This window comes from Sorex araneus, chromosome 4 (assembly GCF_027595985.1).
Source record: "Sorex araneus isolate mSorAra2 chromosome 4, mSorAra2.pri, whole genome shotgun sequence".
Classification (NCBI taxonomy): Eukaryota; Metazoa; Chordata; class Mammalia; order Eulipotyphla; family Soricidae; genus Sorex; species Sorex araneus.
The window spans coordinates 3,405,815-3,474,528 of record NC_073305.1 but is presented as its reverse complement, the minus strand read 5'-3'; the positions used below and the strand labels follow the sequence as shown (position 1 = coordinate 3,474,528).

At 62.9% G+C, this 68,714-nt stretch overlaps 2 protein-coding genes across 2 annotated transcripts; both read right to left on the bottom strand.

Annotated features, from left to right (window-relative positions):
• Window positions 1-11,716: 11,716 nt before the first annotated feature.
• On the bottom strand, window positions 11,717-26,245 carry EDEM1 (ER degradation enhancing alpha-mannosidase like protein 1). Its single transcript, XM_055134965.1, has 13 exons — window positions 26,170-26,245; window positions 25,884-26,109; window positions 22,592-22,664; window positions 20,831-20,934; window positions 19,950-20,121; window positions 19,001-19,184; window positions 18,639-18,813; window positions 17,928-18,048; window positions 16,757-16,927; window positions 15,462-15,535; window positions 14,703-14,799; window positions 13,936-14,121; window positions 11,717-13,808 (listed from the first exon to the last, which is right to left on the bottom strand). Exons 1-13 carry the CDS (start codon window positions 26,243-26,245, stop codon window positions 13,719-13,721), a joined length of 1,749 nt encoding a protein of 582 aa, XP_054990940.1. The 3' UTR covers window positions 11,717-13,718.
• An 8,278-nt stretch (window positions 26,246-34,523) lies between these two features.
• ARL8B (ADP ribosylation factor like GTPase 8B) lies at window positions 34,524-60,221 on the bottom strand. The gene is made up of 7 exons (XM_055135538.1): window positions 60,002-60,221; window positions 40,840-40,920; window positions 39,649-39,722; window positions 39,090-39,183; window positions 37,884-37,951; window positions 37,485-37,555; window positions 34,524-36,243 (listed from the first exon to the last, which is right to left on the bottom strand). The coding sequence occupies exons 1-7, from the start codon at window positions 60,218-60,220 to the stop codon at window positions 36,194-36,196; spliced, it is 657 nt and encodes a 218-aa protein (XP_054991513.1). The 5' UTR covers window position 60,221; the 3' UTR covers window positions 34,524-36,193.
• Between the last annotated feature and the right edge of the window lie 8,493 nt (window positions 60,222-68,714).

Sequence of the window (68,714 nt, the reverse complement as noted above, 5' to 3'; positions counted from 1 at the left end):
GCCACTGGAGGCCAGGGGGCGTGGACAGTCCCCCCACTCGCGCCAACTGCCACCCACTGACCAAAGCAGGTCACGTGGCCAAGCCCGGCCTCCTGGGGACTGTGCACCCCCTTTCACAGGCCAGGGTGGGGGACCTGGAGACCCCGAAGGACTGCCCAGTCCCCCCGTCAGTCTCTGAGGCACTGGGCCTGGGGACTGTTAGTGGCCAGCAGCAGGGCCCTCTGACCCTCACACAAAGGCCTCCTGGAACCCCATGGACGGACTCACGGAGGGAAAAACTACAGCTGAGGGGCTGGAGAGATGGTACAGCCAGGAGCAGTGCCTTGGTCTTGCACGTGGCCGACCCAGGTCCCATCCCGGCTCAGAGCCAGGAGTAACATGCACACATGGCACGCAGGCTAGGAGCCAGAGGACTGTAAGATGCAGGGAAACTGCAGGGATGTGGGCACAGAAACTAGAGACTCTCTGGACAGACGGCGGGATAAAGCAGCCAGGGCTGCTCCCGGTCTGCTCCGTCTACACTCGGTCCTTCCCTAGACCGCCTCAGACTGTGGCTCTCTGTGCTGTTCTGCCATTAAAAAAGATAAAACCGACCGGCCCCTCCCACCGCTGCCGAGATGTGACCCCGGGGGCCGCACGCACGTGTGGCTCCCCCGCAGCTGCACGAGCGTGAATCCAGACCCAGCTGAACCAACTACAACACGGACTGCTCCTAGCAGATTGTTTCCAGCCAGAGAACTAAGCCGCGACCCCATGCCCGCCCGGGAGGGGAAAGGTATTTCTCTCTCTCGCCTGTCCCTTCCGGGGGTGAAGGGCGTGGTGACCGCCATATTATGACGACCACAGATGGGGTTTACAAGCTTGCACTGATCGAATATCCGGAAGAAATCTCCCTGGACTTAGTTGTTAAAGTACAGAAATACAAAACCTCATTTCTCTTCACAACAGGTCTGACTCTAGTGGGGTGCTCCTAATAATAATGGTGAGGTTTGTGTTGAAATATTGAATGTAACCAAAGTTAATAGAAAGTAAGTGAAATTTATCAGTTACAAGGTGGGGGGTGCGGGGTGGGCGGGGTGGGGAGGTGTACTGTGGGTTTTTTTTTTTTTCTTCGGTGGTGGGATATGGGCACTGGTGAAGGGATGGTTTTTTTCAGCATTGTATGACTAAGACTTAAGCCTGAAAGCATTGTAATTTTCCACATGGTGATTCAATAAAATAAATTTAAAAAAAAAAGACTAGAAAAAAAAAAGATAAAACCGTGGCCAGGGATGCAGTTCAGTGGCAGCTCACTCCGCGTGTGTGGGAAGGCGGGGTTCAATCCCCAGCACCACGAAAAAAGAAAAGAAAAAGAAAAAAGAAAATGATGGGGGCTGGACCGATAGCACAGCGGGGAGGGCATTTGCCTTGCACTCGGCCGACCCGGGTTTGATTCCCAGCATCCCATATGGTCCCCTGAGCACTGCCAGGAGTAATTCCTGAGTGCAGAGCCAGGAGTAACCCCTGTGCATCACTGGGTGTGACCAAAAAGCAAAAAAAAAAAAAATTATGCCCTTTGGGAAGCAATGGAACTTGAGGTGTTTGGATTAGTAAATAAGTCAGGAAGTGAGAGGATATTGTGGGGTGCTTTCACTCACGTGTGAAATAGGAATTACTAAAGCTGATAAGCTGGCAGGAAACAAGAAAACTCAATATTGGATTCCATGCAAATCCTGGTGGTGACCAGAGGGAGAGGGGTGGGTGGGTGGGCACAGAGACCGTGCAGTGGGGAGACTTTCATGCTGGCATGAAGCTGACCCTGAAATTCTGTAATATTGTAAACAGTAACACTGTCACTGTATCACTATCATCCTGTTGTTCACTGATTTGCTCAAGTGGGCACCAGTAACGTCTCCATTCGTCCTAGCCCTGAGATTTTAGAAGCCTCTTTACTCGTCTTCCCAACAGTGCCGCATTGGAGGCTCTTCAGGGTCAAGGGAATGAGACCCATCATTGTTACTGTTTTTGGCATATGAATATGCCACAGGGAGCTTGCCAGGCTCTGCCATGTGGGCAGGATACTCTGGTAGCTTGTCAGATTCTCTGAGAGGGAGAACTAGGCTATAAGAGGTCATGCACTTCCAGGAGCTTTGTTTTATAGTCTCTGGATGTTGGCCGTTGATGAGATTACATGTGTGGGGGGGGTGGGTGGCGAGGGCAGTTTGTGGGTGTGACTGCCAAGCTACTAGAAGATGGGGGATCTGGGTGGAGGAGGCCCAGTCCCGATCCGAGCAGGCTTGGAGATCTCAGCCCCGGGTCCTGCACACCTGGGTTCTTCTGCCAGTTCCTTCATGCATGAGGTTCATCCGAGTGTGTGGAGAGGGGCCTTGAGCATGGCTGAGGCTGGGTTCTGGAGGTCTTCGGCTGCCGGGGCTCTGCTGGGGGCAGGGATGGAAATTCAACCCACCCCTTCGAGGGGCCCTGGCGAAGACAGCCAGGGAGACTCTTATTGTAAGCCAGTAAGTCAACAAAAATAAAAATTTGAAAAGAAGAAACCAGGGTAATCTCCTCAGAACCCTGTACTCCAAGAAGTGGGACTCAAATCTCTTACTATGGCACCACTGGATTCTTCTTTTTTTTTTAATTTTTTAATGAATCACCCTGAGGTACAGTCACAGACTTACAAACTTTCGTGCTTACGTTTCAGTCATATGACAATCGAGTACCCATCCCTCCACCAGTGCCCATTCTCCACCACCAATGGTCGCAACATCCCTCCCACCACCCCCACCCCATCCCCACCCCTCCACCCCTGCCTCTGTGGCAGGGCATTCCCTTTTACTCTCTTCTCTCTCTCCTTTAGGGTGTTGTGATCTGCAATGCAAGTATTAAGTACCCATCATGTTCAGTCTATAATCTACTTCAGCACACATCTCCATCCCGAGCGGGTCCTCCAAGCACCCTTTACTTGGTGTCCCCTTTCCCTCTCTGAGCTGCCTTTCCCCCAGCACGTGAGGCCGGCTTCCAAGCCATGGAGCGATCCTCCTGGTCCTTATCTCTACTACTCTTGGGTGTTAGTCTCCCATCCTGTTACTTTATATTCCACAGTGAGCGCGGTCCACCACTGGATTCTAAGTCCAGTTCCCAGCAGCACCCACCTGGCCGGTTAGCTCGCTCTCCCCCCAGTGCTAGGATTCTCGCCCCGCGGAAGGAGAGAGACTCTCTCCTGGAATAAATTCTGTCTGCACGCCGTGCGCTACTGTTAAACTGCTGCAGGAATCTAAGGTTGTGTGCACCTACAAGCATCTCACTTTGGCTGTTTCTGTGTGGTCTCCTGTCATTGTCTTCTAGAGTGCTGAAAGAATCTGGAGCACACACACACGCACACACACGCACACACACACACACACACACACACACACACCGCGCGCACACGCACACACACGCGCGCACACGCACGCACACACCGCACGTACACTCACTGACATCGTCAGAGAACTTCTCAGGAGGGACTGACACTCCCAGTCCTCTGCCTGACCCTACAGCCTTCAAGGCTAACCCAACCCTAAGACAGTGCTGATAGGTGCATTGATGACCCAACTAATCAATAAATCCCCCAGGACCAGGAAATCACTCAAAGGTCTGGAGGCCCCGTGGAGCGTAAGCCCAGGCTGCATCGGGTCAGACAGCCCCGCTCTTCCCGGCCCCCTTGTAAGAGCAACGGGGTGACCGCCCACAGGTCATCCACGCGTCCACCCGTGCTCCAGGGCAGTGCTGCCCCTCGCGTCCCGGGCACGCGTCTGTCTTCCGCAGGAGCAGCGTCACACCCAGTTCCTACAGCTGCCGTGTGTGTGTGTGTGTGTGTGTGTGTGTGTGTGTGTACGAGTGCGTCACGCCCAGTTCCCACAGCTGCCCTGGGTGTGTGGTGTGTGTGTGTGTGTGTGTGTGTGTACGAGTGCGTCACACCCAGTTCCTACAGCTGCCCTGGGTGTGTGTGTGTGTGTGTGTGTGTGTGTGTGTGTGTGTGTGTGCGCGCCCAGTCCCACAGCGCGCCTGGGGCATTTGCCTTGCAGGCGGCTGACCTGCGTCCCATATAGTCCCAGCCGCGCCAAGAGTGATCCCTGAGCACTGAGCTAGGAGTGCTGACCACAATAGGTGTAGCCCCGCCCCCCAAAAAAGAATCCATCCGTGAAACCATCTGGATAGTCATATTTTTACCTCTGAGATATTCATATTTTTATCTCTCTTGAATCAGTTTTAGAAATTCATATTTTGGGGGGCCGGAGCGATAGCACAGCGGGTAGAGCATTTGCCTTCCATGCGGCCAACCTGGGTTCGATTCCCAGCATCCCATATGGTCCCCCGAGCACCGCCAGGAGTAATTCCTGAGCGCATGAGCCAGAGTAACCCCTGTACATCGCCAGGTGTGACCCAAAAAGAAAAAAATATCAGATTTTTTTTTAAGCTAAAAATGCCTTTTGTTGGGGGCTGGAGCGATAGCACAGTGGGGAGGGCGTTTGCCTTGCACGCTGCCGACCCAGGTTTGATTCCCAGCATCCCATATGGTCCCCTGAGCACCGCCAGGAGTAACTCCTGAGTACAGAGCCAGGAGTAACCCCTGAGCATCGCTGGGTGTGACCCAAAAAGCAAAAAAAAAAAAACAAAAAACAAAAAAAAAAATAAAAATCCCTTTTGTCTATGCTTTTAGGTTTATTCTCACGGTCTAGATCCTTCAGTCATCTCCTAACTGCCCTCCTGGTCATTCTGCTTTCCCACTGCTGACCCCTCTTCTCTCCTGGGCTTATGCACTTGTGCCTTGTGCCTCCTCTCATTTTCCCTGTGAATGTATTAACTGTTTCCTCAGAGGTTTCTTTTCTTTTTTTTTTTTTTTTTTTTTTGCTTATTGGGTCACTCCTGGCTCTGCACTCAGGAATTACCCCTGGCAGTGCTCAGGGGACCATATGGGATGCTGGGAATCGAACCCCGGTCGGCCGCATGCAAGGCAAGCGCCCTCCCCGCTGTGCTATCGCTCCAGCCCCCTCCTCAGAGGTTTCTAAGAAATCCATTTTAATGTAATCAAGGTAGAGAGAAAATGAAGTGAAATTCATCAGTCATACAGTTGGGGTGGTGGTGGCGGGGGGTATACTGGGGATTTTGGTGGTGGAATATGGGCACTGGTGAAGGGATGGTGTTTGAATATTGTATAACTGAGACATAAACCTGAAAACTTTGTAACTTTCCACATGGTGATTTAATAAAAATTTTAAAAAAAATCCATTTTATGGTCAGGATACAGCTCAGTGGTCAAGCACTCGTCTTATACGTGTGAGGCCCTGAATTCAATCCTCCGCTTTACAGAGGGTAATAAAATAAAATTATTTGTAAAGTAAATTAATCAGGGGCTGGAGTGATAGCACAGCGGGGAGGGCATTTGCCTTGCATGCGGCTGACCCAGGTTCGATTCCCAGCATCCCATATGGTCCCCTGAGCACCGCCAGGGGTAATTCCTGAGTGCAGAGCCAGGAGTAGCCCCTGTGCATTGCCGGGTATGACCCAAAAAGCAAAAAAATATATAAATAAATAAATTACTCAAATTATCAATTTATATACATTAATTTTACCTTATTCTTCTAAGTTGTATTACAATTCATAATGACCAATATGTATAATATCCATATTTCCACCTTTGTTAGATTTTGTTAAAGTCTAGCAATAAAAACTTTATTCATGTATATTTTTCATTAACAGAAGTATTTGAGACTACGAGTTTTCCACTCAATGCAACTTTGGCTACACCCCAATATTTTCCATGTGACTTGTTCAGTATTTATATTTTAATAATCCAACAAAAAATTTATTTTTCCACTAGACATAGTGTTTCATCATTTCTAGGTCAGTCTGCCAGAAATTACGGGTTCGTCTCTTTCTTCCTTGCACCTTCACTGAGCACGGCTGTGTGGATAGAGGGTCTATTAGCACCCACCTTAGGGACTTCATCAGGAGGCAGATGGCCCCTGCGCTGTCCTGGGAGCAGACAGGACAGGCAGAGAAACCCTTTTACTGAAAGCTAAACGCAGCCCCGAGTTGTGCAAAGAGCGTCCTGCCCTTTTAGAAAAGCCTAAATTTCCCCATTTAGGTTGCTTGAAACGCTTGGCCCAAGTGCAGAGAGTCCTCGGGCCTTGGGGAAGAAACAAGATCCGGGAGGGAAGGAACTTGGGGCTTCCCGGGGCGCGGGAAGCAGGGCCTGACCAAGCGCCCGGGCCAGGCACCCCCACCCCACTCTTCCCGGGAGGCCAGCCTGAGGCTGTCCGGGGAAGGAGAGAAACCTTCTGTTTCTGGGGGACAGTAAGAGGCTCTCGGGGTCACAGCCTCTGAGGGGACGCACCGCGCCAAACCTGCCCCCAGCCCGCCCGGCCGGCCCTGCCTCGGTTTCCCCTTGCCAGCTGCTGTGAGCACTCCCGTCTGGGGCGGCCCCATCCTACGTGGTTGGTTTTCGGCCAATCCCTGGGCTCTTTCCTGCAAGCAAGGAGTCAACAACTGCCCGGCCTAACGTTCTGGCCCAGAGCGGAGGCCGCTGCAGGCTGAGCTAATGGGCCCGACAGGGACAGTCGGAGTCCCGGGCCCCCCCGCAAGGCCAGAGCCGAGTCCGCCCCACCTTCCGGCCAACTGAGTCTGACTCTTGTTACTCGATACTTTCATTCCCAGAAATGCTGAGGAACCAGGGCCTCGCCCCTGAGTCGCGGCTCCTGCGTCCACCCCCTGAGGCTCCGGACCCCAACAGACGCTGCATCCCAGGTCTCAGGGCACCGCCCCGCAGACCGCCCACCTGCCCGCAATGCCCAGCCCGGCCTTGTCCAGGGCAGCGGGTGCGAGGAAGAGAAAGCAGAGGACTGAGTTTGCCCAAGTCCACAGAATGTCAATTTGCACCTGCATGGTACTTGCATCTGCGTCAAACAAGGGCAGCTCTCGCTCTCTCGCTCGCTCTCTCCCTCTCCCTCTCTCTCTCCTCTCCCTCTCTCTCTCCTCTCTCTCCTCTCTCTCTCTCCCCCTCTCTCTCCCTCTCTCTCTCTCCCTCCCTCTCTCCTCTCTCTCTCTCCCTCTCTCTCCCTCTCTCTCCTCTCCCTCTCTCTCTCCTCTCCCTCTCTCTCTCTCTCCCTCCCTCTCTCCTCTCTCTCTCTCCCTCTCTCTCCCTCTCTCTCCTCTCCCTCTCTCTCTCTCTCCCTCTCTCTCCCTCTCTCTCTCTCCCTCTCTCTCTCCTCTCTCCTCTCTCCCCTCTCTCCTCTCTCTCCCTCCTCTCTCTCCCTCCCTCCCTCTCTCTCGCCCTCTTTCTCTCCCCCTCTCTCCCCCTTCTCTCTCTGTCTCTCTCCTCCTCTCCCTCTCCTCTCTCCTTTATCTCTCCCTCTCTCCTCTCCTCTCTTCCTCTCCCTCTCTCCCTCCCTCTCTTCTCTCTCCCTCCTCTCTCTCTCCCTCCCTCCCTCTCTCACCCTGTCTCTTTCTCCTCTCTCCCTCTCTCTCTCCCCCTCTCTCTACTCTCTCTCCCCCTCTCTCTCTTCTCTCTCTCCCTCACTCTCTCGCCCTATCTCTTTCTCCTCTCTCTCCCCATTCTCTGTCTCTCTCTCCTCCCTCCCTCTCTCCTCTTCTCCCTCTCTCTCTCTCTCTCCCTCTCTCTCTCTCTCTCTGTCTCTCTCTCTCTCTCTCTCTCTCTCAGGTCCACACTTGCCAGTGCTCAGGGCTTCCTGGCTCTAAGCTCAGGGACCTCTCCCGGCGGGGCAGGGGGCACCATGTGGGGTGCCAGGGACTGACCCGGCCAGCCACACACAGGCCAGCGCCCTCGCCGTCCCGCTGTCCTCTCTCTCCTGCCCACCGTCAGTTACTTCCTAGGGCGTGTTGGTCACTCACCGTGGCACGTGTGCAGGACTGGCAGGACCCGGCAAGTGTCTTGGCAGCAAAGGATTGCCCGCCCCCACGCAGCCCTCGGACCAGGGCTGGCCGCTGGTTCCCGGGTGCTGTGGTTTAAGGCGTCCGGATCACTCCCACCTGCCTTTGGGCATCGCGGGTGCTGCCTTAGAGCAGAGAGTGGGAAGATTCACCCGGGGCCACTAAGCCCTTCTGCAAGAGGCCACCAACGTGTTGTTAGAGGTCGAGCCTCGTGTGTTTTATACGCAGTTACTTCCAGGATGAATGGAGATGTTACTGGCGCCCGCTCCAGCAACTCAGTGAACAATGGGATGAGAGTGATACAGTGATATGCTGTCGTCCTATTGTTCATCAATTTGCTCGAACGGTCGCCAGTAACGTCTACATTGTGAGACTTGTTACTGTTTTTGGCCTATCAAATACACCATGGGTAGTTTGCCAGGCTCTGCCATGCAGGCGGGATACTCTCGGTAGCTTGCCGGGCTCTCGAGAGGGACGGAGGAATCGAACCCGGGTCAGCTGCGTGCAAGGCAAACACCCTACCCATATCGCTCCAGCCCATATATATGTATCTGCAAAAATAAGTGTATATAAAACACACAAGGCTCAACCTCTAACAACACGTTGGTGATCTCTGACAGAAGGGTCAAATGGCCCCCGGGTGAAACACAACAATCCCCACACTCTTTGCTCTAAGGACACTTTTTGTAGCTTTCTCAGCAGATTTTCATAACAAACAATACAAAATAGATCACTTCAGTTCTGCTTTGGGGCTCGGGAGGAAACACCCGCAATATAGTGGTGGGAAGGTGTCGTGGTGGTGGGATGGGTGTTGGAATATTAAATGTAATCAAATATTGTGAACTACTTTATAAAACACAGAAAGTAAAAACACAACAACCTCCAAATAAAATCATTTCTACTTCACTGGTCAAAATAAAAAGGGGGGGGGCTGGAGCAATAGCACAGCGGGTAGGGCGTTTGCCTTGCACGCGGCCGACCCGAGTTCAATCCCCGGCATCCCATATGGTCCCCCGAGCACTGCCAGGAGTAATTCCTGAGTGCAAAGCTAGGAGTAACCCCTGAGCATCGCTGGGTGTGACCCAAAAAGAAAAAAAAAGAACAGAGGGGCCTCTGAGGCCGAGTGACCGGTGTGAGGGACAGGGACCCGTTGGTCTCTCTCTTATTCGGGGCTTCAGGTACCAGCGGGGGGGGGGAGGGCAGCCAAGGGCCTAAGGCAGCAGAAGGGGGGACTCAGCCCCTCACACTGGCTGGGGGCCTTGGCGGGACGAGGGGGTGACGGCTGAGGCATTGGGATCACGTGATCAAAAAACCATCGTCCGTGGGATTGGAAACCAAAGGATCTCAATTTTTTTTGGGGGGGGGTCACACCCGGCGATGCACAGGGCTTACTCCTGGCTCTGCACTCAGGAATTACTCCTAGCGGTGCTCGGGGGACCATATGGGATGCTGGGAATCAAACCCTAGTCGGCTGCGTACAAGGCAAATGCCCTACCCGCTGTGCTATCGCTCCGGCCCCAGAATCTTTTTTTTTTCTTTTTGGGTCACACCCAGCGATGCTCAGGGGTTAGTACTCCTAGCTCTGCACTCAGGAATCACTCCTGGCAGTGCTCAGGGGATCCTATGGGATGCCGCGGATTGAACCCGGGTCAGCTGCGTGCAAGGCAAACGCCCTCCCCGCTGTGCTACCGCTCCGGCCCCCCAGAATCTCATTTTTTTTTCTTTTTGGGTCACACCCAGCGATGCTCAGGGGTTACTCCTGGCTCTGCACTCAGGAATCACTCCTGGCAGTGCTCAGGGGATCCTATGGGATGCCGGGGATTGAACCCGGGTCGGCCGTGTGCAAGGCAAACGTCCTCCCCGCTGTGCTACCGCTCTGGGCCCAGAATCTCAATTTTAAAAATAAAAAGAATTCATCAGAAAGGGAGCAGGGGGCACCCGCTGGCCTCTCTGGCCTCCTGCTCTTGGAGCTTGGACACAGTGCTCGTCCCAGGGAGCGAGGGAGAGACAGAGGCTCAGAGAAGGTCCTGGCAGGTTCTGCCTCACGCCCAGGCTGCGGCCCGGAGTGAGCCCCGCGGAGCTGCCACCTCCCGCCTGTTCCCACCGACGCCGGCTGCGGGCACAAACGTTTCCAAGAGTGACGCCAGGGACTCGGTCCCGGCCAGGCCAGCCGTGCAATGGCCCTGCGGTGCAGCCTGGCGGAGGGGACGGGCGAGGTCTGTTTGCTTTCCTCGCCCTGCGGTACTGTTTGAAATTGCTTCCTCGGTTCAAGAACTGCAACACCGAGTGTGTCGCTTCCCGACAGAACAAGAGCCAGCGTCCCCGAGGGCCGGAGGCCAGGGCGGCGCTCGGGAACACCCGGCCCAGTGACGCGCGTCCGCCTCACATCCCCAGGTCCTGCTGCTGTGGGTCCGGGTGTCTCCGGGTCGCGGGGACAGGGCCAGAGGGGCTGGGCTCACAGACGCTGCGCAGGTGCTCGAAGCCGAGCCTGAGACGCGGCCCCCGGACTAACTCGGGGGCTTCCCCTGCGTCTCCCTTCAGCTGGTCACTGGCAGCCTCAAGGGGCAGTGAGGTAAGGAGCCGGGCCCACGGCCACCAGCCCTGAGGACGCCTCCTCGTAGCTTCCTGTTGCTCATGGACTTGCTCGAGCGGGCACCAGTCACGTCTCCACGGTGAGACTTGTTGTGACTGTGTTTGGCATCTGGAATACACCACAGGGAGCTTGCCAGGCTCTGCCGTACGGGCGGGATACTCTCGGTAGCTTGACAGGCTCTCCGAGAGGGCCGGAGGAATCGAACCCGGGTCGGCCGCGTGCAAGGCAAACGCCCTACTGCCATGCTGTGGCTCCGGCCCCGTAGCTGAAGGAGCGACTCCTCACCACGTCCAAACCACGTGTGTCCTGTGTTCCAGGGCGCGGTGGGGGGCTGGGGAGACCGTGCAGCGGGGACGGCGCCGGCCTTGTGTGCAGCCAGCCGGGCCTGGCCCCCACCGGCCCACCGGTGCCCCGAGGAGAGAGCCGCCTGGCTCAGGCGTCCGGGGACGGTGCAGCCCGTGACACAGACTCGGTGGTTTCCCCGGCTCAGACCCCGCAGGGGACCCGAGAGGCGGGTCTGGCCGTTCTTGTCTCTCAGCCCCACGAGAGTGTCCGGGCTCCCTGCTCTGTGGGCTGACGTGGTTGGGTTTGGGGCTCGTACCCGGGGACGTCTGTCCCTGGCATCCTGCAGGGCCCCCCCACCCCGAGCACCGCCAGGAGCAACCCCTGAGCACTGCTGGGTGTGACTCAAAAAGCAAAATAATGACAACAAAAACAAAACCAGCCGGAGCCCTTCTGCCTGCGCCGGAAGCCCTTGGGGAGGTGGGTGGCGGCGACCCTGGCCGGGGAGAGCGTCGGCCTGGGTGACACCCCCGAGACCCCCACACACCACGGACACCCGCGCACGCGTCCTCCCCGGGTCCCACGCGCCTACCCTGTGGCTCGGCTGAGCCCGGGCGGGGCTGGGGAACCCCCAGGGCCCGGCCCACGTCGTGGGGTCCTACCCTGGGCCCGTGACAGCAGCAGTGGATGGGGCCGGCCCCATTCGAGTCTCCCCCCTCCCCCCCCCCCCCCCCCCCGACTCCGGCCCGCTCAGGCCAGACAAGAGCCGGGCCCCGCCCCTGGGCGGAGGGCAGAGATCAGAGGGCCGAGCTGGGACAAGGTCAGGGTCCCCCACCCCCGCCCAGCCACCCCTGACCCATGTCCCCGCAGGGCCCTCGTACACACACAGCGTGTGTGCGTGTGAAGGAGAGACAGAAGCACAACTCAGAAATAAGAATCTTTTTAATAAAAATTATTCATAAAAATCCGAATAAATTTCAAAGAGCAAGATATTTCTTAATACATTTATAAAAGAACATTGGGTCCTTTTACAAAAAAAGCTTCCTCTTAATTTAAATACACTTATTTACAGGATAAACACGGAACATCATCAATGAGGCATATTGCACTTCACGAACAAGCCTTTGTCTCCACAGATTTCCCCTCAGCTTCCAACCCTACTTTATTTTTTTTTTTTTGCAAAAATCAAAAAATTTACCTTTTTTTAGTGCACAATAAATTAAAAATGCAGCTTGTGTTTTGCTATTTAAAACTAGAACAAAATACCTTTAAAAATACTATTTCTCTGCCCCTCAGTGAGAGGCCGGGGGGGGTGAGGAAGGGGCCCAGGAACTAAACACGCTCCCTGAACCCCGACCGGGACCCCCACTCCAGGGCCGCACCCACCGGGCCCCTGGCTGCAGTGGACACACGGCAGCCGGACCAAGGCCAGCGGGGGAGGGGGAGGGGCATGTGCAAGGTGGGGGGGGCGGGGAGGGGCCCAGCTGCACCCACACACCCCTGCACACACTCAATCGAACCAGAAGCGACGGGACGGGAGGGAAGAGGGGCCCGGACCCCCGGCCACACTCACAGGCCCAGCCCGCTGAGCTCCGTCCCTGGGGGGCTCACCAGCCCCCCGGCCCGCATAAGGCAGCGTCGACAGGCCTTGGCGAGAGCGCGGGGACGCGTGTGCACGGCGGGCATGAGGCACGGGGGTGGGGGTCTGCCATGCCCCCTCCCGGGAGACACAGCCAGACCCCAGCTCCAAAGGCGACAGGGTGAGGCGGGCCCAGAGGACCAGTGACCAGCAGCGCCAGGCCGGGGGCTGGACGGTGGCACTCGCCCTCGCACCCAGGGCCCGGCACTGGGCAGCGAGGGTCAGGGACGGGGCGAGACACGGGCCGCCGGGGGGTGCGAGAGGCCCCCCTTCCTCATGGCCCTCCCAAACGCTCGGAGGAAAGGGATGCACGCGTGCGTGGACACGAATGTGCTGCATGGACACGCGTGTGCACAGGTGTACACGCGCGTCAGGGTGGAGCATTTGAGGCCGACTCAGTGCAAAGACTGCAGGTACGTAGATTTCTCGGTATTTTGTTGTTGTTCGTTTGTTTCTGGGTCACACCCAGCGGTGCTCAGGGGCCACTCCTGGCAGTGCGGGGGGGGGGGGGGGGACCCTACGGGGTGTCGGGGCCGGACCCTGGTTGGCTGAGCGCTGGGCAGCGCCCTCCCTGCTGTGCTACGCTCTGGCCCCGACACGACCCTCAAGCATCTCGACCCTAGCGAGGAGGCCACGCGGCAAAGAAAGTGCTTCTGGAACAAGGTCAGGAAGAAATTAGGGGAAAAAAAGAATTAAAAAGGCAACATATAAAGTGGCATTTTTTTTTCTTTCTTTTTCATATAATAAATAAACGTTTGAAAGACAGAGGCCACGCCCCACGGCCGAGACCCTCCGCGGACGCCTCCAGGAGCTGAACCCGTACAGCTTGGGAGAAACAAGAGCTTTGACCGTCCCGGACGGGCCCGGCTGCGAGGCTGAGAGGGCGCCAGCAGCCCCCGCGCCCGGAGGGTGGAGGAAAGCGTCAGCCGGGCGGGGGCGACAGGCCAGGGCCCCCCAGAGCCAGGCCCCGCAGCCCCCCACCCGGCGGGGGCGTCTCTCCCGGAAGGCACCTGGTTGCGCGGGGAAGTCCAAGGCCGGCGCGAGCCTCGTCCCCGGGGCCCACCCGCCACGCTCGGGCGTGAGACTCTCCAGCCACCGGCAGCAGCGCGGGCGAGGGCGCGGGCACAGGCCAGGGCAGGACCGCCAGCCCCTGAGTCCGTCCTGGGCGGCCCCCGGGTGTCCTGGGCCCCCTGGGCCCGGGGCCCGCCCCCTCTCACCTCGGGATGCCGGAGAACAAGAGCACACTTTATTGAGCAGAGGAGACGCGCGGCGCGGGCGGGTCAGAGGTCAGAGCAGGCCGACCATCTGGTCGATCTGCCGCATGTAGACGCTCTTCAGGGGCAGCGAGTAGCGCCGCTCGTCGGGGACGCGGTTGCACTGCGGGGAGGGGGCCGGTGAGCGGGCTCAGGGCTGGGGCCCTCCCCTCCCCACTCCGCCCCCCTCCGATAGCCCAGGCGGGACGGCGGCAGGGGCTCGGGAAGCGGGCGCGGGGGGCAGCGCTTACGTTGGAGCTGGAGTTGAGGATGCGCAGCTCGGACCCCTTGGCCCCCGCGCCGGGCCGGCCGCCCTCGGCGAACAGGTCCTTCCAGGGCGACTCGCGCAGGTGCTTGTCCACGGACACAACGTGGCCCTCCGTGGTGAACATGTACCTGGTCCCGGACTTGTGCACCGGGTTCTCCTCGTCAAACAGCTGGGGGGGGGCACACAAAGGGCGCTCAGGGCCCCCCCCCGGGGCAGGAGGCACCCGGCACCCCCGGCACGGCCAAGGCCAGAGGCCACTGTCCCTGGGGACCCCGGGTCAGGTCAGCCCGCCCCGCCGGGAAGGCCGGAGGGAGGAGGCACGGCGGCGCGAGGGCCAGCGAGGAAAGGGTCGGGCCAGTGGGCTGGGCTGTGCTGGGACAGGGCCCGCGCCCCGGGGGGCTGAGGAAACTGCCCGGGGACGGCCGCGCGGCTCAGCAGGCGGCTGCGTCCTGGACTCTGCTGGACGCCGGTGAGGGACGAGCACAGTGGTCAGCACAGGCCTGTCCGGCCTCCCTCAGGCCCCCGTTGTGTGCACACCAGGTGCTGGGAAACACAGGGGGAGCCAGAGGACACAGGGACGCAGTGACACGGGACATGGGCCCCCCGGGAGTGGGACAGGACGCGGACACGGGCCCCCCGGGAGACGAGGCAGGACGCAGACACAAGCCCACCCGGGAGTGGGAGAGGACACGGACACAGGCCCCCCGGGGGGGACAGGACAGGCCTCGGACACGGCCCCGGCGCCCGTACCAGGTAGAGGTACTTGCAGGTCTCGCTGAGGAAGAAGCTCTCCATGCGGTCCTCCTTGGACTTGTCGATGACGTGGTGCAGCGTGGCGTACCCGCACCTGCAACATGGCGCGCTGAGCTCCCCACCCGCGCCCAGGGGCCGGGGGCTGCCGAGGCCACAGGCTCCTCCACCGAGTGGCTTCGCGGCTACGGCACCAGAGCTCGGGCCAAGAGCGCGGCCGCTCCAAGGACACGGCGGCCCCGACTGGGAGACGCTGGGAGCCCGGGGCCACGCAGGCGGGACAGACTGACCAGCGGTCAGAGAAGGGCCCAGAGTGGCCGAGGGCGCGAGGGCGCCTCTGACAGGGCTCGGCCCCTGAGCACAGCGGCCACGGCCCCAAGGAACCAGAGCCCCTCACGGCTGGACACGGTCTCGCCAGCAGACGCCGCGGTGCCCGGCTCGGTGAGAAGAACCCGCACGGCTGAGCCCGCCCAGAACAGGACCCCCAGGCCCGGGGAACCGGGCGCCCGTGACCCGGACCCCCGCAAACGCACAGGGAAGGGTCTGGGTGGGCCCGACACCCTGCTCCCGAGGCGAGACCCCGCAGGGCCACAGGCGGCCGCTCCCCGGGGACAGGGGACAGCAGGCCCAGGGCAGGCAGAGGGAGACGGCGCAAGGGGCGGGACACGGGACACCTCACGGCCCCCGGGCACCTCCCAGCCGCCCCGGCACCCCCGGGCGAGTCACGTAAGCGACAGGAGGCGGAACTTAGGAACTGACTTGACTCTCGTGTGCTTCTCCAGGCTCTGCAGGATGTCCACGCCCACGTGGAGGTAGAAGGGGTTCTTGGTGGCCTGCCAAGGGCGGGAGGACGCGTGAGCCACAGAGCCCACGCCCACAGCACACGGCACACGGACCACGGCACATAGCACACGGCACACGGCACATGGCACACAGCACACGGCACATGGCAAACAGTACACGGCACACTGCACACAGTACACAGCACACAGTATACAACACACAGCACACAGCACACGGCAGCACATGGCACACAGCACACAGCACACAGTACACAGCACACAGCACACGGCACACAGTACACAGCACACAGTATACTACATACGGCCCACGGCCCACGGCCCACAGCACACGGCTCACAGCACACGGCACACGGCCCACAGCACATGCCCATGGCACATGGCACACAGCACACAATCCACAGCCCACGACTCACGGCTCACGGCCCGGAGCCCGGCACGCCACTGCCCAGCCTGGAGGCTGCCCCCACGCGAACGGCTCCCACCGGGCCCAGAAACGAACACTGGCGCCGTGGCAGCGGCAGGACTGGCCTGAGAACCATCCCGGGGCTCCCGCCCGCCGGGCGACACTCGGGGCTGAGGCCCGGGGCTCCCGCACTCGGCCCTCAGGGCTCTCCGCCACCTGCCCTCGGTGCTCTCCGTCCGGAGGCTCCGGTGTAAGAGCCCGTGTCTGCCAGCACGCAGCGGACGGCACGGCCACACGGCAGAGCACGCGGCTGCACGAAACAGAACCCGCACCAGCACGCAGCGGAACCCCGCGGCTGCATGAAGCAGAACCCCGCAGCTGCACACGGTAGAACCCCGCGGCTGTACACGGTAGAATCCCGCACCAGCACACGGCGGAACCCCGCGGCTGCATGAAGCAGCTGCGAGGCAAAGCGACAAGCCTGAGGCCTGTGTGGCCGAGCAGAGCCCGGCGGGGAGGGCACGGCAGCAGCGAGCCGGCGGCCCTGGGCACCTCTGCCCTCTGAGGCCCTCCCAGCCCTGGGACAGCGGCATCCCGGAGCTCGTGAGAGCGGTCGCCACAGCCACGTGGAGTGGACGGGCGAGGGTGGGGCCCCTCGGCCAGGGCAGCTCCCCGGGCCAGAGGGTCTCTCGGAAGCACCTGCCGGAAGGGGCCGCAGGTGGGCGCCAGCAGTGCGGTGCCAGCCAGGGGCAAGGAGCTGGGCACCCAGCCCCGACCCGGCCCCGGCCCCGGGCGGCAGGGACAGCCACCGACGCGGTCCCTGGGCCCCGGGGGTCCCCGCGCGTCACCTGGTAGAGCAGGTAGGTGGACTCCACCAGCTCGGGCCGCAGCGGGTAGAAGAGCACGTCGGGGGCCTGCAGCTGCCAGTTGTAGCGCTCGGGCAGGGCCCCGTAGCGCTTCCAGATGGCGTAGTAGAAGGCGTGCAGGCAGATGGCGTCCTCCACGTCCCCGATCAGGACCTGCGGGCACCGGCCAGCGCTCACACGCAACCCCCAGCAAGCACGCGGACCCTGCTCAGACGCGCCCTCCCTCACCCCTGCTGGGGCTCACCCTCCCTCACCCCTGCTGGGACCGTCACTCCCTCAGCCCTGCTGGGGCTCACCCTCCCTCACCCCTGCTGGGACTGTCACTCCCTCACCCCTGCTGGGACCGTCACTCCCTCAGCCATGCCAGGGCTCACCCTCCCTCAGCCCTGCTGGGACAGTCACTCTCTCAGCCCTGCTGGGGCTCACCCTCCCTCACCCCTGCTGGGACCATCACTCCCTCACCCCTGCCGGGGCTTACTCTCCCTCACCCCTGCCAGGGCTCAACCCCTCTCACCCCTGCCAGGGCTCACCCACCCTCAGCCCTGCTGGGACTGTCACTCCCTCAGCCCTGCTGGGACTGTCACTCCCTCAGCCCTGCTGGGGCTCACCCTCCCTCACTCCTGCTGGGACCGCTCACCCTCCCTCACCCCTGCTGGGACCATCACTCCCTCAGCCCTGCTGGGGCTCACCCTCCCTCACCCCTGCTGGGACCGTCACTCCCTCACCCCTGCTGGGACCGTCACTCTCTCAGCCCTGCTGGGACCGTCACTCTCTCAGCCTTGCTGGGGCTCACCCTCCCTCACCCCTGCTGCAGCATGCTCCTGTTTTGTTGCTGGTTTTCACCCCTGCAGTGCTCAGTGCTCCTCTAAGCTCAGTGCTCAGGGAACGCTCCTGGAGGTGCTCAGGGGACCACACAGTCCCCAGGGTCCCCCTGCACGGCAGCCCACCTGGCCATCTCCAGCCCCTGACCCCAGTTCTTATCTGACCCACGAGCACGCGCAGAGACGAAACCAGCCCCAACAGCACCCAGACCAGCGCCGTGGGGTGGGGGTCGGGGCAGCATCCGGGCCAGCCTGGCCAGAGCCCGTGGGCCGAGGCAGGGCAAGGCGGGGCAGGGCAGGGCAAGGCGGGGGGAGGCGAGGGGAGGCAGCACCTGCAGTCCCGGGAAGAAGGCCTGCAGGGAGTCGATCCACGTGTTCATCAGCTGCCCACTGAACATGTTCACGTTCACGTACAGCGGCGGGTCCCCTTCGCCCTCGTTGCAGGCCTCCCGGCTGGAGGCACAGGCAGGGCGGGGCGGGAGGAGGAGACCCGTGAGACCGTGAAGGGGGGAAGCCGCCCCCCACCCGTCCCGGGGCTCAGGGCACGCCCCCAGGCCACATCCCTGTACCCCTGTGCGACCCAGGGCGGGCCAGCCGCACCTCCACACCCCTGCACGACCCAGGGAGGGCTGGGCCGCATCCCCGCACCCCTGCATGACCCAGGGCTGGCCGGGCTGCATCCCCGCACCCCTGCGCGACCCAGGGAGGACTGGCCCACATCCCCACACCCCTGCACAACCCAGGGAGAACTGGCCCACATCCCCGCCCCCCTGTGCGACCCAGGGAGAACTGGCCCACATCCCCGCCCCCCTGTGCGACCCAGGGAGGACTGGCCCACATCCCTGCACCCCTGCATGACCCAGGGAGGACTGGCCCACATCCCCGCCCCCCTGTGCGACCCAGGGAGGACTGACCCGCATCCCCACACCCCTGCGCGGCCCAGGGAGGACTGGCCCGCATCCCCGCACCCCTGCGCAGCCCAGGGAGGACTGGCCCGCATCCCCGCCCCCTGCACGGCCCAGGCGGGCGGCCGCCCCACACACCCTCTGCGCAGGTAGCTCTGGATGCTGCGGTAGGCGGCGTTGAACATGCGCAGGTCATCGTCCTCGCCGAAGAGGATGTAGGCCTTCAGCAGGTACTCGTAGAAGGAGTCCAGGCCGGCGCCCAGCCCGCTCTGCTTGCCCACCCAGTGGCCCGTCTGGATGTTGACCACGTTGCCTGCAGACAGAGCCCGGCCTGGGTTAGCGTGACCCGGGGCGGAGCGAGCAGGGCCTGACCGCGGCCCCCCAGCCCCGCTGTCCCCGCGGCCCCTCTGGGAGCCGTTCCCGCCTCGGAGGGCAGCCGCGCCCGGCGCCGTCCCGCAGAGGGGCGGAGGGGACCCGGAGGGGAGCCGGTGCCGCCGTACCCAGCAAGCCCGTGTCGTTGCTGCGCAGGCTCCAGAGCGCCTTCACGGCCCGCCGCGCCACCCACTCGAACGTGGAGTCGCCCAGCAGGCGGCTCAGGATCCCGAACTCCACCAGGAGCGAGCCCGCGCCCGCCGTGCACGTCTCGTTGTTGCTGTCGGGGGGCACGCCCGTCTTGAGGTTCACCTGCGGACACGGGACAGAGACGGACGCTGCAGGGCTGGACAGCAGGGAGGGCGTCTGCCTGGCCTGTGGCCAACCTGTGTTTGATCCCCGGGACCCTCTGTGGTCCTCAGCACTCCGGGAGGGTGCCCCGAGCACAGGGCTGGGAGTCAGCCCCGAGCACAGGGCCAGGAGTCAGCCCCGAGCACAGGGCCAGGAGTCAGCCCCAAGCACAGGGCCAGGAGTCAGCCCTGAGCACAGAGCCGGGAGGGAGCCCAGAGCACTGGGCTGGGAGTCAGCCCCGAACACAGGGCTGGGAGTCAGCCCCGAGCACAGAGCCGGGAGGGAGCCCCAAGCACAGGGCTGGGAGTCAGTCCCAAGCACAGAGCCAGGAGTCAGCCCCGAGCACAGAGCCAGGAGTCAGCTCCGAGCACAGGGCTTGGAGTCAGCCCCGAGCACAAAGCAGGGAGTCAGCCCCGAGCACAGAGCCGGGAGGGAGCCCCGAGGCACAGCTAGGGTGCCCCCAAACAAAACTAAACCCCAAAGAGCCAGGCCGCAGGGCCTGCTCACACCCACCCCCACTCACACCCGGGGCCCTCCTGAAGGTTGGCACAGAACCAAGCCCGTCCAGCACGGCGCGCCCAGGAGAGGGGCCGCGCATCTCCCGCCCGTAGCCCAGCCCTCTCGGGGGTCCTCGGGGATGAGGCCCTGTGAGAGGCCTGCGACGGGCCACAGAGAGAGCCCAGCGACGCCCCCCGGGGCCCCGCTCCCCCTGGGCAGGGCACCCACCCGCGGGTAGGGGATCCCGGTCTTGGTGTTCTCGAAGGCCGGGAGCAGCCGCACGGCCAGGTCGTGGGCCATGTGCAGCAGCTCGTTGTCGTAGCCCTTGACGGCCATGTCCCCGAAGGGCTGCTTGGCGTCCGTGATGATCCTGTGTGCCGAGAGCAGGCTGCCCAGGACCCTGCGACAGAGGGACAGAGTGAGGCCGCGCCCGGCCAGCAGGGGGCGCGCACACCCGCCACGGGAACGCGGGGCCCTCCCGGTGTGATTCACAGTCGGGACTGGCCGAAGCCAAGCAAAGGCGACCTTGTCCCTGGCTGCCAGGTCCCGGTTGGGGCGAGCCCAGGCGAGGAGGGAGCAAAGCGGGCGCCACCGCTCAGCCCAAGGCCTCTCCAGTGCTCCGGGACAGAGTTGTTCACGGCACTGTCGGTATCAGGGGGGCTCGGGCCACTCCCTGGGTGCAGGGGGGCGACTCTTGCCTCTGCCTGGGGTTCCAGAAGCTGCCGGGGGTGTGGAGGTGCACGCCGAGCCCCCCGCCCAGCCGAGCCCCCCGCCCAGCTGCACTCTCATCTCCGCAAGGCGCCCCCCAGACGCTCACACGGACTGGAGGGACAATGGTTATGTGACGTGACTCCTGGGGTGGGACGGGGCCCGATGCAAGAGGGGCCTGAGAGCAGGACAGCGGGGAGGACACCCACAGGGTGCCCCGGGCAGGGCCAGGAGTGGAGAGGACTCAGCCCTGAGCACCGCAGGGTGCAGCAGCTGCCGGCGAGAGGCCGGTGAGCGTCCAGGAGGGGTCTGAGGGGCCTGCGAGGGCGCCATGGGGGCGGCCCCGAGACCGGAGTGCGCCTGGCCACGGCGCCCCCGGCGCGTCCCGCCGGCGAGGTTACCTGATCGTGGCCTCGAACACCTGCACGGTGGAGTCCCGGTCGAAGGAGACGGTGTCGATCACCAGCCTGACGGCTTTCTGGAACTCGGAGGAGTTTCCCATGATCTGGGGGAGAGATGGCGGGACGTGAGCGCAGGCGGCAGACGGGGCCGCACAGGCGGGCCCGGGGCAGAACCGCACCAGCACCGGCTCGTCTGCCCGCCCCGAGCTCCGCCCCGGGACGCGCAAGGCCGCCACGATCCCCGCGGCGAGCGGGAACGAGCCCCACCGTGAAGACGCGAGGCCGCGGCTCTCGCAGGTCCTCGGGCTGGGCTGGGTGCCGGGTTCCCGGGAAGGGGCTCGCTCACTGGGAAACGGATTTGCCCGAGCAGGCCGGGAAACGTCAGCGCGACTTCAGGGCAACACGGGGAAGCAGCGGGATCCAACCCAGGCGTGCAAGTAGCCAGAGAGCGGCGCGTCCCCTGGGATCCGTGGGCCGGGTATGGGGCCACACGCCCAGCGATGCCTGACGGGTGCCCCAGGGACGGAACCTGGGCCTGTGCTCGACGCCGAGTGCTCCCTGGGCCCCGCGTGAACTTGGCCAGACGTGGCCCAGAGTCAAACGTGGCGCCTGGCTCGGGCGTCGGGGACAGTGCAACCAGTGACGCAGACTTGGCGGCTTCCGAGTCCCAGAGCAAGGCGCGCCAACACGCTTCCGTCTCCCCAAACTCTGACACGACTCGGGTCTTACGGCACCGCAAAGACGCAGGGGTGGTGGTGGAGGGGGGTGGCTGTGGGCCCCTCCCGCCCCAAGCCAGCCCGGGGGGCCCGGGACGGCAGGCACAGCCCCAGAGAAACGTCCCTAGTCGGCAGGGGAGCACAGCTGGGACCCTCTGCTGAGAAGCCGCAGGGTGGGGCCGTTTCCTGGGGGGGGGGAGGCACCTGCACCCTGCGGGCAGACGGGGGCTGGGCGGGAGTCCCGGGGCGTCACACGTCTGTCCCGGGCGGCTTCTCAGCCTCCCCGGGCGGCTGTGCACAGGCCCCAGCAGCGAGACCCTCACGCGGACTCCTCCAGCTCGGGGAAGAGGGTCTTGCTGGGGGTCCACACCGGGAGGGGGCAGCTGCCCTTGGGTGCACGGCGGGGGCGTGCGGATGGGCCCACGGGGAGGGCGCCCGGGGCGAGCAGGGCCTGGACGGGCGTGTCGGGGCACATTCTCGGCGTGCCGGGGCGGGTGAGGGCGGCCACGCACCTCCCCAGGGGACGCTGGACCCGGCCACGGCTGGGATGAGACCTGAGCCACATTCCGGTAATTCTCCCTTCCCGGAGGCCAGGGCAGACGCGGCCGGCACTGCCCACGAGCCGGCAGGACCGTGGACCACAGCAGAGAGGAAGGCATGACGGTCCCCTCACCCCTGCCAGGAAGCCACGGGGACGGCGCGTCCACCCACGGCCCCCAGGTGGACCCAGCGGGCTCCGGGTCTCAGCTGGGAGCCCAGCGTGGACGCCGGAAACGGTGAGCTTCCGTGAGACCCGCTGGACTCTGAGGGACTCTGAGGGACCCCGAGGGAACCCGAGGGACGGAACTGCTCCCGTCCGCGGTGGGCCTGCTGCCTGCCCTCTCGGGGACGAGGCCCCGCCCTCCCGGCACCATCATTAGAGGAACCGAGAGCAGCCGGGCTGGGGCTGCGGCCCCACGAGGCCTCCCCGGCAAGCTGCCGCCCCCCCCCCCCCAGGGAAGGCCAGCAGGGCCAGCGGGAACGGGGAGGCGGACCCGACACTCACCGCCAGGGTGTCCAGCGCGTCCACCAGCGTCAGGGAGTAGTTCCCGAGGACATCATTGATATTCAGGTTTGAACTGGGAAAAAAGAGAGAAAATGAAACAGAGGAAGATTGCTTTTCAGAAAAAAATAAACAAAAATACAGTCAAAACTCAGCAGCCGGGGGCTGGAGCGATAGCACATCGGGGAGGGCGTTGGCCTTGCACGAGGCCGACCCGGGTTCGAATCCCAGCATTCCATATGGTCCCCTGAGCACGGCCAGGAGTAATTCCTGAGTGCAGAGCCAGGAGTAACCCCTGTGCATTGCCGGGTGTGACCCAAAAAGAAAAAAAAAAAAAAAACTCAGCAGCCGTCGAAAACCCACCCCGGACCTCAGGGAGCAGGACCCGGGGCGTCTCTCTGGGGAGCCGGGAAGCGTGCCCGCGTCCTCCGCCCCCCCTGGCGGAGGTCCTGGCAAACGCAATCGTCTCTCCATCTGGCCCAGAGAGATCTCTGATGCCCAAGCTGCCAGGACAAGCAAGGCAGAGCAAGTCCCCTGGGCGGTCACGGGGAACGGGCCACCAGGAGGCCTCCCGCCGGACGCAGGGCCCGCTTCTTCCTGGGGGAGCCACGCCACAGGGGCCCCGGGACACGTGCACGCACACACGCCCGCCACGGGCACCTGCTTCCCCAGCCGCACCTGCGCTGCTCGCACCCGTGGCTCTGGGCACTGCGGGGGGGAGGGGGAGAAGAAACTGTCTGGGGGGCCGGAGCGACAGCACAGCGGGGAGGGCGCTTGCCTTGCAGGAGGCCGACCCGGGTTCGATTCCCAGCATCCCATAGGGTCCCCTGAGCACTGCCAGGAGTGATTCCTGAGTGCAGAGCCGGGAGTGACCCCTGAGCACTGCTGGGTGGGACCCAAGAAGCAAAATGAAAGAAAGAAAATTTTACAAGTCAAGAAGCCTGCTTGGGACCCAGCAGGGAAGCAAAGAAGGCGCATCCGGGGGACCCTGGGGTGGTCCCGAGACCCGGAGAGGATCTCCGGACGCTGGGATGAGAAACAAGCCGTCCCTGGACGGGCCAGAGGCCCCGCCCCCCTGCAGCCAGCCCCCCTCGGGCCCAGGAGGCGTCTGCAGCTCCGGGTGATGGGGCCCAAGTCCTTCCACTCAATCTGAACAAACTGCGAGGCCATCTCCACGCACCCTGGGTGCGTCCCGCAGTGCTGGGGGCTGAGTGCTGGGTGCTGGGTGCTGGGTACTCAGCCTGGGTCCAGGGTCGGAGATCCCGTGCTGGGACCCAGCACCCGGTGCCAGGGACTTTCTCAGACAAACTAGCGGGACGGGCCCACCGCCATCTCCTCTCGGCCACCCTGGCTTCTACCTGCCCATTCTGGGGGGCTGAGCGAGCACCCCCGGGGCAGCGCCGCCCAGCCCGGGGGGCCGCACACCTGCGGAGGAGCGGGCCGAGAGCGAGGTGTTCAGCTCTGCGGGCGGCAGGCGGATGTCTCCGGAAGGGCGCTGCGGCAGGAAGGCGGCCCCCCAGCCCCCACCAGACTCCGCCCCCAACTTCCTCTACACTGCCCGGGCCCACCACGGGCCCTGCGGCCCATCGCAAGGCTCTGCTCACCCCAAATCAGAGACGGGGGGCGCCGGGGGCCCCGACACACAGCCTGGACACCGAGGCCGTGCCAGTGGGCAGGCAGAGACCCTCCAGGCTCCACGTGCCACCAGGGCCCAGGGGGACAGGCCAGGGGGACAGGCCAGGGGGGCCATCGGCAGAGTCCGAGGTGGAGAAGCGCGGCTCAGTGGCCAGCCGGGGGTGGACAGAGACCCCCACGGCTGCCCACGGCCGGCGCCAGAGGGGCCTGAGCAGCGGTCACTCTCCGACAGAGCCCCGGGCAGTGTAGACGGACACCGGGGGCTGGTTCCGTCAGGCAGGACGCAAGGGGCGCAGGAGCCTCTGCCGGGACCACCGGGGCCACTGCACACCCGGCCCTGGGCTGAACCGTCTCGGGGGTCGGGGCGGCCGGCCTTCACGGCTGCCCCTCCGTCCTGGGGCCCAGGGTCAGGGGCCGCCACTGGGCCCCGCCACTTCCAGAACGCAAGACCCTGAGAGGTGCGGGACGGAGGGGCGGGCAGGAAGACCCCCGCGCCCGGCCCGGGCCGAGACACCTGCTCCAGGGTCAGCCCCAGCCCAGGGCCGCCCTCCAGGTCACACGGCCCAGCACCAGCAGGCCTGACCTCAGCCCTGCGGGCTGTCACACCCTGCCACGCCCAGACAAAGGCCAGCAGGCGCGAGGTGGCCCGGGCACACCAGGGTCCCTGGGGCCACCGAGAAAAACCCTCAAATGCCCTCAGTTCCCTTCCCGCCCGTCACACCCCAGGCTCCAGCACAACTTCCCCTTGGGCAGCCAGAGGGGCCGCAGTGTGGCCCCCACCGACACCCAGGACCCACCCCAACAGGGGCCGGGCGGGACAGGGCAGGGGGAGGGGCGACTGGGGGTCACAGGCTCCCACGGGGAGGGTTGTGGGAACTGGGGGTCACGGACTCCCGGGACTGGGGGCCTGGGGGGCATAGGATCCCGGGGCAGGTGTGGGGGGTCATGCACGGGGTGGAGGGGTAGAAGTGTAGGGGCTTGTTGGGGGTCTAAGGTTCCTGGGGGAGTGTAGGGGTCATGGGGAGTCCCAGGCCCCCAGGAAGAGTGTAGGGGCCTGTGGAGGAGTCCAGGGAAACTGGGGGGGAAGTGGGAGGACTGGGGGGGGTTCTGGGCCCCCTGGGGGGGAGTGGGGGAACTGGGTGGAGGATCCCTGACCCCCGAGGCAGAGTAAGAGGACTGGGTGGGGGTCCCTGGCTCCCGAGGCAGAGTGGGGGGACTGGGCGGGGACCCCTGGCCCCCCGAGGCAGAGCGGGGGTCTGGGCGGGGGTCCCTGGCCCCCCGAGGCAGAGCGGGGGACTGGGCGGGGGTCCCTGGTCCCCCGAGGCAGAGCGGGGGGACTGGGCGGGGGTCCCTGGCTCCCGAGGCAGAGTGGCGGGACTGGGCGAGGGTCCCTGGCTCCCGAGGCAGAGTGGGGGGTATGGGCGGGGGTCCCTGGTCCCGAGGCAGAGTGGGGGGACTGGGCGGGGGTCCCTGGCTCCCGAGGCAGAGTGGGGGGTCTGGGTGGGGGTCCCTGGCCCCCGGGGCAGAGTGGGGGGACTGGGCGGGGGTCCCTGGCCCCCGAGGCAGAGTGGGGGGACTGGGCGGGGGTCCCTGGCCCCCGAGCAGAGTGCCGCCCCGCCCCCGCCCCCGCCCCCGCCCGGCCCGGCCCGGCCGCACTCACGGGTCCCCGCGGTCCGGGCCGCGGCCGCGGCAGTGGATGGGGTTGAGCTCGTCCTGCGGGAAGGCGTGCGCCATGTAGTTGTCGTAGCCGAAGACGAACATGCCCCGCGCGCGGTCGCGCATGCGGGCGCGCAGCCCCGGCGGGAAGGCGCCCGCGTAGCGCCGCTCGTACTCGTCGCGCCCGCGGCCCCCCCAGGGCGCCCCCCGCGGCGGGGGCGGCCGCGCCGGGCCGGCGGGCGCGGGGCGGGGGCGCGGCCAGGCGGGCGCGGGGGGCCGCGGGCCCGGGCCGAGCGCCAGCCAGAGCGCCGCGTGCAGGCCCAGGCGCAGCAGCAGCAGCGCCAGCACGAGCGCTCGCCAGGGCATGGCCGCGCCGGCCCGCGGGCATCCTGCGCCTCGGGGCCCGCCCGCGCCGCCGCCGCGCGCGGCCCCTTTAAGGAACTCCCCCGTGACGCGCCCGGAACCGGCCCATTGTCCCCCGCCCCCGGCCCCGCCGGCCCGCCGGCCCGGCCCCGCGCCCGCCCGCCCGGGATTGGCCCGGCCGCCGCCCGGCTCGCGGGGCGCCGCCCGGGGCTCCGGCGGGCGCCATAGGCCGCCCCGCGCGCGCCGCCCCGCCCCCCCGCCGGGCCCCGCCCCGGCCCCGCCTCGGCCGCCGCCGCCCCGCCCCGGCCCCGCCCCGGCCGCCTCCGCCCCGCCCGGCCGCGCGCTCCGACCACGCCCCCGCCCCGCCCCAGCGGCCGCCGCTCCGCCGAAGCCCCGCCCCGGAGCCCGGGCCCCGCCCCGCGCCTGGCTCGGCCCCGCAGCCGAGCCGGGCCCCGCCCCCGCGTGTGGCCCCGCCCCCGGTCCGGGCCCCGCCCCGCGCCCGGCCCCGCCCCGCGCCCGGCCCCGCCCCCGGGCGGTCCCCAGGGCGGAAGAGCTGGCGTGGCGGGCCCGGGCCGCTCGGGGCCGCGGGCGGAGAACTTGCAGCCAATGGGCGCGCGGCACGGAGCGCGGCCCCGCGCCGGATGCGGACGTGGCCCGACCCGTCCGGTCCCGAGCGCGGCCCGAGGGCGCCCGCGAGAGGCCGGGAGGACGGGCCCCCCCTGCGCGCGGCGGGCGGGGCGTGATGCCGTCGGGGCCCGGAGTTCGGCCTCGCCTCTGCCCGGCCCGACTGCGCGCGGGCCGCGGGGTCCGGGCGCCCTGGCACGGGGGGCAGGGGGGGGCTCTCCCCCGCGTCGGCTCCGAGGGGCTTCGCCGCCCTCAGTCAGCCCCTGGGGGCCCCGCTGGGGATCTGGAGCCGCCCCCGGGGGCCGCCCCCGCCCCGCCTCCCGTCCTGCCGAACTGGTTCCTGAAAAGCCGGGCAACAGGCTCGGGGCCGGCGGAGAAGTGAGTCAGGAGGACGGAGGCACAGCCTGGAGTCACAGCCTTGCAGTGCCGGTGTGACGGGCGCCGGCTCAGGGGCGGCTGGCACCGAGAAGCCCTCCAGGCTGGCACCCAGAAGCCCTCCAGGCTGGCACCCAGAAGCCCTCCAGGCTGGCACCGAGAAGCCCTCCAGGCTGGCACCCAGAAGCCCTCCAGGCTGGCACCCAGAAGCCCTCCAGGCTGGCACCCAGATGCCCTCCAGTCTGGCACCCAGATGCCCTCCAGTCTGGCACCGAGATGCCCTCCAGGCTGGCACCCAGAAGCCCTCTAGGCTGGCACCCAGATGCCCTCCAGGCTGGCACCCAGATGCCCTCCAGGCTGGCACCGAGATGCCCTCCAGGCTGGCACCCAGAAGCCCTCCAGGCTGGCACCCAGATGCCCTCCAGGCTGGCACCCAGATGCCCTCCAGGCTGGCACCGAGATGCTCTCCAGGCTGGCCGCCCTCCCGCCTCCCGGGGCCCCGCAGGGGTCAGCCAAGCCTCAAGAGTCTTGACGGGCGCTGGGGGCCAGTCTCGCCGAGGAAATTCTGCTTCTCCCCCCGCGGTGAGAGATGCGGAGGACGGACCTCTCCTCGCCAGGAGCGCAGACTGGCCGGAGAGGCGGCGCGGGACGGCCTGGCTTGGAAACTGGAACCGAAGAGGTCCGGGCAGGCTGCACCTCCCGAGGTCGGGGTGGAGGGCCCCGGAGCCCAGCGACCAGGCCCAGCCTCCTGCACGGGGAGTGTGCCAGGGCCCGGCTTAAAGCCCAACTTTGAAGTCTCCGCCCTGGACAGAAGAGGGGGGGCTGCTCCTGGCTAGGCACAGGCCCATAAGAACAAAGCTTCCGTGGCCAGACAGACGTGGACTGTGGAAAAGCGATGGCCGCCCTGACACACGTCTCAGCGCGTTGCAGGAGCCAGAGGGACTCAGTCTGATGGGGCCTCTCCGTCCAGAGCCCGTGACAAGTGGCCGGAAAAGGGCCGCAGTCTGCCACCCTCGGTGTCAGTCACTCCGGGGTCTCATTCCCCTTCCCAAGCCTCCGCTGAGACGACTCGAATCCGTCTCCTGCAAGGCACAGCCTAGGGCGCGGGGAGGGCCACGGAAGTGCTTCCTTCTCAGGGGAAACCGACTCCCAGGGAAATGCAGTGTCCCGGGCCAGGTAACCAGGGCTGTGAGCCTCGGACAGCACCTGTTGTTGGCGACCCCCACACTGAAAGAAAGAACACTGACACGTACTTTTGCCGGAAACCACCTAGAGGCCCTACCGCAGAGAGGACAGCCCGGAACCCGGGCTCTGAAGCAGGAGTGCCAGGTGTGGGCAGCGTAGACCGATTTCCTGCACCTGTTTCCTCCTTAGCACGCAGTGGACAGTGCCCACACCCTCCACCCGAGTCCTGCAGCTCGTCACAGGCTCCGCCACCTTCCTGCTTCCGGGGCCCCTGCACTGGGTCACTCACTCCTGCTCAGCTGCTGTCTCTTCCTGGGGCTGGAGCAATAGCACAGCGGGGAGGGCGTTTGCCTTGCACACGGCCAACCCGGGTTCGAATCCCAGCATCCCATATGGTCCCCTGAGCACCGCCAGGGGTAATTCCTGAGTGAGAGCCAGGAGTAACCCCTGTGCATCGCTGGGTGTGACCCGAAAAGCAAAAAAAAAAAAAAATAGAATTTGATCGTTCCACGTATACAATGTACCCTTACCAGCGCGACGTGCAGAATTATCACCACGTCTCGGGGGAGCTTCTGACCTGCACTGAGGCACGCAGCCCAGCCACGCACCCCCCGGGACACGGGAAAATGAAGCCCTTCCAGTCTCCAATGCACTATTTGGGGAGAAAACCGTGAAATAGGACAAGAGCGAAACTGAACATAGACCAACAACAATTGAGAACTCGCCGAGTGCGTGTGCCTGGAGTCGCCAGTTTGGGTGGGCCGGCCTCTCCGACGTGTGAGAACACCCCACAGAGTGACTCGCCTTGGGGGCCAGAGAGCTGGCCGACACGGGGAAGGCCCCCGCCTCACACGTGGCTACGCTGGGTTTGTTCCTTAGATCCACCTTTCCCCAAGCACTCCCTGGCCTGGTCCCTGAGCCCCTGAGCACTGAGCCAGGAGTCGGCCCTGAACACCACTGGGTGTGGCCAAACGATGAAAATGACCAAGTCACTTTTTTTTGTTTGGTTGGGTTTTTGTTTTTTTTTTATTCTTTTATTGATTCACCATGTGGAAAGTTACAAAGCTTTCAGGTTTAAGTCTCAGTTATACAATGCTCAAACACCCATCCCTTCACCAGTGCACATATTCCAACACCAAGAATCACGATATACCTCCCCCCTTCCCCCCACCTCCCCAGCCTCCCACCCCGCATGTGTAACTGGTAAATTTCACTTTACTTTCACTTTACTTTGATTACATTCAATATTTAAACAAAAAATTCACTATTATTGATTTGGAGTTTCTCCCCCCTAAAGTCGATCTGCTGAAAAGAAAGCATTTGGTAATTTGTTTTCCATTGCTGAGAATGAAGAGATATGAGGTCAGGAGGCCGCACCAGCAGCAGCATAGTTTTGGATTTCTGTTGTGTTTTTTTTTTTTTTTTTTTGCTTTTTAGGTCACACCCGGCAATGCACAGGGGTTACTCCTGGCTCTGCACTCAGGAATTACCCCTTGCGCTGCTCAGGGGACCACATGGGATGCTGGGAATCAAACCCAGGTCGGCCGCGTGCAAGGCAAACGCCCTACCCGCTGTGCTATCACTCCAGCCCCAAGTCACTTTTTTTTTTTAATTTAATCACCATGAGATGCAGTTACAAAGCTTTCGTGTTTGAGTTTCAGTCAGACAATGATCGAACACCCGTCCCTCCCCCAGTGCACATTCCCCCCCACCAGTGTCCCCATTCCCCCCATCCCAGCGCCCCCCCATGCCTCCCTGGCAGACAATTTCCTTCTTTCTTTCTCTCTCTCTACTTTGGGCCATTATGGTTTACAATACAGACACTGAGAGGCCGTCACGTTTGGTCCTTTGCCTACTCTCAGCATGAGCGATCCCCCCAACCATCCCTGACTCAGTGACCCCTTCCCCATCCCAGCCGCCTTCTCCCCCGGCTCATGAGGCAGGCTTCCACCCACGGGGCAATCTTCCTGGCCCCTGTGTCTACTATCTACCGAGTGACTCTTTAGTCACTCTGACTTTGGCAACTGAAACCAGTGGTTGAAACCTGTTGCTCATCTGGTGAACATGTATTTTACTGCCTTTAAAAATAAGCTTCTGCGGGCGGGAGAGCAGCACAGAGGGTGAGGCCCTCGCCTGGCGTAGGGCCCGCCAGCTTCAATCCCTGGCACCCCAGAGGGCCTCCTGGGCCCCACCAAAAGCAAAGAAAGAAGCTTCTTACGGCCGGAGAGAGCTCAGCTGGCAGGAGCGTGTGCCTGGCAAGCTCCGTGCCTGGGTTTGATGCCAGCACGCGTGTCCCCTCCCCCCACCCCGGCACCTCCGGGGCATCTCGGGTGTGGGGTGGGGTGTGGCTCTGCTCGGCTGGCGCCAGAGACGGGCTCAGAATGCAGAGCCCGTGGTGTGTGTGTGTGTGTGTGTGTGTGTGTGTGTGTGTGTGTGTGCGCGCGCGTGCGCGTGCCCCTGCCTCAGCTGTCCTGTGGAGCACGTCATCAGCAGGCTGGCAGAAGTTCCTGGCATTTCCAAAGCGGTGGGAAGCGCACAACCATTCTCGGTTTGGGTCCTACTCTCAGCAGTGCTCGGGGACCGTAGAGTGGCAGGAATCAAACCGGCTCAGGCCTTTGGTCCCAGGCCCCGTCGGAAGGATGAGGAAAGCGAAGGCTGACCGCTAAGAGCAAGTCCTCTTTTTTTTTTCTTTTTTTGCTTTTTTTGGTCACACCCGACGATGCTCAGGGGTCCCTCCTGGCTCTGCACTCAGGAGTCACTGAAACCCCTGGCGGTGCTCGGGGACCATCTGGGATGCTGGGAATCGAACCCGGGTCCACCACGTGGAAGGCAAACGCCCTCTCCACTGTGCTGTCGCTCCAGCCCCAAGTCCTCCTTCCTTCAGGCGCGGACGGGCTCGGGGCGGGAGCGGCCGGCTGGAGACAGCGCCTCGCCTCGGGAACGGCCTGAACACGAGACCCTGCGGCTAGGGGCGATGCGCTCGCCTGCGAGCCAAGGGCATCCTCCGTGGGCGGCTGCCGGGAACAGCGGGGGACGTGGGGCGACAGAGGGGCCCCGTGTCAGCAGCGGAACCCAACTCTTCTGTTTTCCAAGGGGTTTCTCCCCGACGTGTTTTCTGTTCCTCCGAGCGGTGAGAACATTCTAGTCGCACTTAGCAACCGGCAGTTGTGAGCTGAGCCTCGGGCTGGAGCACCACGCAGCCCCGAGCCGGGAGGGAGGGAGGCAGGCAGCGGCCGCGCTGGCCAGCCCACCTTCCAGGCTCAGCGACCTTCCTGGCTTGGGACACTCAGCCACCCCCAGCAGCCACGGAGTGTCCAGGAGCCCGGCTCTCTCCACTGCCCCCTGCTGGCCACCGCCACCCGCCTCTCTGCCGGGAGAAGTTGTTTCTGGACTCTTCTGCCCTTCGGGTTTGTTTGTTTGTTTTGTTTTGATTTTTGCTCTTTGGGCCACACCCAGCGATGCACAGGGGTCACTCCTGGCTCTGCACTCAGGAATTACCCCTGACGGTGCTCAGCTCAGGGGACCCTATGGGATGCTGGGAATCGAACCCGGGTTGGCCGTGTGCAAGGCAATCGCCCTCCCCGCTGTGCTGTCACTCCAGCCCCTGCCCTTCCTTTTACACCTAAATAAACTCGGCCACTCACTGCCCACATCGCTCGGACCCTTGTCAGGGCAGCCGCCCATGCTCCGTCCGGGGGTCACGTGCTGGGGCTGGCTCCATGGTGGAGCTGCCCCCTCCCCCCCAGCCTTCCATCAACGTTTGGCAGGGGAGAGGCGTGGGGAGGGACTTGGGGCCTCCTCCAGGAGCACTCGGCGTCCCTCTCGGTCTGTGTTGGTCACGCCGTGCGGCACGAGGGACAGAGCCCTGTCTGGGTGCATGTGTGGCGCGCGCGTGCCCCCTGCGTTCCCTCTCTGGTCCGACACCAGCACTGCAAACCGACCGTTCTTCCCAATCCTGCACCCGGGAACTGCAGGTCGGACAGACTGAAGCCACGGGGCTCCTCCCCCAGCCGATCCCGCGGGGACGCTGCAGTTCCTGGGTCCCAGCTGGAATGACCTCACCGGAGCGCGGGCTCCTGAGGGCGACGGGTAAATGAATCCCACAGCTGCCGCCGGGCAGGCTCCCCCGGGACCCCTCCGCCTCCAGAGGCGGTGCTGGGCGCCGAGTCTTGAGAGGCACTGCGGGGAGGGCACTGAATCAGCAGGAAAGGCCGCCGGGCCGGGGAAGTGGCGGGTTCTGTGGCCCACGGTCTCCCCTTCGCCACAGACGGGCAGGTGGGGGCGCGGGCTGGCACCGGCTTCCTTCCAGCCCTCCTCGACGCCACCCCTTGGGGCTGCGGACCCAGTCCACGCACGGTTCTATCACGGGAGGGGACGACCCGGGCAGCCAGCCACGCGGCCACAGGTACCCAGCCACGGCCCACGCGGGCGACACCCCCAGACGGGCTCTGGCAACCTCATTTCCGGATCGAGACATGAGGGTGAAATAGGCCAAACGTCTCTGGCGTCCTTCCTCCCTTCCCACCCCCTGCCCTTCCCTGGCCCCCTCCTCCTCGCCCTCACTGGACGGCACCTAAAAGCCAAACTCCGCCCACTTGTTTTGGGCTTGGGGCAGACAGCAGTGTCAGGGGTCACTCTCGGCAGGGTCCAGAGGGCCGTAGGCGGTGGCCAGGCCCGCGCCCCGGCAAGTGTCTGCCCTGCTGGACAGTCCAGGCTCCTCTCTCCAGCCCGAGAGCGCCAGATTTCTTGACCAAGTTTGGCTCCTTCAACTCAGAGAATTTAAATGTGACGTCCGCAAAACCTCTGGTCCTCTCAGAAACACACATGCGCCCAGCGGGCCACAAGGCCGAGCTCTGCCGTGACGGGTCGAGGGCAACCAAAGTTGAATCTGAGTGAAGATACAGAAAACCGCTGCTCCAAGTTTTAGTGAGACGGATGTTTGGTTTTCCCTGCAGGGGCTGCGGCTGCTCCTGGCTGGCTCTGCATGCAGGGGAGGGACCAAGTGGTACCAGGGACTGGACTGGGGCCGGACACACGCAGGGCACCTTATTCCCTGCACTCTCTCTCTAGACCCAAAGGTTTTAACAAGGTGCCTTTGGGGCTGGGGAGTCCAGCGGGCAGGGCGCTTGCACTGGGCTGACCCCCAGGTTTGACCCCCAGCCTCCTGTATCGTCCCGAACACCAGCAGGGGTAACCCCTGAGAATCACCAGGTGTGGCCCCAGGACAAATCTAACAAAGGAAGAAGTGCCTTTGACGGGGTGCGGGGAGAGAACTCGGGGACAGTGACGATGCTGGAGGACACTGTGTGCCTTAAAATCTAGCGAGGATGCAATTTTATTTATTTTTTTGCTTTTTGGGTTACACCCGGCGATGCACAGGGGTTACTCCTGGCTCTGCACTCAGGAATCACCCCTGGCGGTGCTCAGGGGACCATATGGGATGCTGGAAATCGAACCCAGGTCGGCCGCGTGCAAGGCAAACGCCCTACCCGCTGTGCTGTCACTCCAGCCCCCGGACGCAATTTTAAATCACGGTGCTTAAGTAAAATCATCTTTGCTTTCAAAGATGTGCCGTGAGCGGGCAGGAGGCAGTGCTGTGCCCAGGGCACACGCCAGGCTTCGGTCACTGGCCCCGCAGCTGCTGCCGGCGTCTCCCCCCGCCCGTAGCGCCCGGTGGGCCCACACCCTCGGCCTTGTGCTGACCGACAGGACAGCCTGCAGGCCCTGGGCGGGGAGGTCCCGGCCATGCCCATGCCCGCGCAAACAGTCAGGGGACCCCTCCCCTGTGTGAGCACCGAGACCCGGGGGACCCTGGGACACGCGAAGCAGGCGCTGTGAGGAAGTATCACTGTGGCTGTGACTCACTCCTCCCTCTCGGGAACTGAAGCCATGAACAGGCAGGTGCTGGGACTTGGTTTATTTGTGATTTACGCATCTGAGAGCAGCAGAACTGTGCGATGTGCACGGAGCCCTCGCTGCTTCCTCACAGGGGCTACCCATGACGCCAGGATACACCCTAAGACACACAAACCGACCCCTCCCTCCCTCCACCACTCCTCCAACGCCCCCCCCAAACAAAATCACAAGTGCAATGCTGTGGTATTTTAAAAGTTTATTTCTACCTTAACTAGCCCACAGGCCCGGTGCTCCAGAGCTGAGCCGCTGCTGCCGGCGTCTGGGGCACCTGCTCGACTCTCCGGCCCCGTCCCCAGCCAGCGCCTTCCATGGTGAGACAGTTTTAAGTTAAATCGTCAATACAACCCTCAAAATGCAAGTTTATTGAATAAAGCTGAGAAGAGCAGTCAACAGACAAAAATGCATCCACCTAAATAAAAAAATTCCGATATTTACAAAGTTCAGTAACTATGAGGATTCACATGCAGAGGTTAATGCACAGGAAGATGCCGGGTGGGGGCGGAGACAGACGCGTCGCCCAACAGCCTGTGGCCCTCAGGCGCGCCCGGCTGGCCCCTCCTCCACGCACAGGCCCACCACCAGGGCCGGGCGCGCCCCCACGCAGACTCACCTCCCCAGGGCAGCGGCGCCTGCTCCGAGGGGGGAGACGGGGGAGCAGCGAGACCCGACCCGGGTCTGCCGGGGAACTGAGTCCGCGCGCGATGTTAAGGCCGTGGAGTCTGGGATTCACCGGCACTGGCCGGAGGGCGGCCCCCCCTGGGCCGGGGCAGCGCGGCCAGCTGGCAGTGGCCTGGCCTCGGGGGCACTGCCAGACGGGACTGAGAGCCGCTGACGGCCACGCAGAGCCCTCGGCAGCTCGCGTGCTCCACGTCAGACACAGCGACAGGCGCTCGGGGTCCCCGGCCTGGCGGCCCTGCAGGGGGACCCTCGGGGCACAGGCCCGGGGGCGTCATGAGCTGCCGCCTGGGAACAGGGGCGTGCCCCGTCCTGCCTCCGGGCTGAGCGCCACCGCGGGGCTGGCCACGGGGCTGGCCACGGGGCTGGGACAGAGGACAGGCGGCTCTGCAGAGGCCGGCGTTCGGGACAGGGCCACCGTGCGGGCCGGGGTGCTCTGAACCCACGTAAGCTTCTGTGAAATCTCCGACTCCCAGCCCCTTAGAAAAGTGTGTTGAACCCGAAAAGAAAGAGAGGAAATATACAGGAGTAATGATGTGGACAGAGCTGGGAAACGCATGCCTCGTCCCCGTCCCCTCGCCGCCGTGGGCCCGGGAGCAGGCCCGGAAGCCGACCCTGGCCAGAGCTGAGGCGGGGGATGGGCCAACGCCGAGAGTGCGAGCTGCGGCCCACGTCTGGCTCGGAAGGCGGAAGTGGACAGGTCACATGCATCGGGGAGGTCAGAAACGTGAAGTTCCCGTCCCCCGGGAGTCGAGCGGAAGCTTTTCTAAATACTGTGTGTGCGGCACGAGAAACTCCATGCGCTACCAAGCTGCTGGGCGCTACGGGACAGTACCAGAGAGACAGTTACTAAAACCAATATAAAAAGCTGGCCCCAAAGGCCAGAACGCAAAGAAGCAATTTTCTTGATTTGAGATGGTCAGAACGTTGTTTTGTTTTTTAAAAGCCCTACACGCTGTGTGAGACGAGTAAGTAAGAAGCCGTTTATGTGCCGACTTTATCGTGACAACTCTAGCTGATCTGGACGGAAGACGAGGGTACACATCTTCAGCAGCGCACATGAGGAAGGAACTCTGGAAAAGGCAATTTCTTGGGTTTGGGGGGCCGTGTTCCGGAAGGGCTTCAGAGGGACGGACGAGGCTGGAGCACGCGGGAGGGGCGGGCGGAGACGCGGCCTCAGCTCCTTCTGGACTTTGAGTGCTGAATAAGCCACTGGAGCGTGATATCTGCGGGCAGAGGCACAGGGCGGGCGTCAGGGCGTCTCCGCACACCAGGAACGGCTCCTCTGACCCCCCCTCGGCACCGCGCCTCAGAAACGCAGCTGCCCAGTGGCCGCCCAAGGTCGAGCACTGCGCCGAAGGCTCTTCAGAGCTCGCCCCGAAGTCTCAGCTGCCAGACGCAGAGCAGGGAAAGGCCCCCAATGCCCCGGGCTGGTGTGACGGCAGCTCATGGGGAGGGTTTCCCCGAGCAGAGCAGCCCCGAGCCACGGGGTGCAGCCTGGCAACTCGGCCAGGGCCAGTGCCTCCCGCCCAGACCCCGACAGTGGCACGAGCTTCCGTGACGATGCAGCAACAACCCGCACAGTTCTTGGGTTCAGGGAGCCCCTCCCCCGCCCCGTTTCCCCGAATATGAAATTGACATCTCCACCCTTGGAAGGCCACAGCACAGACACAAATGAGGCCCCCCAGCCCTCGGGAAACTGAAGGTGAGTTTCACTTGGCACGGTGTACTGAATCTCGGGACGGCTGGAACAAGGTCCTTCCACCACAAGCATCACAGCGGAGTGTCCCGGGGTGGACAGTGTGTGCTGGGATGTCCTGGGGGTGGACAGTGTGTGCTGGGGTGGACAGTGTGTGCTGGGATGTCCCGGGGTGGACAGTGTGTACTGGGATGTCCTGGGGTGGACAGTGTGTACTGGGATGTCCTGGGGTGGACAGTGTGTGCTGGGATGTCCCGGGGGTGGACAGCATGTACAGGGATGTCCCGGGGGTGGACAGCATGTACTGGGATGTCCTGGGGTGGACAGTGTGTACTGGGATGTCCTGGGTGTGGACAGTGTGTGCTGGGATGTCCCGGGGGTGGACAGCATGTACTGGGATGTCCTGGGGTGGACGGCGTGTACTGGGATGTCCTGGGGTAGACAGTGTGTGCTGGGATGTCCCGGGGGTGGACAGTGTGTGCTGGGATGTCCCTGGGGTGGACAGTGTGTGCTGGGGTGGACACTGTGTGCTGGGATGTCCCTGGGGTGGACGGCGTGATGCTGGGACTGTCCACAGGCTCTACCCTCTAGGTCAAGCCCTTCTCACGCAAACAACAGACATGTGCATGCTGGTTTCCCACGTGGCCACGAGACCTTCCCGACCACGCTCACGAGAGGCGGCAGGCAGGAGCCGCCCAGCACACACAGAGACGTGAGGCGAACGCGGGAACCGCGCAGCCCTTCCCCGGCAGTGCCCGCGCGTCTCACCTATGTTATCCTTCTCCTTGCACGAGATGGAGTAGCAGCAAATTTCTCTATCCTGGATAGCAGACAGATTCCTAGGAAAGGCGAAACGGGGAGTAAGCCTGTGATCAAGAGCTGCCGTCTCCTGGCTCCATGGCAAAGACTTTTCTGTTTCGCTAAGAAACCACTTCACGGTAATGCCGCGTGGAGGGCCTGGGCTCTGGGGGGCCTATGGCCGACCCTCCCCACAGGCCATTCTCCTGACGTCACGACGGACAAGGCTGCGCCAAGGAGGGGAGGGAGAGCAGAGACCCGCTTCCCGCACGCAGTCACACACACACACACACACACACACACACACACACACACACACACACACACACACACACACACACACACACACACACACACACACACACGTACATTTTTTCGATGAGCTGTTTCTCATCCAGGGCGTTGGGAAGGTCTCGCTTGTTCCCGAGCACGAGCACCTTGAAGAGAACACAGCCAGAGGCGGCTTCTACATTAGGACACGGACTCTGGCCCCCAGACCCGCGCACGTCACAATCAGCATATCCGCTCTCAGGAGCCATGCACAGCGATGGAGCTGACGCCTCTCGTCCCGTCTCCCGCACGCAGTAAGTGCGGCTGACCGCGGCCCAGGGCTCTCCAGGCCTCTGGTCATCTTGAGCGCACTGCGAATGTGATCGGCCGGGAGGGAAGCTTTTGGCTCTCCTTAATCATGTATGGGTTCAGAGAACAGAAGAACAAACTCTCAACACTGCTGGCTTCGGGCCGAAGATAGTCAGGGGGGAGGGCATCTGCCTTGCATGCAGCTACCCAGGGTTCGATGCACCGGGCATCCCTGAGCAGCGCCAGGGGTAATGCTTGAGTGCAGAGCCACGAGTGACCCCTGAGTACTGCCGGATGTGGTCCAAAAAACAAACAAAAGAGAGTCTAGGGGCCTGAGAGGACCAAGCGCTTGCCTTAGTCCCACCACTCCTGAGCACAGCCCCGGCCCCTGGCGCTACCCACCAGGCCCAAGGCCCCCCCACCCCCAGAACAAACAAAACCAAATCTGTCCTTAGCGCCCTCGTCAAATCTATGTTTTTCCTTTGAACCCCACACCCTTGCGTCTGCCACCCCCGGGGGTCCTCCCAGACCTGCCCACGCTTGCCCTGCTCCCCGTCTCCCTCGGGGCCAGGCTCCGCCCACCCTCCGCCAGGCGCCCCTCACAGCCGCAGGCACCTCTGCCCTGGGCGCTGGGGCTGAGGGCGGCCGTCAGCCCCTCATGTGGCGCGAGTGTGCGTGGGGAGGGACGGACACTGGGCCGCCTGCGGGGGGACACGGCCCGATGCCCCGTCTGAGAAGACATCTGGGAAGGGGACCCCAAGCAGAGCTCAGGGGCCCACAGGCCCCCCCATGAAGTCCTCAGCCCAGCGGGCAGGGGTGAGTGTGAGGAAGGCCTGGGAGCTGCTGGGCCCCCGGGTCCACGCGGCCGGTGCCCACGTGTGCCCCATCAGCGCCCGGAGACCGAGCGCCTTGGCCCTGCACTGTCGTCTCTACCCGGCCAAGGACGCCCTGGGACGCCCAGCGCAGCCAGCAGGCGGGAGGCGGAGCCTTACTCACCGGGATCCCCTGCAGCTGCGGCTTGTCCAGAAGGTTGTGCAGCTCGTTTCGAGAAGGTTCTATCTTGTCGCGATCTGCAGCATCTATCATGTAACTTAAGAGCAGTGATAACAGAGCAATCAGAGTACGTCCTCTTGGCGCTGGAGCAACAGCACAGCGGGGAGGGCGTTTGCCTTGCACGCGGCCAACCCGGGTTCGATTCCCAGCATCCCATAGGGTCCCCTGAGCACCGCCAGGGGTCATTCCTGAGTGCAGAGCCAGGAGTGACCTCTGAGTATCGCCGGGTGTGTGACCCAAAAAGCAAAAAAAAAAAACAGAGTATGTCCTCGTAACCAGTTCTGACGACTGCGCGTAAGAAGACAGATGCCCATTTCCTCAGGATTCACACTACCCGGCACTACTCATCAAACAGTGCTATGTCAAGAAAGAAGAAAAAGCTCAGCACCCCCAGTCTAACGTCCCGCGTCCTGCTCCTGGGAGTGACGCGTGAATGCACCCGAGTCCCACGTCAGGGGCGCTGCGTGCAGTACCCGAGGGGCCGGGCCGGGCGGGCGCTTACACAATGGCGTTCACTCCTCTGCAGTACCGCTCCCACATGCTCCGGAACCGGGGCTGGCCTCCGATGTCCCAGATCTTGAAAACAAGACAGACGACTCAGTGACGGCGCGGCGGGGCGGAGCACGCAGGCATGCGGCATGCCCAGGAAAGCAAGGCGGGGGGCCGCGAGGGGGCGCCCCGGGCTTCACAGGGGTCGCCTACACCTACCCCTGGTCCACTAGCCGGCAAGTCTCCAGAAGGGAAGCCTCGGGCTCCCAGGGAATCTGCAGAGCCTGGGGCGTGGCCAGAGCCCCCCCGCACAGCCAACAAGGGAACAGAACCACCAGAGCCTAGAAACCTCCACCCCCCGGGTGCGACACCAAGGACACAACCATTCTGGATTTAGCGAGCCCCGACCTGGCCAGGCGCGAGCGCACACCCACGGAGCTGCAGCACGGCGGGGAGGGAGCCCGCCTCGCCTGCGGCCAGCCCGTGTCCAAACCCAGCATCCCACAGGGTCCCGGAGCCCCCGGAGTCACTCCCGAGTGCAGAACCAGGAACTGGGCTTCACCGAGTGGGCCCCAAACAAGCCCCGACAGTGCCGCTCTGCCCAGACTCGGCCCTGCTCCACGCGAGGGCACGAGCAGCTGTCGGTGGCCCCAAAGTCCCGCCAGTGCACCCGACTGCAGGATTCGAGCCACAGACACCAGCAACAGGTACCAGGGACAGATGCAGAGTGAATGAGGAGCCTCCACAGTGGAGCCTCGGGCAGAAACTGAGCAGCCCCAGGCACCACGAGGCAGAACTGTAAGGGCCGGAGCACTAAAGCAGGAGCCAAGGGCCTGCAGGGCAAGCAACAAGGCCACAGGTCCGACACGGGTTTGCTCCCTGGCACGGAAATCAGAGAAGAGAGGAAAAGGGGGGTGGGGGAGCAGGAAAGCCAAGGGCTGACTCCCAACAGTCGGTCAAACAACCTTCAGGAAGGAACAGCAGCAAATTCAAATACTCCGAGATGAGATTTTTATTTCCTAGGAACAACTAAATCTGGACCGTCGCTTCCGCCAGTCTGGATGCCAGGATACTCACAGACACGACAGTTCAGCGCTTACACATCTGGACGGAAAGTCTCGGGTATGTGACTGACAGGGCCCCGGATCTGCGTGGACACGGGCCCGCCCGCCCACGAGCGCCAGCGCGGGGCGAGAGCACGTACCTTTATCGTGACGTTGCCCTTCGTCACCTTCCGCATGTTGAAGCCCACCGTGGGGATCATGTCCTCGCTGAACTGACCTGACTGGAGAGAGAAGGCGGGGTCAGTCCCTTGAAGAAGCCAGTTTTCAGGGGTGAAAACCATCATTTCGTGAAACCAAGGCGACAGTCATTAGTTATTTTCTCGTGGTTGTGTTTTGGGCTTGGGGAGGGGCTACCCTGCAAATCTGGGGTCCAACCCGGGGCTGCTGGGGACAGAGCACCCGCCGCCGGGCCTGACGCAGCCTCCGAGCCACGACTCCGGAGAGGCTGCTCCGCGCGGACGGACGGACGGACGGCGCCCACCGAACGGGGCTGGCTCTCAGGCTTCCCCCCTCAAAGCACAGTTCCCCACACACAGGAAGGCATCCCCCTCCACACACATTCCACACAGGACAGGGAAACCAAGAGTGACGAAACATAAGAATGCTAAAGTTTTACAATTTTAGCATCCAAATTAAACAGTAACTTAAATTTCACCGCTAGGGGCCAGAGAGGTAGTCCAGCGGAGCGAAGGGCCACCAGCCCATACAGACGGTCCCCAGAGCCCTGCCAGGAGTGACCCCCAGCGCAGGGCCAGGGGTAAGCCCTGAACATGGGAGTGGCCCTAATGCCTCACTCCCCCCCCCCCCCCGGCTCCTGCTGAAGAGCCCGGCGGCCTTTGTCCCCTAAGAAGCAACTGCCTGAGTGTCCTGCTCTTCTCTTTGGGGGTCTGGGCTACACCCAACAGTGCTCTGGACTCCCTCCTGGTGGGCCACGGGCGCAGAGGGGGGAGGGATTGGGGTCAGCAGGAAGTGCCTTGTCCAGGTACCGTCCGTCTCTCCAGGCCACAGGCCTCTGAACCACATCTATTATTTTTAAAATTCTGACCTTCTGGTCATGAGACAAGAGACTCTGATAGTGTCCCAATGATTTTTTTAAATGTAAAGTGTTTATCTGGAACTGGAGTGAATTTCTTTCTCAAGTGGATGGCTGTGATCACTGCACGCGTTTAAAAGCACACACACATTCCTCACAGTTCCACGCAAAGACGCTATCTGCGCCCTCAAGCCTCTCCCGTGCTTACTCCGAAATGGAGACCAGGAATTCCTGAAGCTTCTACAATGTATCACTGCGGACAGCAGAAGAATAATCTGGAATGTTTCTGAAACTGTCTCAATTCCATCACTCGCATTTCAAATACATTTTAGGAAATTGAAATCCCACTCACATAGACTGGGATTAAAATAAACGCGGATCCGGGAAGATGCGGCCTCGTCAACATCAAGCAGCTACCGGAGCTGTCGATTCTCTCCGTCCACCCAGCCCTTCAGTCGGGGGCGGAGAGCGGGGCGGGGGGGGGGGGGGGGCTGAGGGGAGGGGGGAGGGTCTTGCCCGCGAGTGGCCGACCGAGTTCGGTCCCTGGCACCAAATCTGTCCCCCAAACCCCAGGGGTGATCCTGAGCTCAGGTCCCGGGCCTGGCCCCGAACATACATCCCTGTGGGCTGCAGGCGGGAGCACGATGACCAGCTCCCACCGCTGCCCGCTCCCCCTCAGAGGGCAGGACCCCAAGGGGCTCACACAGGAGCCCTTTCAGGCCGGACACTCGCCGATTGTGTGCAGTGACCTTCAGCGGCCACACGGGCATTCCAGGGCTGCCGCCGTGGGCGCACTCAGCGCTGCTGTGCCCAAGTGCCCCGGCGCTGCCACTGCCCCGGAGAGCGCGGCGGGGAGCTCGGATCGTGCTAACAAAGCTCTGCCACCTGCACGACACGACGCCAGCACGGCCGCAGACACGTGACTCACACCAGGGGCTCGGATCAGAATGGGGTGATTCCCGAGTGCAGAGCCAGGAGTATCACTGGGTGTGACCCAAAAGGTGCTCAGGGGACCACATGGGAATCGAACCCGGGGTCGGCTTCATGCAAGGCAAACGCGCTCCCCGCTGTGCTCTCGCTCCAGCCCCCGCATTGGGTTTTGACACTGTTCCTGCCCCCAGTGTCCCCAGGTCCCCTCACCTCCCTCCCCACCCCCACCCCAGCCGCCACCTTGATGGGCACCTTTTAAGTCTGGTTGCTAAAGTTTGGGCCTTGTGGCTTCAGGCTGACACTGCGACTGGGATATTTAGCTGTCGTTCCTTAACACGTCGACAAAGACGTGTTCTCAAAGAACGTTCAGGATGGTTCTCAAAACCAGATCCAGGAGTCCAGGAATTAAGGCACGTGCCTTGCCGCAGCAAAGCCCTGGCCACCCGCTGGTACTGCCCGAGTGACCTCTGGCCAGAGCCTGGGGAGGACACAGCAGGAGTCCCCGCTCCCCGTGCCTCCCCTGCGCCCCCCAGGGCGTACACACGAACACGCACACATACACGCACTCAAGACCTGCTTAAACACTGCCGTGTGGTGACGGTGGGTAAGAGCTCTCATCCCAGGGGAAGAAACCTTCTGCGTCTGCACGAGACGGTGGGCCCTAACGGACCGAGGCACCCTTTCCCCTCTGCCCTAAGCCGTGCGTGCCGTCCCCCTTCACGCACAGTGCTGAACAGCAATGACCTCCACCTCACACCACAGAGACTAGCACACATCCAAAAGAACAAAAGCAACCACTGTTGGAGAGGATGTGGGGAGAAAGGGACCCTTCTACACTGCTGGTGGGAATGCCGACTCGTTCAGCCCTTTTGGAAAACAATATGGACGCTTCTCAAAAATTTAGAAATTGAGCTCCCATTTGACCCAGCAATACCACTGCTGGGAATATATCCCGGAGAAGCAAAAAAGTATAGTCGAAATGACATCTGCACTTATATGTTCATTGCAGCACTGTTTACAATAGCCAGAATCTGGAAAAAACCCGAGTGCCCTAGAACAGATGACTGGTTGAAGAAACTTTGGTACATCTCTACAATGGAATACTACGCAGCTGTTAGAAAAAATTAGGTCATGAAGTTTGCATATAAGTGGATCAGCATGGAAAGTATCATGCTAAGTGAAATGAGTCAGAGAGAGACAGACATAGAAAGATTGCACTCATCTGTGGAATATAAAATAATATAATAGGAATGGTATTATACCTATATTATATACCAAGAATAGTAGTTGACTCCATGGCTTGGAGGCTGGTCTCTCATTCTGGGCAACTCAGAGAAGGGAACACCAAGTAAAATGTGGTCGGAGGTCATACGGGGGAGGGGTGACGCGTGCCGAATGTAGACTAGAGACTGAACACAATGGCCACTCAACACCTTTATTGCAAACCACAACACCTAATCAGAGAGAGAGAACGAAAGGGAATACCCTGCCATAGTGGCAGTGTGGGGTGGGGGGAGACGGGACTGGGGAGGGGGGAGGGATGCTGGGTTTACTGGTGGTGGAGAATGGGCACTGGTGAAGGGATGGGTTCTCGAACTTTGTACGGGGGAAACATGAGCACAAAAATGTATAAATCTGTAACTGTACCCTCACGGTGACTCACTAATAAAAAATAAATAAATAAATATTATATATATTAAAAAAAAAAAGAACAGCAATGACCTCTCAAGGCCAGGCCGGGAGCAAACAAGCCCGAGACACGCAGAGGCACTAGGGCCGATATGAGCAACACAAGCAGAGGTCACAGCAGTGAAACTAAAGAAGCCCGGCTCTCCAAGGACAGCAAAACTGATAAGCTGACAAAGGAAACCGACAGACAAGAATCAACTTCTCAGCAACCAAGGGCTATCCCGGGAAAACTAACCAACTCTCAGTACGCTCCTGACAACTTCAATGACGTGGAAAAGTGTTCTGGAAACCACAGCCCACCACAACACACCTGGACAGTCAGGCGCCTGAGCCGGTCTCCACTGAGAGCCTGAACTCGCAATTTTCAATGCAAAATTCTCTCTCTATAAAGAAATCTCCCGGGGCCGGAGCGATAGTCCAGCGGGGCGGGTGCTTGCCTTGCACGTGGCTGACCCGGGTTCGACCCCCCAGCATCCCATATGGTCCCCCAACCCCAGGAGTGGCCCCGAACATAAAGTCCCCGTGGGCTGCAATCGGGAGCATGCACGATGGCCAGTTCCCACTGACCGCCCCCCGCCCCTCCCCCACAGAGGGACGAGGGGCTCACACAGGAGTAGCCCAAGTACCGCTGGGTGTGGACCCCTCCCGGCCCCCGAGGAAGGAAAAGCCCAGGTGCAGGTGGCTGCCCCGTCAGTCCCACTCAGCCTCCCGCTGCCCCCAGGAACCAGAGGACGCCTCCTGGCCAGCCTGTGTGCGCAGCTGCCCGATACCCGAAATGTCATCTGCGAAGCCCTAAGCACCCAGCGCTGCTGGGAAGAGCACAGGGCGACCACAGCAGGTGAGAGGCCAGGAAGTGGCTAGGAAACCGCGCGAGACAGGCCCGTGTGAAGTCATGGGTTCGTCTGGGCCCGGGCCAGGCCCCGACCGTCCATGGCGAGCTCTGCTTCCTGCTGACCTGCCCTCCGGGCCTCTGCAGAAAGCCACCCAGCACCAGGAGAACTGCGCTCTGGGGACACTGGCCGAGGCGGGCAGCCTTGCCCCCCGTGCCAGGGGTGATCGGGAGTGAAGAGGCAAAGGGACCCGAGGGCCTGGGGAACCCGGAGCCCCAGACACCAGCTGCTGAGACGAATCACACAGCCCAGGGCCCTGGTGCCCTCTGGACGGTGGCCCTGCGTTAGCCCTGCCGGAACCCTGACTGGACACTGCCAGACTATCGGGGTGGCCACGGGCTTGGCACCAGGTACGGGGCTGGGCACGCGGGGACCAACTGCCAACGCCCCCTCCTCGGCAGCAGCCCTGCAGAACTCAGACTCACGCGGCAGCTTCCTCGGGCCACGGAGAAGAGGAACTGGCGGCCCGACTCCGCACACCTGCCACGGTCGGCCCCGCTGCACTCAGGGAGAGGCGCTCAGGGAAGGCCCGGCCGCCAGCCCTGACACGGGTGCGAGCACTGTCTCCCGGGCATCCACGGCTCCTTCGGCGGAAGTGAAAAACCCACTCATGCTCCTCCAGACCCGGGAGCACAGCTGGGTCAGGGAGGCAGCCCGGCACGCCCACCCCCTCCCGCAGCCCCCCATGGGGAAGCTGCCCCCCACACCCCCACACCCCCGCCCTGAGACACGCACAGGGCCCGCGGCAGCCTCGGGTCGTCACAAGCCCCGCGCTCCTGACTGCAGCGGAAGAAGAAAAGCGTTCCCAGGACAAGCGTGATGACGGGCCGGGCGCCACTGCCAGGGGCGGTGGGGAGGGCCCGGACAGGGGGCTGCGCCACGGGGCAGGAAGGTCAGGGGAGGAAGGCCGACTTAAGGGATCAGCCCAGCTTATGGTTTCGGCCTTTTGAGGCCACACCATAGGGCCGACTCCCGGCTGCGCACACACACACGCGTGGGGCTTCATGCGCGACTGAGGGCTACTGACACAGACGTGGCCCATTTTTTTTTTTATTTAATTGAATCACCATGTGGAAAGTTACAAAGTTCTCAGGCTTATGTCTCAGTTATACAGTGCTCAAACACCCGTCCTTTCACCAGTGCCCATATTCCACCACCAAAAAAATAAAAATAAAAATAAAATAAAAACCAGTATACATCCCACCCCCACCCCCCAACCACCCCCCCCCGCATAACTGATAAATTTCACTTCCTTTTCTCTTTACCTTGATTACATTCCATATTTCAACACAAAACTCACTATTGTTGTTGGAGTTTCAACACAGAACTCACTATTCTTGTTGGAATTTATCCCCCAAGAATACGGAGACATGGCCCATTTTTAAAGGTTTAATTAGTAACGTGACATTATCCATCAACCTCTTGTCTCAGCAGAGCTGGGCCCTGCCACTGGGAAGGGAAGGGGGCCTGGGGCCCGGGGCGCAGCCAGGGGGCTCCGCCCGGGCAGAGTTCGGGGGCCCTGGGGGCTGGGGCCCTCTGGATGGGGGCTCGCCCCCAAGGCCCGCCTCACCCACGCACCCCCCGTCTGTCATGCTCACTCGTCACCGCAGACCGAAGGCCCCCAAGCCTGAGCGTCCGGAACAGGGAAGCTCAGTGTCAGGGGAGGGAAAGGGCTGGAACCTTCCGGGCAGGCCTAGAGCTCTGGGGCCTGGAGACGGGTGGGCCACACCGCAGCGGGCGGCCCTTTCTGTCCCCAGTAAAAACTCTGTTTGGGGCGCTCCATTTCCCATGGGCGCGGGCCAGTGTGTGCGACGTGACCAGCCCCATCACCATACGCGGCACGTGGTAATCAGACATCACTCATCTGTGCTGCTGTTCGGGGCCACGCCGGCCGTCCCAGTACTGACTCCTGGCTCTGCACTCAGGACTGGGGGGTCCTGGGGGGGCGAGCACCGAATCCAGGTCAGATGCACGCAAGCCAAACGCCCTCCCCGCTGAGCTACTGCTCTGGCCCCATAATTAGTTTTAAATAAAAACCATTAACTCGGTATTGAAGCCCACGAAACCCGCAGCGAGCCAGGAACAGACGGATCCTTCCGGCCCAGCAGGAGGCAGCCACAAGCGCCCGGGCAAAGGCCACATCAAGAGGCAAATGGCGAGTTCCCGAGCTGCTGCCCGCCCGTGACGCCTGGCCACTGCCTGCAGCCTGACTGGGAGTCTCGCCGGCCAGAGTACTCGAGGCAATGTGCTCATCTAGGTCTGGCTGGTTGTGCTCGACCCACCCCTTCTCTCCTGGCCTGTGAAGCCCCCTGGGAGGTCTCCTAGGGGCTGCCTCCGCGCCGAGTTCCTCTGTTCCTGCTGCTGGCAGTCCTGTCCGTGTCATTCTGCGGACAGTGTCGTGGGATTCTCTCACGGGGTGAGTTTTGGCCGGGAAGCCGGGCCCATGGCGCTGGCGCCCGCGCTCCTCGGCGCCGGGAGACGCGTGTCCGCCCGTCCGTGGCTCTGCCCTGGCTCTGCCCTCCTGCTCTCCGGCCACTCCCGTGATCTCGGTGCCCGTCTCAAACAGGCCCGGCCCCATTCTCCGGAGCCCGTTCGCCCCCGACTTTCCGCCATGTTTCCCCGAGGGCTCCGGCGTCTCCTCTGGGGGTCCCTTGGCCAGCCCTCGGCGGCTCTGCCCATGACCTGGCCTACCAGCGCCTACCACACTCCTCACCTGCCACCTGGGATTGCGGTCCGCTCCTTCCCGCTCAGACTCCGCCTGCCGTGCCAATGGCCGGCGCCCTCACCCTGAGGCCTTAGGGAGCCCCGACATGGGGGCCGGCTGGGGGGCAGCGGGAAGAGTGTGGCCCCTGCCCCGGGCCGAGCAAGCACCACATGCCAGCAAGCGTCAGAGTCTCAGCCCAACAGATGCCGGGCACGCGCGGGTCCCTGGCAGCTTCCGTCTGAGCTGGGAAAGGGCAGGAGCCACCGGGAGCCACTGGCCAGGCCCGGCACATCCTGGCAGAGCTGGCGCTCGCCGCATTCCCGCATCTCGGGAAAGGGACACTTAACTAACCATCACCCACCAAGACGGCCGAAAGCGTCACACAGCACCGTGTGCGACGGCTCCATACAGTGACCGCCGGAGCCACCAGCTACATGAAAGGGCTTCCTGGGGCCGTGTGGGCTGGAGCAGGAAACGAAAGGTCACGGTCCACAAGGGGGATCCCTGAGAAACAGCCTGTGTCTCACTCCGCAGGGGCTGTGTCTGGCACGGCCACTTCCTGGCTTGCTCTACGGTCACGCCCACAGGGTCCAGAGGAAGGAGGGTCTCTGTGCTTATCACCCACAAGCACACGCTGTACGCCGCACACAGCAACTGCCGGCCACGGAACCTAGGAAAAACGCCACTCAATCCCGAGCACTCTCGGAAGCACAGAAACGGCATCTGCCGAGCTTTCCCCACAGAGAAGCTGCACCAAGCCACAGCCGCACTCCACCCAGACAACAAGCCCTTCCTGGCAGCTGCCCGGAGGGCCCGAACTTCCAACACACACACACACACACACACACACACACACACACACACACACACACACACACACACACACACACACACACACACATCAACCAAGACAGCCCGGCTCGGGTTCGGGGGAGTGGAGAACGTTCTTAGTCGCTGAGGACGAGGAGTTCCGGGGCAAACCAGCAGCCGGGCAGAACATGCTCACCCTACCGAGAACACACAACTTGCCTTGTCAAACACTCACGCGCTGCAACCAGGAAACTATTATTATCGATAGTTACCGCCTTCCCCACCCGTGCGGCCAGGGCCCCGTCGCTGTCCTGCCAACCCGGGCCCTGCCCGCGGCCGGGTGCTCTGCTTTGGCATCAGCCGCCCGAGTCTGCGCGCTGCCGTCTCTCTCGGCCCTCCAGAGCACGAGGGCGTCATCACCCGTCCCCTGCCAGCCCCACCCCGGCCCAGTGACCTGGACACTCCATCTTCCTGCCCTTCCGCAGTCACCTGCTGCTGGCCCCTGGCGACCCGCTAGGCGCCGCGTGAACACGCCGGGCAGACATCCTTCCGTGCCTGCGTCCTTGGGAGCAAGGCCCAACAGGGACCCCAGCGTCCCGGGAAGCTCCAGGCTTAGTTTGAGCCATCTCCAGACTGTTCCTCAGAGCGCACCAGCGCGAGGGGACGTGCCCTCTCCCCCACGGGCCCTTCCCCACGCGCCGTCCTCACGAGAGGGGACAGTATCTCACTGCCTGCTGGTGACAGGTGACGAAGAACACGCCCCATCCACCTACTCATCAACTCTGTCCATCCTGAGGGACTGCTCACTCTCCCCATGTCTGGATGGCCTCGCTGGTGCTCTGGGTTAAGTACTCTGAGTGCTTTCCGCCTCTCGGGCACCTGCCCTTTCTCTGACGAGAGGAGCGCGAGTGCTTCCTCCCCCTCAGTAAGGTGAGAACCCGGACAGGATTTACCTGCTTCCCAAGTCTCTGCCAGGTCCCGAGAAAGGAGGGCGTGGAGCTGTTTCTGCAGGTCGGAGCACACAATTCTCACCAGCCGCCTCCCTTCCCGCGCGCAGGGCAGAGGCCTCGCTCCCCGGCCCGCCACCCCCCGGGAGCGCCTGGTGCCGCAACTCCGTCTCCCCAGCTCCCCTGGCCCTGCACGCCTGACTCAGCGTCCCCCCCAGCCAGCCCCTCCAGTCCCGCTTGCCTCCTCCCTCCCAAGCCTCTGTCAAGGTCAACGCCTTCCTCCCCGTCTCCCCGCCACTCCTGACGAGCCTTCGGAAACAGGGTCGGACCCGGGCCCCTGAGCGAGAACTGACCCACAATGCTCCCGGCTCCCACAGGCCCCCAGCTGCCCAAGGGTCAGGCTGCTCACCGCACCCGGGTCACGCTCAACCCAAGAGACGGCCCTGCGGCTCCTTCTCCAAAGCCTCTTCTGTCCTTCCGCCCTGCGGCCGGGGGCGCGGTGGGGCCGAGCCTGAGGCACCTTCAGGCCTCCCGAACACGCTTTCTGCCCGCCCCACCGGTGCCGCTGTGTGCCGCATGCCTGTCACGTCCACTCGCAGACTCAGGGGGGCTACTCCAGCTGCCCCGCGCCTAACCGCTAGGTCCGACTCCCGTGTCGGGGCAGGGAGGGCGGGGACACCCCACGGGCCCTGGGTGCTTATCCCACCCCTGCACCAACACCGTAGGGGCATCTCGCGGGTCCTTCCTCCCCGGGCCGCAGCACAGAGGGAGGCCCGAGTCCTGGCCCCGTGACACTTCTACCCAGAGCAGCAAAGGTTTGGACAGGCTCGTGCCACAGCGCACGCCAGCATGACAGCACCTGGCCTCGGCACACATGTTTTATGAGGGTAAATTGGGGGTCAGAGGGCATGGGGGAGGCACCTCGTGGCTCGGAAACAAATGGCAACCAAGGCTGTGACCAGGAGCTCCATGCGGGGGCCAGAGCGACAGCACAGCGGGGAGGGCACTGGCCCTGCCCCGGCATCCACAGGGTCCCCCGAGCACTGCCGGGAGTCACCCCTGAGCACTGCCGGGTGTGGCCCCCAAACAAAAATAACAGCAAAGCTCCGAGCTGTGCTGGCCTCGGCCGGGGGCCGTCCCGACAGGCGCCCAGCACCGGGAGCGGGTGCGAGGACAAGGCTTCAGAGCAACAGCAATTCAATTCTCATGGCGGCAAAACTTTCCCCGGACTGTGTGTCTGCACCTTCTCGTCCCACTGCCTTTACTTCCCCTACTGCACTTGTAAGCCACTGTGGCTCTCGCCACGCCCCCCGCTGCTCACGCCTGTTACAGGGACTGCTTTCTAATTCCTTAGACAAATAACTGAGGGCTCTTTTTAAATTCAGCCACTGGATTAAACACAAGACAAGGTTGAAATAGGAAACCAAAAGCTCCAGAGGTGAAACTGGCGGATTTCACAGGGGAAAGTGGATTTCTAAGAGCCAGTTACCTACACACCGTAACGTACTTGTACTTGTACCGTAACGTACCGCGTACTTGTGCTCAAACACCCTCCAACAGGACGGGCTCCTGAGAACAGGGAGAGCGCCCAAGGCCTTCAGTTCCTCCTGGCCCGGGAGGGAGGGTGACACTGACCAGCGAACTGACCGCGGGGCGCAATGGCAGATGGTCAGCAGGAAGTGGCCTCCTCTACGCGAGTCTTAGGTCCCAGTTAAACAGCTGCCGCGCAGGCAAGGAGACAGCGATGGGAAGATGGGCTCTGCGGCAGTGCTCCTGGCCCAGTGCTCCGGGCTCACTCCTGGAAGTGCTCAGGGGACCCTATGGGACGCCAGGGATCCAATCTGGGTCAGCGGCGCGAGAGGCCAGCACCTTAAGCCTTGCACTCGCAACAGTAAGCTTCGCCCAACCTACATGTCCACCGGGGGGGCAGAGCAGCAGCACTGCAGGGAGGGCGCCTGCCTTGCACCCAGGCTGACCCCTGGGGCCCCAGAGCGTCCCCAGCACCCCCAAGAGTGACTCCTGACCCTGAGCACAGTTGAGTTGCCCCCCCAAAAGAACACAACTCAACCTAAACATATCTGCACAGAGCACCAAAATTCAAGGGGGGGGGCCCTGGGACAGGGGCTACGCCCAGCGGGGCTCACAGGCTGCCCGGGGCAGGCCCAGCACCTCAAGCCCAGCCTAAGCCCTCGGCCAGCCCCCAGCAAGGCCCCCAAATCCTAGAGCGGGCGGGGGGTCCCAGACCAGTGTGGCCTCCCCCCTCTCCGGGGGGCGGCGAGAAGGTTTTGGCCCCGCGCCCCACCCCCAAATCCAAATCTCCTTCCTGAATCAGACCGATGGGGAGGGTGCCGTCCCCTCTCGCTTCCCGCACCCGCCCCGCGGCACCCACGGGAGCCCTCAGACTCTCATTTCTCTCACCCGGCCTAGAGGAACCACCCACTGCCCGACATCCTCAGAGGCAGGGAGAGGCGCCGGGGAGACTCCAAAGGCAAGCAGGGCGCTCACGCCAACTTCTGACCGGAGGGAGCTTCTCCCAGCCCCCGCCTGCGCTGCCGGCTCCACTCGGTGCAGTAAATTTGAGGCCGTTGCGAAACTCTCCAGAGTGACTGCACAGGCCCACTTCTTAGACGGCAGCTGCTGTCATCTGAAGCGCAGTCAAGAGACTCCTGCACGCGGCCGGAGGCTGGTGACCGTGACCCCACGGCCCTCCTTCTGGGTCCACACGCCTCACTGGACGGGGCGGGAGGCACGGCCGGTCCACAGCACGCCCGGGTGCCCGCCATAGAGTCTTCGCCGCCCTTTGGCTTACTCATGGTTTGGGGGGTTACACCCCGTGGTGCTCAGGACATTCTCCTGGTTCTGTGCTCTTGAGGAATCATTCCTGGAGGGACCCAGGGGACCCTGTTTAGCATCAGGGATGACACCCAGGCAGGCCACATGCAAAGCAAGCATCTTCCGCACCGTCACCTGGCCCCACTCTTTTTTTTTCTTTTTGGGTTACACCTGACTATGCACAGGGGTTACTCCTGGCTCTGCACTCAGGAACTACTCCTGGCGGTGCTCAGGGGACCATATGGGATGCTGGGAATTGAACCCGGGTCGGCCGCGTGCAAGGCAAACGCCCTCCCCGCTGTGCTATCGCTCCAGCCCCCTGGCCCCACTCTTAACACATTCGCATACGCAGACATGAACACAACTCCAGAGGTTATTTTTCCATTGACGTTGAGCAGCACCATTTGCCACTCAAACACGCTCCTGAGGGGCCGGAGTCCAGTGGGCAGGGCGCTGTCCTGGACGGGGCTGACCTGGGGTGGGTCCCCGGCACCCCAACTGGGCCCCGGCCACCAGGAGTGACTGTGCGCAGAGCCAGGAGTCCCCCCAGCATGGCCTGGCGCGGGAACAGGCAAAGCGAGAGCACGTGCCGGAGCCCGAGGCTGGGCTCTGGGCCGCCCTCTGGGTGGTCTCCCGCGGCTCCCGGAGCTCAGCCTTGGGGCGGGGAGGGGCCCAGCCCTAAGCCGAGCTGCCAGGAGGCCAGACGGCAACAGGGGTGGCCCTGGGTCCCGAGCAGGGCAAGCAGCTGAGGTCACCCGGCCACACCAGTGCAGGACAGACAGAGCCCGAGCACCCAGGAAGTACTCAGCTCGTGCTCAGGAAGCACTTCTGGACTCCGCTGCAGAAATCAGCCTTCAGAGTCTGCAAGTCGCACCACGTGGGGGCAGAAGTTACAATTTTCCCGTTTCCAAAGAGGCTCGTATGCACAGAGTGTGTTGGGGGGGGGAGGCGTTTTGAATAACCTGCCAAAAGGTACACATCGGAGGAGTTCCCGGTGACCTCTGACTAGCCGGGCTAGCACGCTGGGGCCACAGCCTGCTGTGCTCGGGCTTCCTCCTGCAGGCTCAGGGGCCACGCGGGGTGCCGGGCAGTGCCCTCGCTGCCGACCCTCCAGCCCCTCCACCTGAAAACATTCTGATCATGGTTTGGTTTTGGGGCCACACCCGGCGATGGCTGGGGCGTCAGCAGGGGGCGCCGGGCGGCCGGGGCCCTCCCAGGTGTGCAGGCGGGGCCTCCCGCTCTCCTGCTCGGCCCTGAGCTCTACTTCAAGCACCGCGGCTCCCAACACTGTCACTGGGGGGTCTCACGCACGGAGCTCCCGCCCTCTGCACCCCCAGGGGCCCCCGCTGTCCCCTGTCTGGGCTTCCCGAGTCTGCCCGGCGCTGGCGTGCCCCCCTGCTGGGCTTCCGTCCCACCCGGGAGGGCCCTGGCACAGTCCGACGCCGCGTGAAGTCCCTGCCCCGGCTTGTTCCCTTCACGACACGCGCCTCTCTGGGCGTCCCAGAGCACCTCCTGCTGCCTTCCTGATCGTCCCCTCCTGGCACAGACACCGGCAGCCCCGAGCACCTGGCCCATCTCCGCGCCATGGACGCTTCGGAGCCTCCATCCGTGCATCTCCCGGGGAGGCCGGGCCACGCGTGAGGAGGCAGGAGGGCGTCCTGGGGCCGCACGAGCAGCTTCCCGGCAGGTCTGAACCTCACGGAGATCCCGACTCTGGAGCGGGGCCAGGAGGCCGGCGCGGACAAACGCTCCTCCTAATACTGTGCTTCAAATGTCCACTGAGGCCTCTGGATTATTCTGAAGACCGAGAGGGGCCGGGAGGGCTGCTCGGAAGAAACGGTTTGATGGGGCCTGTGTGCCGCATTTGGCGACTATCACTCGATCTCAGAACTCTGGGCAGAGCTTGAGGCTGTGACACAAGTCAGGGTGCAGAACGCATCTAAAGCCAATGGCGTGAGCACACGCGCCCGGCGAACAGGACTGCGTGCCTGCGTCACGGGGAGGGGGAGAGGCCACTGAGCCCAGCAGCGTGGCCCGGCCTGCCCTGCCCCTGCTCCCCCAACGTGACTCGGCCCCCCAAGGTCCCGAGACACCACGCCAGAAGGGCCCCCAACTAAACAGATGAAGCAGCAGCCACCCTGATCACACAAGATCCCTGCCACTGCCGGAGGCCAGGGGGCGCGAGGGCGGGGCCTTCCTCTGGCTGGGTTTGATGCCGCATTACCGAGTCCCCCGAGACACTCCCGAGAGCATCCCTGAGCAGAGCTGGTCACCCCCCTGCACTGCGGGAACGCCCCCAGCAGTGCTTCCCAGACACGCCTGCCCCTCCCTGCCCCTGGCTCCCTGGCAGAAGCTGGCTCTACGGCTCTCTCGACACGCGCTTTCTTTCTCTTCCCTCCCAGCTAAGGAAGCTTCAGCAGGGTCGGCGGACGGACGCAGTCAAGGCATAGGGCATCCCAAGGGGGAGGGCATCCCAAGGGGGAGGGCATCCCAGCCAGGAGGGATCCTGGAGCAGAGTCGGAAGCAGCCCTGGCAAACAAAGATATATACATTTCAATAAAGGCTTTCCTGATTGGGGCCAGAGGGATCTGCACCCTCCAATCGACCCAAGGCTCCACCCCGAACGGTCCTGGGCACAGGTGTGGCCCAAACCCCACACACAAAGCAAAGGGCCGAAAGCTTGCCTCACCCGACAGACACACAGTCCAGCAGCACGGCGCCGCCACTGCAGTGTCCAGACACACACATCACATACACTATCTACGGATCAATACGGACACAAGTATTATGTACACTACGTATGGCAGAGTCTCCTGCCCCTACGCCAGGCTGTCCTCACGGAGGCCCCTCGAAGGGAGTGGGTTAAGTCTCCCTCTGACCCCAAGCAGAGCCCTGGTGACCAAAAACCTCCAGAACCCAGCCACAGCCATGCTCAAGGCCCCTCCGCATGCTCGAACTAGCCTCACACATGTAGGAACCAGCAGAGGAACCCAGGTATGCGGGACCCGTAGCTGAGATCTCCAAGCCTGCTCAGATCAGGACTGAGCCTCCTCCACCCAGATCCCCAGTTTCCCAGTAGCTTGGCAGTCTCACCCACAAACTGCGGCCAGCGCAGTGGAATCCCACCAACAGCCAAGATCCAGAGACTATAAAGCCAAGCTCCCGGAAGAGAGCGATACAGTTTTTCTCCGTCCCTCTCAGAGTATCCCGCCCACACAGCAGAGCCTGGCAAGCTACCCGTGGCTTATTCGATATGCCAAAAACAGTAACAATAACGAGCCTCACTTCATGTTCCTGGAGAGAGCAGACGCCATTAAGCACATGACAAGAGACGAATGGAGCGTTACTGGCGCCCGCTCAAGCAAATCAACGAACAACGGGACGACAGTGCTACAGTGCTACCATCTATGGATACGCTCACATATCTCCAGAGTTAACTGATACGTTTAAAATAACTAGATTTAAATAGTAGCACGTTTCATGAGAGAACATACTATACAAAGTTTTTAAAGGACTATAAACTCCCCGGCCAGGGCCGGAGCGATATTCAGCACCTGCCTTGCCGCCACCGGCCTGGGTCCAGTCCCCAGCACCTCGTACGGTTCCCCAAACTCGCCAGCAGCGATCCCCACGCTCAGAGCCGGGGCTAAGCCCTGAGCACCGCTGGGTACGGCAAAAACCAAGGGAAACACCGAGAGGATCACCCCTCCCAGTCCACAGGCCCGTGTGGCCCAGGTCTCGCACCCGGCTCTAGGTTCCAACTCCGCCTCTGCAGCTGATTCTTTCCCTTCCCTCCGGAATTCCACTTAACCGAACCATCTCCTGGCCGCGTTTGTAAGCGGCGGGGGAATAAGACGACTGAGTAAGGTTCCGAGGGTGGCCTCGCACGTGGCTGACCAGGTCGGATCCTGGCACTGCAAATGGTCCCCCGAGTCGGCCAGGGGTGATCAAGGCAGGAGAGTCCGCTCTGCGCGTGGGCAACACGGATCCAAGTGCTGGCACCGCAGCCCCCCAGGAACCAAGGCAGCAGGAGCCGGAGCAGCACGGAGGGTGCTCAAAATAACGCTTAATGTCACAGAACGGGGCTGGAGTAACAGTACGGCGGGTCGGGCACCTGCAGCAGCCCATACGGCCCCCAGCTCGCCGGGAGTGATCCCGGAGCACAGAGCCATGAGTAACCCCTGCACATCGCCAGCTGTGGCCCCAAAACCTATAAATACATAAAAAAAATAAAAATGACTCACAGTGTAAGTTTTAACCATCTCAGCCCAGCCCCTCAGCTGGAATAAACTTCCCCTTGCACTAACCTCAAGTATCAACACCAAGAAAACACAGTGAGTTCCTGACACAACTACCCATTTTACCTTTTTTTATTTGTTTTGGGGCCACGCCTGGTGATGTTCAGGAGTTACTCTGGGTTCTGCACTCAGGAATCACTCCTGGGGGCACTTGAGGGACGGGACCATATCAGACGCCGGAGCTCGAACCCAGGTCTGCGGCGTGCAAGGCAAGCGCCTCCCCAGCTGGACTGCTGCTTCGGCCCCTTTCCAACACTGCAGAGACGGGATCGTTGCAGACACCTCCTAAGGCACCCCGCGAGCCCCAGTCAGCATGGAGTCATGACCCTTAGGCCTCCGGGCGTCTCGCTGAGGGTTACTCAACACACATCACACATGTGGGACACATGACTTATTGTGCAACGGGCGTCGGGCCATCGGCCTCCCTCCTGACCCTGACCAGACCTTAATGACCACACATGCTCTGCTTCGGCCTGTTTCGCTCTTGGCCACCCCCTGCGGTGCAAAGGGCTGACCCCTGGCTGTGCTCGTACGTGCTGGTGCCGGGGATGGAACTCGGGGCGGCCTCGTGCACAGCCGGCAACTCAGCCCCCGGGACCAAAACAGAACACGGTGCCTCGGCCCGCTCCACAGACAGCGCACTACAGAGCCTAGGGGCTCTATGTCATGTAAAATACACTGATACAGTCATTTGTCCTAAAGTGTAAGAATGTGCATTTTGGAACTGAACTAATTCAGGATGGACCAGGCCCAAGAAAGAGCTAATTCAACTTCACAAACCTTCAACTGAAATTCTTTTTTTTTTCTTTTTGGGTCACACCCGGCGATGCTCAGGGGTTACTCTGGCTCTGCACTTAGGAATTCCTCCTGGAGGTGCTGGGGGACCCCATGGGATGCTGGGAATCGAACCCAGGTAGGCCGCATGCAAGGCAAACGCCCTCCCCGCTGTGCTATCGCTCCAGCCCCCTTAAATTCTTTTTTTAAGAAACACATTTTAATCTAATTAAAGAGCCACGATTCACAGTCATCCACACCCCACCCGCCAGTTCGACGGTGGCGGCTTGGACCTCCTGTTTCAGTGTCCAGTCTGTGCTCTGGACACGTCTCCAGGACACCTGAAGGCCCTGTCCCTTCCCCCTGCCCCGCCCTCCTGGTCCTCTTCCTCTTCTCCGTCCCCGACACTCGAGGTGGGTGAGGCCACCCCGGCGCCTCCCCATGCAGTTACTCTGCACACGCTGATGGCTCTGCCCAAAGGAAACTGACCCCCCAGGCCTGGCCTGCGTGAGCAGTGGCCACCTTCCGGACAAGCAAATCTGTGTTCCAGTCTAGAAAGCAGGAACACAACTAAAGCAGCTGATTCTTTTTTTGGGGAAGGGGAGGGGCTGGGTGAGACCCAGCAGTGCTCGGGGGTTACTCCTGGCTCGAAACTCTGAAATTACTCCTGGCGGAGCTTGGGGGACCCCGTGAGATGCCAGGGACCGAGCCCGGCTGGCCATGTGCAAGGCCAGAGCCACTGGGCCACCGCTCAGGCCCCACAGCTGACTAGGAAGCTATGGGCAACCTCCTGAGAGCCCGTGACATCAGCTTCCACGACCAACCTGTCACCACCCTCAGAATACTCCGTCAGGATCACGGCTGAGGGTAGGGCCCTGGGTTCGAACACAAGGCCCGAGTCTGCCCGGCCTCTGCCTCCTGAGTCCAGTCTTGTGTTTCCCCGGCAGAACCTACCCACATCATTCCAGCCCAAGCGCCAGGGCGGACGCGTTAGCAAATGTCTGTGCGTCTGGCTGCTGCCAAGAGAACCCACACGGCGAGAGGGGCGGAGGGGGCCGGACCCGGGGCCATCACCACCGCCTCCATAAACCGGCCACAGCCTGAATCCGGAGGTGGATCCGAGGAGCGAGCCCAGACGCCCCCTGCACAATACCCCGGGGACACTGCGCCCAGGAGGGTCCCGAGAGTGGGAGGCAGTGGCACCCCCTGTCCAAGGGTCCTGACAGCGGGGCGGGGGCACCGTCCACCCAGAACCGACGGGGAGCAGCCGCCAGCCAGCGGCCCCCAGGCCCGGCGCCTTGTCTCTGACCCGCGCAGAGACTGACCCCCGCCACCACGGCAAGGCAGCTGCGGGCCCTCCCATCAGTGCTCGACCGCCCGGCCCTCGGGGGCTGCCCTGGGCCTCGGGCCCACCGGGGTCCCCCTGCCCCGGCTGGGGCGCGGGCTGACTTGAGCCCTCCGAGGGCCGGCCCGTCCACTCCCGGGCTGGGGCAGCCGGCCTTCCCGCCCCTCTTACTCACTCCCGCTCGACTCAGAGTCACAAGCTCGGCTCCCGCCCCTGCGGGCGGCTCCTACCTGCGGCCTGACCTGTCCGACGGCTCAGGCCCCAGGCCAGAGCACGGGGCAGGGCACGGGAGCAAGGGTGTGTGTGGGCGGGGGACGCAAGGACGGCGCCTACGGGCGGGGGGGGGGGAACGGGGGGACACCATCCACGGGGCAGGATGGGGGGGGACGCGGTCTAGGCAGGGTCCGGGGGTAGAGGGGGATTCCGTCTAGGGCGGTGTGTGTGCAGGGACCCCGTCGAGGGCAGTCTCCAGGGGGAGGGAGACGCCGTCGAGGGCAGGGTCCAGGGGGCGGGGGGACCCCGTCGAGGGCAGGGTCCAGGGGCCGGGGGGACCCCGTCGAGGGCAGGGTCCAGGGGCCGGGGGTACGCCGTCGAGGGCAGGGTCCAGAGGGCGGGGGGACCCCGTCGAGGGCAGTGTCCAGGAGGAAGGGGGACCCCGTCGAGGACAGGGTCCAGGGGGCGGGGGGACCCCGTCGAGGGCAGTGTCCGGCGCAGGCTGGGGGCTGAGTGGCAACGCCCGCTGGTTCCACCGCGTCCTTCCCGGTCCCTGCGGCCCAACGCCCCCCGCCCCAGGGGACCCCCGACGGCGCGGCCAGCCCCGGGCGGGTCGGGTCGGAACGGGTCGGGCGGGTCGGGTGGGCGCGGACCGGGAGGAAGCGGGTCGGGTCGGAACGGGCCGGGAGGGTCCGACCCGGCCGAGAGGGAGCGGGCCGGGCGGGCGGGAGCGGGCCGGGCCGGGCCGGGCGGGAGCGGGCCGGGCGGGCGGGAGCGGGTGGCGGGCCGGGTTCGGAGCGGGCCGGGCCGGGTTCGGGGCGGGCGGGCCGGGCCTACCGCGATGACGTTGACGAAGGTGGTCTTGCCCGAGTACTGCAGCCCCACGAGCGTGAGCTCCATCTCCTCCTTCCAGAAGAGCGAGCGGAACCAGTCCAGCAGGCGGGAGATGAGCGCCAGCATCGTGCCGCGCGGTCGGCCCGGCCAACGGCTGGCGGCGCCGGCGGACGCGGCGGACACGGCGGGCGGCGGCGCCGGGGCCGGAAGCGCCGCCGTCATGTGACCCCGCCCCGCGCGCGCGCCCGGCAAGAGCGGCCCAGCCCGCGCGCCCGCGCCCGCGCCCGCCGCGCGCAGCGCCCCCTGCCGGCGGGGCGGGGCGGGCAGGGCCAACCAGGGCCGGGCCGGGCCGGGCGGGGCGGGGCGGGGCCCGACCGTGGCCGCAGAGCTGCCCTGCGGGGTCCCGGGGTCCCAAGGCCATGCCCAGGGGGGTTCAGGGGCCTCCGGGGGCTACTCGCCACCCGGCTCAGTGCCGGGGGCTGGCCCCGGGTCCTGCGTGTCCCCTCGCTCCCTGCTCCCCTCCCTCACCCCTCCTCCAGGGGCCCCTTGATGCCAGGATGCCCTTTTGTCAGCTGGGGGGCTGGTGGGGGCCACATCCCGGTGCTCGGGAGGGCGTGTGGCTCCCGAGATTGAAACCAGGAGCCCACCTGACAGCACGTGCTCCCTGAGCTGGCTCCAGGCTCCTCCTTACAGTGCTCCTTAGGGAGGGGTGAATCTGTGCGTGTTTTCCTGATGTTTTGCAGCGCCAGGAGTGGCCACCCCCGTGGGCCGCAGGGATGCAGGGCACGGGCCATACCACAGGGCCATGCGCGCTGACCTCCGCCCCACAGGGCACAGGTGGGGCCCTCCACCCCCTGCTCAGGGGCTGCTCCTGTGGTGTTGGGGACAGTGAGGGGACGCGTGGTGCCAGGGCTGGAACCCGGAGCCCCGCCGGTGTGCTCTGCTCCCTCAAGCCACCCCCTGCGTCCCTGACCCTCCGTCCTAATGACTCAGGAGTCAAGAGGGCCCCGGGGGCGGCCCGGGGCGGGGGGCTGAGTCTCGGCTTCATTCCCTGCAGGACACTCCCAGGGGGCTACCCCAGACCACCGGCAGTGACCCTCGGCACCAACCAGAGCAGGCCCCGAGCTGGTGTGGCCTTAAGCCAAGCCGGGGTGTGTGGCCGCGGGGCTCTGGGGCGTGAGTGGGCAGGCCCGGTCACGCTCTGTGCTCAGGAGTCCCAGCTGTGCGTGGGGCCAGGGGGTCCAGCCAGCAGCTGTGGGAGGCAGAGCAGCGGCCCTGGCCCCTGCTGGGTCCCAGCACCCCCCACCTGCCTCCCGTTTAAAAACAACAAACAGGGGCTGGAGCAATAGCACAGCGGGGAGGGCGTTTGCCTTGCATGCAGCCGACCTGGGTTCGATTCCCAGCATCCCATATGGTCCCCTGAGTGCGGAGCCAGGAGTAACCCCTGAGCATCGCCGGGTGTGACCCAAAAAGCAAAAAAATAAAACAACAACAACAAAAAACCCAACACACAGCTGCTGCCTTCAGGGGCTTCCCTCTAGGGGTGCCTGCACCCTCAGAAGCACCCAAGGGTGGAGCGGCCCCGGGGCAGGAGGGCGCCGTGCTCGCTGAGGGCTGGACGTGCGGGAATAGGTGACCCCAGGTGGAAGAAGTCAGGGGCTGGGGCTCTCGTGGGGGTGGGCCGGGGGCTTGCCTTGCACACGGCTGACCCGGGTTCGACCCTCGGCACCCCTGTAGTTCCCTGAGCGCCGCCAGGAGATTCCGAGTGCAGCGAGCAAGGAGTAACCCTGAGCACGGCTGGACGTGGCCGGCCCCTCCACGCAGAGCAGGGGGGAGGAAGAGCTAGACGCTGGGGGCGGGGCTGGAGGGCGGCTGCAGGTCGAGGGTCGATCACGGGCTCCGGCCCCGAGTCCTGCTGCAGCCTTAACCCAGGAACTGGGGGCGTGGCCTCGTGTGCAGATGGGGCCAGCTGGCATTGGTGCCAGGCGTCCCTCGCAGCAGAGCCTGCAGGCAGGACCAGGGGGAGGCAGGGGCAGGACGCCCACCTTGCACGCCGCCCACCCGGATTGGATCCCTGGAATTCCATATGGTGAGCACTGAGCACTGAGTCAGGAGAAAGCTCTGAACACAGCCGGGTGTGGTGCAGAAACAAAAACAAACACCAAAGGGGGTGGTGCCGCCAGCAGGTCAGCCTGTGCCTGCGGGGCGGGGGCATCAGCCCCTGATGGTGCCTTCAGGCTTCCTGATACCCCAAATTGCCACTGTGCCTTTGGCCGGACCCCAACAACTTGGGGCCAAGTTACAAAGAATTAAAATGGCCAAAGCTGAGGTATGTCGGAGCCACGCCCACAAACTCCCTCCTGCTCAGGCATACTAGCTCATTTATTGGCCTGATTTCAGAGACCCATACATCTTGAAAGAGGTCAAAAGCCGCAGTTAATCTCGGACCCGCGCCTGACTGAACAGACCGGGGTAAATTGGAAGCGGGAGGCGGGTTGGCCTGGTGCCTGCCCAAGCAGAGCCCCCGGCAGCCGCTTGCTTCCACAATCCAAAATCAGCGCGTACCGTATCCCCGGCCTGACCCCACTGTCTCAGGACGGACCTCAACAAGATACAATCACCTGAAAATTCAGGTATGAGGTTTTGTGACTGAAATCTCCAGGCTTTCTCGGTTCGGGATGGGCTACCGCCCCCCACCTCCCTGTGCTCCGGAAGCCTCAGCAGTCACATCCACACCCCAAAGCGGCCACGCAGTTGAAAAGCGACTCCAGCCTTACCATCCCGATAAAAATACCGACTGCCCTGGACAAACACCATGACACCTCTTAGCACCTGTGTTGCAAACCATAATGCACAGAAGGGAAAGGAGAGAGCAAGAAGGAAGGTGCCTCCATAGCGGGAGGCTGGGGGTGGGGGTGGGGAAATGGGAGTTGGGGAGACATACACTGGTGGAGGGCTGGGTGCTGGATCATTGTACGACTGAAACCCCTTTATGTACAGCTTTGTCTATCTTATGAATATTCAATTAAAAATTTTTTTTAAACTGGGGGCTGGAGCAATAGCACAGCAGGGAGGGCGTTTGCCTTGCACGCGGCCGACCCAGGTTCGATTCCCAGCATCCCATATGGTCCCCTGAGCACCACCAGGGGTAATTCCTGAGTGCAGAGCCAGGAGGTAACCCCTGTGCATTGCTGGGTGTGACCCAAAAAGAAAAAAAAAAAATACAAAAGGCTGCGGGTCTGTCACTCTCGCCTCCTGCATTTGGCGTGCAAGGTGGGCGTCCTCCGGCCACGTCCCCACCCCAAGGTGACCGATGGCGATGGGCAGACAAAGGAGGGGACCAGGGCCAGGCGGCTGGTATCAGTTGCAGTTTATTCCAGCCTCCCCCATTCCTCTTCCTGATCCCCGATCCCCCTTCATTCCTCTCCCCCGGTTCCTCCCCCTTCATTCTCTCCATCCTCCTTCTGGACCCCTCAGCCCACCCTTACAGCCCGAGTTACATCCCAAAGCATGAGGGGCTGGGGATTACACATGGGTGTGGTCATACGACCAACAGAGGTAAAATCCTTCCCGCAGGGGAAGCTCCTTCAAGGACAAACCCTCATTCAGCAGCCGACCCGCCCCAGAGCGAAATACCAACCATGGGTGTGTTTCTCCTCTCCTTGGTCCAACAAACATGCAAACATTCATAATGTTAGTCATTTTGTAGGGACACAGTAAGAGGCACATTAAGGCTCTCCTGGGGGCATCTCGATATAGATCTCAGACTACAGTGCTCAGGCCAGATTAGTGTTTCCTAACCCTGCCAGGGTCCTAATCTAGTTGTTACTTTTTGGATCATGGCAGAATTTGTCCGTGACCATGCTCTTAACTTATAGTTAAGAATTATGGCGCTTTGGCAGGCCCATTTCAGTGCCAGGGTAGCTCACAGCTTGCCCTGGGTCCATCCAGTCCCTTGTCGGGACCCTGCTTTTGGGGTGCTAGGAACTAAGGGCCACTGAGGCTTAATTCGAGAGAACAGATGTCCAGGGGTGAATATTATTGGGAGTCCGTTAACTCCCAAGTTACAAAAGCATAACGGTCTTCCTGTGTCTGTACGGAAAGGACGTGGCTCTGAAGTAAAAGGACGTAAGGAGAGAAAAGCAATATTCACTTACGAATACAAGTCCAGCGTCCTGGGAGGAACTGACCTCACAAGTTAACAGGGCCCGATTAGGGGGAAAGGTGGAAGACAGGTTGGGGAAGCAGAGTACAAACAAAGGCATGGGAGTGACTCGGGAGCACTGTGATGGGTGTAACCTGATAACCCTAAGCTCCCTGTGGCAAGAGAGACAAGACAAGCCAATGTTATCCTACGGGGCCCCACCCGGCTGTGCTCTGGGGGGCTGGGATCTGTGTGGGACAGGCACCCTTCCCTCTTTACCCTCCCCCCAGCCCCCGGATATTCTTTTTAACTGATGTTTTCTGTTGCTTTCACTCAACAAACCCACGTGCTTGAGCACTGGAGTCTGGAGCCGGCGGAGATCCCCTGGGTGACTCGGGAGCGGAGAGGCCTCGGCCCCCAGAGAATCACTGCAGCCCCAGGAGCAAAGTGCCAAGTACGGGCGGGGTCCTCCTTTCCTTAGCCCAGCAGACACGCCAGCAGTCACGATGTTTCTGGCGATCGGAGCAAAGAGGAGACAAAATGCTGAAGGGCACAGACCGGGGTTTCCCCTTTGCTTCCCCACCATCCGCTGGGGGACACTGAGGCGGGGCACACACGGGACCGGGAATCTCCGTGGGGGACACGTCCTGTCCGGGGTCTCTAGAGACATTGATTGACCCACTAATTGATCCGGTGGCCCCGCCCCCTTCCCGCCCAGGAAGCAGGTGGGCTTGGGTCCCTCTGTCCTGTTCTGAGCCGTAACTCAGGACCCGTAACCCCGTCCTCTCCGCCCGGTTCCCGCCGCTGCTTCCTCCCTGCGCTCAGTTCCTTTGCAACACGGATCCTGAGCTCTTTGGAGAAGGGAGACGGAGGCACCCCAGAGAAGGGCGGCCCCTCGGGAAGGGAGAAGCTCTGGAAGGGTCTGTGAGACCGTGAGAGGCCCTCAGCGTGCACGCCGCCCCCCTGCGACACACAGGCCAATCCCCACCCGAGCCTCTGTTGCGTGTTTGGGGGCTGCGCCCGCTGATGCTCAGTGCTGGCTCTGTGGTGGTGGTGCCCAGGGGGCCACATGGGGAGCTGGGGCGGGCCCTGGGTGGGCGGTGTGCGAGGCAATGCCCCCCGCCCGTCAGACGGACTCTTCTGTACGCAAAACTCTGGGAAACCCCATTTGCAAGAACTGTATGAAAGCTCCTCTCGAGCCCGCGTTCTCCCTGTCCCGCTCGCTGCCTCTGTCTGTGCCGGCCCAGTTCCCTCCGGAGAGGAGGCCGTGTCCTCTCCAACACTCACTTCTCTCTGCACAGGGTTCCAAGTGTCACTAAAAACTCTCCTGCGGGGCTGGAGCAATAGCACAGCGGGGAGGGCGTTTGCCTTGCACGCAGCCGACCCAGGTTCGATTCCCAGCATCCTGTAAGGTTCCCTGAGCACCGCCAGGGGTAATTGCTGAGTGCAGAGCCAGGAGGAACCCCTGTGCATCGCCGGGTGTGACCCAAAAGCAAAATAAAAAACCCAAAAACCTCTCTTGCTTGGCCATTTCGCCCCCTTCTGAAACTCTTTCCTGTGATGGCCCCACAAAGCCAGGCTGGGTTAGGACTGGTCAAGGCTGGCCGTTTCCTGGGCGCTGGTCGGGTGGGTCAGCAGAGGTGGAAACATCAGCCCACCCCCTCCCTCCCTTCCTCCCCACTCTACCCAGCCACCTGCAACATAGTAAGCAAATGAATGAATGAAATGTCTCACAGGCCCCTGGAATGAGGTCAGCTCCGACTCCCCAGGGGATACGCAGGGCAAGGCCATGCCCTCGTTACACTTAATATTCGAGCTCCATTACACCTTCCCACCACCATAAATATAATTCAGATGTTTCCATCCCGCACCCCAACCCCTGCCCCCAAAGCAGAACTAAATAATTTATTTTGTATTACTTGTTATGAATAATCCATTGGAAAATGATCCAAACAAAATTTCTCAGAGGAAAGTGCATGAAGATCGTTGTATTTCACCCAAGAATTGTTAAACCCTTCTGCAAGTGATCACCAGCATGTTGTTAAGGGCTGAGGCTTGTGAGCTTGTGTCTATATCTGTGTGGGTACATCTCCCCCTAAGATTGGTCGCCTTCTGCGTTAACCCCCACCCAGTGTGGCGAGCTACTCTTGGCCTATCAGCGGTCCAGAGTATCAGATGTAGATCCAGGAACAGATTCACTCACAGGTGAGGCTTGTCCAAGCGTGCAGAGAGCAGCCGTGAGTTCTGGAGGTTTCCGGCTGCCCGGGCGGGGCTGACTCCATTGGGGCGGGGAGGAGAACTCGCCTGCCCACCCCCAGGTTGCCCTGAACGGAACAGCCTGGTGCGGGGTCTGGCATGGCTATGGCGTATCGTTCATGCTCTTCTGAGAGATTCATTGTTGAGTCTCCGGACTATGGCTACTGGTGGGATTACCTGGCACCAGCCAGAGGTGGCTTGTGGGCGTGACTGCCACGCTGCCAGAACAGGGGAAGATGAGGGTGGGGAGTCACCCACTCCGGGTCCCTGTGAGCCCGGAGTTTTCAGTCACAAGTCCTGCATACCTGGGTTTTCTGTGGATTCACTCATGGGTGAGGCTCGTCCTGAGGGCGTGGAGAGCGTCCGTGAGCACAGAGTAGTCGGGTTCTGGAGGTTTCGGCTGTCTGGGTGGGGAGGGGCCTCACCCACTCCCGCCTTTTTCTACAACTGAACCCCAAAGCCCTGTGTTGGGGGCCAGGGGGAAGGGTTAGAGCTGGGCCAGGCAGCCCCTGCCCGCTACCCCCAGACCCCCGTGTGCCTTCCTGAAGCTGCCCGGGGCCAGCCTGGAGAGCGCATCCTGTCGGGGTGTTGGGGTCCCCAGAACCCCCGAGAGCCTCCTCCATTGAGCTCTGATGGAGCTGTTGGGCTGGGCAGAGGCAAGCCTGGGGGGGGGGGCTCCCTGAGGAAACGCCCCCAGCCTGCCTATGCTGCCCTGTCCTTCCTGTCCTCTGTCCGGGGCCATCCCTGTTACACAGAGACCCCCGGCTGCACCCCAGCCCCAAGCCGAGATGTCCCAATGCTCAGAACAGAAGGCTGTGGGAAAGTAAAGCCTGTCTGGGGTGCGAGGGGGAGGAGGGGAGAGGGAGAGGGAGAGAGAGAGAGCGAGAGGGAGAGGGGGAGAGGGAGAGAGAGAAAGAGAGAGAGAGAGGAGAGGGGGAGAGAGAGGGAGACAGAGAGAGGGAGAGAGGAGAGGGGGAGAGAGAGGGAGACAAGAGAGAGGGAGAGAGAGAAAGAGAGAGAGAGGAGAGGGGGAGAGAGAGGGAGACAGAGAGAGGGAGGGATAGAGGGAGAGAGATGGAGAGAGGGATAGAGGGAGAGAGAGAGGGAGAGAGGGAGACAGAGAGAGGGAGGGAGAGGGAGGGAGAGATGAGAAAGATGCTTGGGGGCCGGAGAGGTAGCACAGTGGGTAGGGCGCCTGCCTTGCACACCGCCCCACCCCGGCGAGCTCTGCCAAGTGAGGCCTGGCCCCAGCCCAGAGCCTCCTGCGTCTCTCAGGCCCCTCAGGGAGAACAACCCCAGCACAGACCTGGGGGTGCCCCTGGAGCACTGCTGGGCGTGGCCCCCTGAACAAACAAGCAAAACCCCCAAACCTTCCTTGTCGCCTTCGCAAACCCAGACTAGCTGTGTGAGGCAGTGCTGGGCCTGCCTATGAGGTGAGGGGCTGGGGGGGTGACACGGGGACCTGGGGGCAGGGAGCTGGGGGTGCAGGGCCCGAGCTTCCTCCTCCTCCTCCCCTCCCCCCCAGCGGGGACTCCCCCACTCTCCCACCCACGGGGCAGGCGTCACACCACGCTCGTCCCGAGTCAGTCCCCAGCAGCCACCGGGGTGGGACCGGATGAGACGTGCTGGGCGAGAAGGAGTCGCCGCCACCGGCCGGGTGGGAAGCGGGTGGGCTCCTGTCACCCAACATCAGCTGTGCTTGGTTTTAGGGGCTCACTCCCGGCCCTCTGCTTGGCCAGCAGTGCTCAGGGTCACTCCCCGTCCTGTGCTCAGGGTCACTCCCAACTTTGTGCTCAGGGCTGACTCCCGGCTCTGTGCTCGGGGCTGACTCCCAGCCCTGTGCTCAGTCTCGCTCCCTCTTGTCTGGGGTCACCGGAGGGGTTTCTGTGGGTGCGCGGGGAGCGGGAGAGGGAGGCCCCGTGTCACCCCCGCCCAGAGTGAAGGCGCGGGGGCGGGGGTCAGCGCTCTGCCGCCGGCCCCTCCCGTTCCGAAGGGGGAGGGGAAGCTCCCGGGGGCACCGTGGGGCCCACAGGCGGCGACTGTCCAGCGCGGAACCTCAGAGCACTGTGCACCGAGGCCCGCGGGCGCCGGCAGGTCCGCAGCAGCGGGGAGAGCAGCGGGCGCCGACCTCCGGCCGCTGTCCCCGCTGACCCCTGAGCGGGAGGCGGCTCCCCTACTGCGCACGCGCCCTGCCTCCTCATGAATATGCATGAGGCTGCGCAGCTACCAGGGGATGCGGGCTGTGATGTGACGTCAGCCTGTCCCCGCAGGGCCGTGACGTCGACCTGTCCCCGCAGGGCCGTGACATCAGCCTGT

What these genes read in the sequence shown, in the direction of transcription:
- EDEM1 (XM_055134965.1), bottom strand. Translation starts at nt 26,245, where the DNA reads ATGCCCTGGCGAGCGCTCGTGCTGGCGCTGCTGCTGCTGCGCCTGGGC. An exon ending in GAGAAGCACACGAGAGTCAA is followed by an intron (nt 14,800 to 15,461) that starts GTCAGTTCCTAA and finishes GCCATGTTGCAG; the next exon opens with GTGCGGGTACGCCACGCTGC. An exon ending in CCTGCAAGTACCTCTACCTG is followed by an intron (nt 14,122 to 14,702) that starts GTACGGGCGCCG and finishes GCCCCCCCCCAG; the next exon opens with CTGTTTGACGAGGAGAACCC.
- ARL8B (XM_055135538.1), bottom strand. Translation starts at nt 60,220, where the DNA reads ATGACGGCGGCGCTTCCGGCCCCGGCGCCGCCGCCCGCCGTGTCCGCC. An exon ending in AGGGCAACGTCACGATAAAG is followed by an intron (nt 39,723 to 40,839) that starts GTACGTGCTCTC and finishes CTTGTTTTCAAG; the next exon opens with ATCTGGGACATCGGAGGCCA. An exon ending in CAAGGAGAAGGATAACATAG is followed by an intron (nt 36,244 to 37,484) that starts GTGAGACGCGCG and finishes CTCTGCCCGCAG; the next exon opens with ATATCACGCTCCAGTGGCTT.